We start from the raw sequence: 72,089 nt of genomic DNA on the forward strand, positions 1-72,089 counted from the left end.
TATTGTGACTCCCTAGACTCCTATATATAGAAAGGAGGTTTTGTCATTTGTATCATCCAAGAATTGTTCATTTATGTAATGTAAAGGAGGTTGCCCCCTCGAAGAGGCTGAATTCTAAGGCGTTGATCTATCTTTTCTATCTTTTCTTGAGCTGGTTTCATAACATTTGGTATCAGAGCTTTGGATTCTAGGGTTTCGCTGCTCCAAACAGGTCATCGTGGCATTTTTGCTATAACTTTTTTTCTGTGATGTTTCAGAAGTCGAAAAAAACCCATTTGAGAAGAATTGGCGCTGAACCTTGGGTCCAAATTTCAGAGCTTTTCGCGCGATATTTTCGGAGATATGATCTGAGGAAGTTGGTCTTTTTGCAGACTCCTGAATTACATTCAAAACAGGTGACCTGGGGAAAATCGTCATAACTTTCTCTCTGAGGATCGGATTGAAATTTCGTAAAAAGGTACAGAAATAGGACGGACTGTAGTTTCTTGTATGTGTGTTTCAGATGCAAAGGTCGAAAAAGTGACTCGTGGCACGTCATACAAGTTCGCTCTACTGAACTAGTCTATAAGCAAGTAGATTTCACATAACTCTTCCTTGGAGAATCCAATTTGGGTCAGACTTGTGGCATTGGAAAGAGGACACAGAGGGATACTACAGCTCACAAATTCAGAAGTAGATGATTGGAAAATACAGAGATACATCAGAGGCAATATCGAGCTCCTACAAAGTGAAAAAAGGTGTGTAGATTTTCTTATATTTTTGCTTAAGCTTGGTTTGAAAATTTATTTTGAAGGAATTCAAAGGGCATAGTAGAGCATTATTATCGGTAACTGATGCCCCGAGGAAAGGAAGTTGAATTAAGGGGTATTGCAAGGAAACCAGGAAAGATAATCAGCTCTCATGGTATGACAAAGCTTCTAAAAAAGGAGCAAAGAGGTGTAATTGCACAATTATGCTCGCTAGATGTTTCCACATTGGAATCATCTATTTCTCCAGATCTCCAAAAAGTCTTGGACAATCATTCCAAGGTATTTGAGACTCCCAAGGGTCTCCCACCTATGCGTGATCATGATCATGCTATTCATCTGATTCCAGGAAGTGTTCCTCCAAACATCAGGCCGTACAGATATCCCTATGTCCAAAAAAGTGAAATTGAACGTATGGTTGCAGAAATGCTAGAGGCTGGTATAATTCAACTGAGTCAAAGTTCTTTCTCAGCTCCAGTAGTATTGGTGCACAAGAAGGATGGATCATGGCGCATGTGTCCGGATTATAGGGAGCTCAACAAGCTCACTATTAAAGATAAGTTCCCCATTCCTGTTATTGATGAATTACTGGATGAATTGCATGGATCAATTTACTTCACCAAGTTGGATCTTCGTTCGGGATATCATCAAATCAGAATGAAGGTTGAAGACATTCCCAAAACAGCATTTAGAACTCATGAGGGTCATTATGAATTTTTGGTCATGCCTTTTGGCCTTACCAATGCACCTTCAACATTTCAAGGTTTGATGAATTCAATTTTCAAACCATTCCTTAGAAAATTTGTGTTAGTATTTTTTGATGATATACTAATCTACAGCAAGTCTTGGAAGGATCATGTTGAACATGTTGACAGGGTGCTACAACTATTGGAGGAGAAACAATTATATGCAAAAAGATCCAAATGTTTCTTTGGAGTCCAGGAGGTGGAATATTTGGGTCATATTGTATCTCATGAAGGAGTTAAGGTAGACCCTAGCAAAATTAAAGCCATTAAGGAATGGAAGATCCCCACATCCATAAAGCATCTGCGAGGATTTCTTGGGTTGACAAGGTATTATCGCAAGTTTGTTAAGAATTATGGGAGAATAGCAGCACCTCTAACAACATTATTGAAGAAAGATTCATTTTCATGGACTCCGGAAGCAACAAAGGCCTTTGAACATCTTAAAGAGGCAATGTGCCAAGCACTGGTCTTAGCTACACCGGGCTTCACAAAAACCTTTATTGTGGAATGTGATGCTTCAGGAAATGGAATTGGTGTTGTTCTAATGCAAGACGAAAGACCCATTGCTTTTGAAAGTCGTCCAATAAAGGGAAAGTTTTTAAGCAAAGTTATTTATGAGAAGGAAATGTTGGCAATACTCCATGCACTTAAGAAATGGCGACCCTACCTAATGGGAAGACACTTCAAGGTAAAAACGGATCATGATAGCCTTAAATACTTTTTAGAACAAAGATTATCCTCTGAAGAGCAACAAAAGTGGGTCACAAAGATGTTGGGTTATGACTTTGAAATCATCTACAAAAAAGGGAAGAAAAATGTGGTGGCAGATGCACTCTCAAGAAAGGATGAGGATGTGGAAGCATTGTTGTGTGCCATTTCTATTATCCAACCAGATTGGATAAACGAAGCAAGGGAGGAATGGAAGAATGACGAAGAAGTGTGGGAACTTATTCGGAAGCTACAACAAGATTCCAGTACTTCTGATACATTTAGCTGGAAAAATGATTCGTTATGGTACAAAGATCGCTTATACCTCTGTAAGAATTCCCAGCTAAAACAAAAGATTCTTATGGAATTGCACACTTCTCCCTTAGGAGGGCACTCGGGATTTTTAAAAACTTACCACAGGGTTAAGAAGGAATTTTTTTGGGATGGCCTTAAATCAGATATTCAAAAGTTTGTGGCGGAATGTTTGGTTTGCCAGCAAAATAAAGTTGAAACAATTAAGACACCAGGTCTATTACAACCTTTATCCATTCCAAGCCAACGTTGGGAGGAGGTTTCAATGGATTTTATCACAGGTTTACCCAAGTCTAAGGGAAAGAGTGTCATCATGGTGGTAGTTGACAGACTTACCAAGTATGCACACTTTTGTGCATTATCACATCCATTTAAAGCCAGTACAGTTTCTACTGCATTTATGGAAACAGTTCAAAAGCTACATGGAAACCCAAAGATTATTGTAAGTGACAGAGATCCCATTTTCACTGGAAACTTTTGGACATAATTATTTTCTTGTCTTGGTACTCAGTTAGCTCATTGCTCATCTTATCATCCTCAATCTGATGGGCAAACTGAGATAGTAAACAAATGTTTAGAAGGATATCTTCATTGCTTTGTATCTGATAAACAGGCACAATGGGTCAAATGGTTGCCTCTGGCTGAATGGTGGTATAACACTTCCTTCCATACAGCAACAAAAATGACCCCATTTATGGCACTTTATGGGTATCAACCACCATCCATCACATCATATTTAAGAGAAAATTCTAAGGTTCAGGCAGTGGAACATCACATCGAACATCAACAACAAGTCCTCCAACTCTTAAAGGATAACCTCGTGTTGGCACAAAATAGAATGAAACAACAGGCAGATCAACATCGCAGTGAAAGATGTTTTGATGTAGGTGATTGGGTATTCCTACGGCTACAACCATATAAGCAAATGTCCCTAAAGCAAGCTAATAAGGATAATAAATTATCACCAAAGTATTATGGTCCGTACAAGGTGTTGCAAAAGATTGGTACTATGGCATACAAATTGGAGCTTCCTGCAGCTTCTCGATTGCACCCAGTTTTCCATGTTTCATGTTTAAAGAATGTTATAGGTGACAAGCTACCAATTCAAACAATATTGCCAGAACTTGACGAGGAAGGAAAAATTATATTGGAACCGGAAGCAGTCACAGAAACAAGAACTCGACAGCTACGAAATTGATCAATTTCAGAGTATCTTATCAAGTGGAAGAACTTATCCGCTGAAGATTCCACATGGGAGGATGAGAATTTTATGCAAAAGTATCCAGAACTACTCAAGCGTTGAGGACAACACATTTTTGAAGGAGAGGGTCATGTTGGGTCCCTATAATACTAGTGATTACCCCATTACTATTGTAGTTATACCCCTTATTTATATTGTTGTGCCCCTATTACCCCCATATTGTTATTTCTGTGCCCCATAGAATCCCTCTATTGTTATTTTTGTGGCTTTATATTATTATTGTTAGGTCGGCTGGATTATATTGTGACTCCCTAGACTCCTATATATAGAAAGGAGGTTTTGTCATTTGTATCATCCAAGAATTGTTCATTTATGTAATGTAAAGGAGGTTGCCCCCTCGAAGAGGCTGAATTCTAAGGCGTTGATCTATCTTTTCTATCTTTTCTTGAGTTGGTTTCATAACATATGTAAACATTGTTCCAAAGAGGGTCATGATGAAGACCATTGTTGGAAGCTTCATCCAGAGATGAGGCCTACGAAACTCAACAACAAAGGAAAAGAAAAGATAACTGCAATCATTCAAGAGGATTTGGGATCTGATTCAGATGAGGAAACTAAAATTACAGCCATGGGTATAAAAGGAAAATAATCCATTGCTAGCACTAGTACATCAAAAAGTCACACTAGCACTCCAAATGAAGAAACAAGGATTGAATTATTTCATGTGAGGGTTATTGAAAAACATACAAAAATCAACACACTATTTGATAGTGGGTCTCAAACCAACTTGATATCTGAAGACTTAGTCAAGAAACTTAATCTTGAAACCATTCTACATCCTAAGCCATATCCATTGGGTTGGATATGCAAGGACACAAACTTATAGGTTACAAGGAAATGTATTATTCGGTTTGCAATCACAGCAAACTTCATTGACGAAGTTGGATTAGATGTTGTATCATTTGATATTTCAGTAATTATTTTGGGTAGTCCTTACCTCTATGACAGAAAATAAATCTTCTATTGCCGTGAAAACAAGTACCACTAGTTCAAAGATGGTGTGGAGTATATTGTGAAAGCTCATCGCAAGAAACTAAATCTTTCATTAGTTAATGCAGGGCAAATGAAAAGACTAGTGAATTCAAGCAAGAATTTAGTGCTTCTTATGATCAAACCAAAGAATGATGTTGATTATGAATCGTTTGAAGGTTGTGATACAAAATTGAAATCTGATTTGATTGAGGTGATTAATCAAAATGATGAGATGTTTTAGGAACCAAAGGGATTGCCTCCCAAGAGGGGAATCCAACATGAAATACCATTGTAGCAAAATTGTCATTTTTCTAACATTGGCATGTATAGGATGTCAATAATGGAAAATGCAGAAATATAAAAGAAAACCCAAGATTTGTTGAACAAAGGGATCATCCAACCATCTCCTTAACCATACGGGTCACCTATTGTTTTGGTGCCCAAGAAGAATGGAAAGCATGTCACTAAGTGGAACTTAGGGAGTGGCTATCATCAAAGTAGAATTGTTGAAGGAGACACATGGAAGACGACATTCATAACAAAGCAAGGTTTGTTTGAATGGCTAGTTATGCTTTTTGGTCTTTTCCATGCTCCTATTACTTTCGTGCGTATGATGAATGACGTATTGGAGCCATTTCTAGATGAGATAGTCTATTTAGATGACATCTTAGTTTTCAGTAAATCTCTTGATGAACATGTCATGCATGTGAGAAAAGTACTTGATGTCTTAAAAGAAGAACAGTTGTATTTAAAGATGTCAAAGTGTGAATTCAGTAAAACTTCTTTGGTGTGCTTGAGGCATATTGTTGAAGGAGGTGAGTTGAAGATAGACCCCTCCAGGGTCAATGTCATGATGAATTGGCCAACGCCCAAGACATTCATTGGAGTAAGAATTTTTTTGGGAGCATCCCAATATTGGATAAAGTTTATTACTAACTTTCCTTCTATCGCATCTCATTTGCATGCATTGACTAGTGTGGAAAAGGTCTTCCAGTGGGGAGGCAAGAAAAAAAATGAATTTGATGTCTTGAAAGAAAATATTAGTTCATCTCATGTACTTGCAAGTGACTATGCCATGGGTGCAGTCCTCATGCAATATGGTAAGCCCATTTCATGTCATTAGGAAATTTTCAATGGTGCAACGACAAAGTTGCAACAATCAAAGCACTTTTGACAAATGGGATCCTTACAACAATTCCACTTGGTCAGCAGGTATAAGAAAGATATATACAACAAGGTTGATGATATGCTTTTTAGGCCTATTATTAGTGCAACTACTTTACTCAAGCATAATTTTGTTATGCATGAAAGTTATGTTCAACAAACAATGTAAACTTTGAAATAGGAACTATAAACTCAAAACGGGAACTGGCCAAAAAACCCCGAAAAAACATGAAAAATAGTGCTAAAAACAAAAAGTGTGTATACTCGAACGATGATTTTTTTAGGGTCAATTTTGAACATGTTTTAAAAATTACAATAAAAATAATTTTTTTGTGCAGAAATTGTGCAAAAAACACCCTGAAAATAAAAAGCGTTGATACTGGAATGATGACTTTTTTTTAGAGTCAATTTTCAACATTTTTAAAAAATGCCAGTAAAACCGAATTTTTATGTGCAAAAAACACCCTCAAAACGAAAAGTGTTAATACTCGAATAACTTTTTAAGGTAAATTTTCAACATTTTGAAATAATGGTGTAAAAGATTTTATCATGACTCCAAAAAACATTAAAATTTCAAAAGAATAATGAAAACATAAATTTAAAAATTAAAACAATGAAAAAAAAAAACTAAAATAAAAAAATTAAAAATTAACAAACCATAAATAAAAATATATATTAAAAACAAAACATAAAATAAAAACCACACTTGTTGGTTTAAAACGCGTCGGCCAAAAATTTATTTTATGTGATTTCTACTGAAAGACTTTGCTTAAAAAAAATCAATCATAAAAATGTTAAAAGAAAAAGAAAAATTAACCTATAAAAAATAAGAATTAAAAAATTAAAAAAATATAAAGAAATAAATAATAAGAAAAACATATTTTCAAAAAAAATAACATTTTTTTTAATCTCATAACCCATAAAAAAAATTTGGAAAAAGAAAACAAAATCTAAAAAAGCTATAAAATTTAATAAGTAAAAATAAGAAATCTTTAAAAAGCATTAACAAAAACTAAAACAAAAAATAAAAAATTAAAAACAAACTAGATTAAAAAATTAGAAAATTAACAAACAAAAAAACCATTTTTTTTTTAAACTACTAAAATTAAGATTAAAAAAAAAAAACCCTAAAAAAAAAAATATGTTGAAAAAAAAAAGAACACCCAAAAAACAATTAAAATTTAAAAAAACATACATATTTTCAGACTTAGAAAAGAAATCAAAAACATTTAAAATAAAATAAACAATATATTTTTTATTTAAAAAAAAAAAAAAAAAAAAACATTTCAAATTTTATATTAAAAATTTTAAAATTTAAAATTTGGATTTGACATTGATTTAAATTTCGATTTAAAAAAATTAAAATTTAAAAAAGCTAAATATATTTGATTTTTTTTTAATAACATTTAAAATATATATATATATTTAACAAATATATATAAAATAAAATTAAAAAACATTTAAATTTTATTTTTTATTTTTTTAAATACAATTAACATATTTAACATATTTTATTTTGTTTTTTTATTTAAAAATAATAGTTTTATCGGCCACCACCCGACCACCCGTGGGGGCGCAACCGGGTGGTGGCTATCCGATTCCGAGAATTGGATAGCCACCGCTTGGCCACCCATGGGGGCGTGGCCCTGGGCTGCCCTGCAGAGATATTGATGCTCCCTTAAACTATAATCTTCTCCTTAGTCATAGTTGGTTCTATTCCATGATTGGCATCGTGTCTTCGGTGTTTTGTGTGCTTCACTTTCCCCATGAAGGAAATATTGTCATGATCAATCAATTAGATTACTGTATACCATCGACCAAGCTTACCCCTATGAGAAATTATGTGTCATTCATCATAGGTAACCTTGTTACCTATGAGAGTATTGTTGCGGGGACTGTTTAAAATCTTGTCACTTATCCATGTCATTCCTTTACCCCCATCTGACAATCCTTCTTCTTATTTTATTTCTACTATGCATATGATTTGTCCTGTCACCTATGGACCTCAGGTGTTTGTTGACCCTTGGTTGGTTCCTTACCCATTGGAAGTTAATCAATATGGTGAGTGAATTCCTTTAAGCTCATATGTGATTGATTATCAATGCATCCAATTGGAATCTAAGTCTGGTGAGTCGAGTGACACACCTTATGAACCACTTGATGACTATCTTACAACCAATTCGGTGGAGAATCGGATAGCTAACTCCACAGGCAGCCCTGCGGTGGCTATCCAATTCCGAGAATCAGATAGCCACTGCCTAGCCACCCGTGGGGGCACAGCCCTGGGCGGTCGGGTGGTGGCTATCTGATTCTGAGAATCGGATAGCCACCCCCATGGGTGGCTGAGCGGTGGCTATCTGATTCCGAGAATCAGATAGCCACTGCCCGGCCTCCCATCGGGGCGCAGCCCCGGGTGGTGGAGCTACATGCATATATGTTTTTTAAAGTTTTAATAGTAAATATATGTTTTTAAAAATTTTAATCGTAAATATATGTTTTTTAAAGTTTTTTGTTTTTTTGTTTTTTTTGTTTTTTTTTAATCGAAAATATATGTTTTTTTTTAATTTTAAATGGTTTTTTTTTAATCCTATATATATATATATATATATTAGAATTTAAAATGTTATTTTTTTTAATATATATATATATAAGGAGCATATGTTGGTTTTTTTTTAATGTTTTTAATATTGATTTTAATAGTTTTTTAGATTTTTATTGGTTTTTTTTTTTTAATTTTTATTTTTTTAATCTAGTTGTTGTTTTTTTTTTAATACTTTTTAAAAAAATTCTATTTTTAGTTACTTAATTTTATAGGTTTTTTTAAGTGTTTTTTGTTTTTTTTGTTTTTTTCCAATTTTTTTTATGGTTTACAAGATTTTTTTTTTGTTTTTATATATATTTTTATATTTGTTTTTTATATGTCCAAAAAAATTGACATAAAAAATTTTAAAGTGTAAAAAAGTGTAACATTTAAAAAAAATATCCACACTTAATACATTAAAAATTTAAAGTGTCAAAAATTGTTAAATTTAGAAAATAATTATTTACATTTTATACATTAGAAAATTTAAAGTCAAAAAATAGGTCTTTTAAAAAAAGGGTCTGATCCAAAATCACCACTTTTTTAAATCAGCATGTAAATCATTAACATTCTAAAATGTAATGTACATAAAAAAAAAAATTAGAGTGTTAAAAACTATGTTCTAAAAAAATATGTATGTTATGCATCACCCATTTTCAAAATCAGGTCACTTTTCTGCTATCTCTGCGAAATGGGTAACATTATCAGTTCCAGTTTCAAAGTTTACATTGTTAACAATATGCATACTTTTAAATTGTACATTTAAGCTTGAGTCAAGAGAAACAAGTAGGCGAATTTGATTACCATTTGCGACATAATTTGTTGTACCATCTTGGTAAGAAGGATGTTGCTCTTGATGGTGACATGGACAAAGCCAAGAATTTAATTGAACGATTCCAAATGGTACATTAAAAATTTCAAGATCAGCGTAAAAAGAGCCAAGGCAAGTACAAAGCAAGGCACGACAAGCATTGGGTAGATCAGAAATTCCAAGTCGGTGATGAAGTTTGGCTTCACATTAGTAAAGAGATGCTCCAAGGAGAAGGTAAAACGCTAAAACCAATTCGATATGGTCCATTCAGAATTCTGGAAAATATTAGTGAAAATGCCTTCAGGTTGGATTTTCCTTCATATATGCAAATTTATGTTGTTGTTAATGTTGAGAACTTAAGGTTGTATGAGCCTCCTTTGATTTAAATTCAATGAGAGAATGTTCAAATTCTCTCCATTGAAGATTTCTCTCCTGAATACCTTGATAAACTACAAAAAAACACCATTCTTGACAGAAGAACAAGGTCTTCAAAACAAGGGAGTGTGGACTACTTTCGAGTGGGGCTCAAAGGAACAAATACTTCCAAGGCCAAATGGATCGAAATTGGAAAGGTGAGGGAACTGTACCCTCACTTGTTGAACAACTGAAAGTGATCTTTTGAGGTCCAAAAGGCTTCCAGTGGGGAGGAATGATCACGTGCTCAAAATTTAAAATTATCGAATTGGTGTGGAACTTGAATGACCACGTAGTTCTCGTCATCTTGAATCCAGTACAACTCGTTTCGCACGAAACAGACTCCGTATGCTCTCATAAACATGTTATGTTCGTTTTCCTAAACATGAGAATTTAAAAAAAATGCAGATAGCCCAGTGAGTAGTTCGTATAGATGACGTGGTGCTGAATGGGCATGCCTACATGGCATGGTGATTGTAAAAGTGGTTGTTTGACCTCTGACGAATGGTGTGGTGCCAAGTGGCACGATTTCATTGGTGCAGTTTGGACGAGTTTCATTGGTTGGTTGGTGGCCAACCACAGGTTACCACGTGGCCCAGCCAGGGGCCACCACGTGGCAGCCCAAGGTCCACCAAAAATCGGGTTAAGGTCCAAGCAACAGCGAGCGGGGGTCAAACCTGCGACCTCCAAGTGACAAGTCCAAGCCCTTGCCAATACACCATCGTTTATTTCTCATTATAATATGGTTTCCGCATACATTTAAAACTCAAGTTTGGCGCATTCTGGAGAAAGGGCCAACCACAGGGGCCAGCCCTTGGGCGCGCGCCACCCAACATGACCACCAGTGGAGCAGAGTGGGGGCCCGGCCGGTGGGGGCGGGCTGTTGGCCTTAGCCCCAAGCACGTGGCCCCCCACATGTCCAAATTTTTTGAATTTAAGGCTTTATAGGGCATTTAATCCGTCTAACAATTTCACCCAAAATTAGGCAAAATCAGTGCTCGATTAGTGGAATGGGAGGCAAATTTGTAGAATGGTGCCAGATTTTGGGGAAATTGAAGTGCAATTAGTAGAAAGACTTGGGGAAGCCATAACTTCTTTAGTTTTTTACCAAATCAGGAGCAGAAAAAGGCTAGAAAAGCATTTTTGGGCATTTTGGAGCAATTGGAACAAATTTTGGAGCTACATGAGCATTGTAAACTGATGTATTCACACTTTTGAGCATAATAGAGAGGGTCAAGCCATTGGAAGTTGGACCAAGGAGACGTAGCCCAAGTGGGGTGAACTCCTTCATCATGCGATGTTGTGATACTATTTTGGTGATGTTCATGTTTGTTATATAATGTTGTTCAGTCATTTGTTTATGTTAATTTGTACATGCAATTTACATAAAAACACTCAAAAACTCATGTTAAAACTTGCAATTAATCTCATGAATCCTTAAGCACTTTTACATATTTTGAAGAGGAATTTAGCACAACAAAACTAATTTTCCCATTCAAATCACACATATTTGCCTCCAAGCCATATCAATGTAGCATCATTGTATTGACTCCACTAACATGTCTATTACTTTTAGCACCATTGTATTTGTTCGATAACATGTCTATTACATTTTTTTGAATAGATATTGTTTTCATATTTATGTACCCAATAACATTTCAAATAGATCATTGCGTTTTGAACTTGTGCATTTTACATTTTACACCATTCTAACGCCGAGAAATTTAAAAATAAAAGCATTTCCATTTATGTACCGTATGATAGTGTTTTTTGCACTTTTAAGAATGGTTACCCTCACATCTACATGTAATTTTGTGAAAAAAATTTCACATAATTAACCTTGTTTTTCACATCATATATAATAACCTAAAAAAAACACTTCTTCATACAACAACATTGCTTAAAAATATTCTCCACACAATTATATTCTTCCAAACTTCTCTCCATAACTACCTCTTCATTCAACATTGCACAAAATATCATTTCCGTATAAGGTTGTACTTTTGCCATCGATTGAAAACACATGCCATGCAATATTAATCCTACCAACCAATACATACATAAATAAATAATTTTTTTATTAAAATATAAAATACATGAAATTAAAGTAGGCATAAGCTTCTGCATGTTCTTTATATCTTTAAAAATAATTACTAATTTTGAAGCTTTATTTGCCCATCATAGCAACATTCACATCGTTATTATGAGACTAGGATGATGATATCTTTTCAGTTTTTTTTTCTCCTCATAATGTGATGCATCAGTTTATGCTTTTCGTTATTATGAGACTACGATGATGATATCTTTTATCAGTTTTTTTTTTCTCCTCATAATGTGATGCATCAGTTCATGCTTTTCTCAGATGCTTTACTGTCTTCAGTACAGTCAGATTTCTTACATGTAATCTTATCAGAATATGTTTGTATATATTGCCTCAATATTAATATATGCTTTTTTTTAATTATTATTATAATGTTCGAATTATTTTACATAATTAAAACGAATACGGAAAAATTATATGCACAAGTATCGTTTGCTATTTGGTGGGTAGAATTAATAAATATAAATCAGAAATACAAATAAAACAAACACTTATCATCATGAATATCAACCTAATAAATTAATATAAATCTATAAATCCATTTTCATTGATAATTTCTTTTTTAAATTGAATTTATAATTTTTTTTTTCTCACAATATTGATTCCAGACAGATTGTAAATGAACATGATACAGCCAATGCTGAGCCGACCCATATAATAGAAGAGGTGCCCGGTCCTTGATAGCTTGAGTGTTATTCTCCTTAAAATGTCCAGATTTAACATGACCCTACAAAGCCCATGCTAATAGGTTTTAGGCTTCAAAGTCTATGAATAACAGAATCAGGGACGTTGGATGAAATGGAAAGCAGGCAATGTCATGTCACGAATAGTAACATAGAGCACAGCCAGATATGAGCAACCTGTTGCATAGTGCAACATTTAGGCACAACACGTGGCTCTATGGCTCAATGTTGATTGCATTATGGTTGTTCGGGACCTTTTTTTTACGATCCCATGGATTCAGGATAGCAATGCTTACAGATCCCCTTAATGTTGGTTGCATTATGGTTGTTGGAGACTTTTTTTTTTCGACTGAATGTAGCGGATTTTGGATTTCGGGACTAAATTTCTCTTTTTCGGAGATCTTCTTCCAACATGTTTTTAGGGAGCAAAATTCTGAAACAGATGCACTTTCCAAACATGCTCTGTCCCTACTGCCTAGCAGATTCATTGTGAACTGTTTTCTGAGGGGATTTTTTTAGGTTCTTTTGAATTTTGTTAATTTCTTCTCTCTCCACTTGATTTACTTCCTTATTTTACTTTTGATTTGCAGGTCCTTGCACGTTTCTAAGTGCCTCCTCTTGGTATTATTTCCTTTTTTGATCTTCTGCATTAAGTCTCATTAACTAGACCCAATTCTTTCAGCTCCCTGTACATGATCTGTTTCCATATGCGACCACAAGGTGGCATTCAGGGCATTTCTTAGACGGACTTAGCATTGCATTAAGGATATTCTCAATATGAATATTTGCTCTATAATTTGAACAGGATCTTTAGGATATTCTCAACGTAGGTATTTGCTCTGTGATTTGAATAAGATCTTTGACAATGTATAACATTTCCTATTAATGAAAATGTTACAGTTTTTTTCTCCGGTAAAAAGGATGTATAAATCTCTGCAATTCAACCTACCCGCAATAAGTTATTCCAAATAACTATAAAACAGTATATTCTACTAAACTTGAACACAAGTACATTTCTTCGAACGACCATGATTAGTGAATCAAACGATACAGCAAATTCAGATATCAAGCTTCTTTGACGGAAATTGCAAAGTGATTTACCACAATAATATCTGGAGAGAACTATATAATTGGAGCTCTTCTGCTTGGCTGTGTATACTATTTTGTATACTGCCATATGCCCCAACGTATCCATTCATCTGCATAGCTTGAGGATTATCTTATATCCATGTTTTCTCGGTCTCAAATGCTAGGAGAACAGCTACATAATGACATTGACTCCCAATCTCTTTAGCTTCCAGTTTCACTCCCAATGCATACTGGCTGCAAAACTATTCAGTGATGCTTCCATATGGAATGGCGATTCGTTATCTTAAATTTCTGTCTGTTTTCCCTATTTATTCCGTCATTCAGTGTACGTTTGCTCAGATAACGACTTGCAGAAATTCGCTTGAACGGTTTCGACTCTGACAGGCGACTGTAAACAGAGAAAGGATGAAAGGTGGATAGTGGAAAGTGTTGAATGCGTGCTCTATTCACTTTGATTTGCAGAAACAGCAGTGACTTCTTAGAAATGGTCAGGGGTGTGTAAATCGTGACAGATTAGCTTCATAAGCTGTCATAGAGGACGTATGGCCGTCAGATATATGGTTAAGCATGTATCGCAGCAAATTGGGGTATTTATTTTGCAGTAGACTAATGAGGATTTTTTTTTCCCAAGTGAAAGTTATGGAAATTTTGGTTATATTTTGAGAAAATCTTGACAAAGATTTTTGTAAATCTTTGTTATAGTCATTAAATTTCAAGATTTTAGGTGTTTTAGAAATTTCTGATGGTGCTGAATCCATTTCCATTATCAAAAACATGATTCAAACACAGCCTCTAAAAGATTTTTTGAAATTTTTTTGTCCAGATAACCCTTTTGATCTTCCAGGCAATTCCCCACTTGTCTTTTTGTAGTCAACTTCTTTATTTTTATTCATGTGTTATGTTTCGTGTTGATTGGAAATTTAAAGACTGAAATAAAAGTAAGTGTTTACATCTAAAATATAATTGAAAAGTTGTATACTTGCAATTGTTTCATAACTTTTATATAAATAAATGTATGTGGTTTACCAATTTGTTAATATTGTGCAGAGGCTCTCTACAATCTACTATGATTAGATGTTTAGCTTAAATATTTAACATTTAACTTATTTAATTTAATGTCAATATAGACTCTAATTAAAAGTCAATAAAATTGATAAAATGTAATGTATAAATACAATATAAAAATAATTATTCATTTTTTTGTTGAGTTAAGAGGTGTTTTTCAGAACATTTTAACTCTATGAAAATAAAATAAAAATAAGTCTATGAAAAATTAATAATAATAAAAAAATGACCGATAGTATTGACCTGTGATATTAAGAATCCATGGTATTGACCCACAGCATTCATGTGAATATAACTTATTTAAGGGGGAAATTAAACTAGCATTTGCAGCAGATGTTGCAAAGACAACACCATAAGGCAATAGAAAATGAACTAGTAGCTTGAGGTGTCTTGTAAAATCGATGCAATTTCTACACATCATTATAATGTTTCAAAATTATATATTTACAATGTCCAAAATCATTCAATCAGCATTTATTACCACGACAAAGAACAATATAAAGACCTAGGTAACCTCTTACTCTTACCTCCTTGCGTGGGAATAGCCTTGATCCTATGCAAAACACCTATGACCTATGACCTATGATACCTATGATCAAACCTTAGGACCCTTACCTTAGGACTCTTGACTTCTGACCTTGAATCTTTAGACCCTTGACTTATATGTTAGCCATGAAGAGGATTACCGATTCAATGGGGGGGAAGGAAGGGGGAAGAGTAAAGTCTCCTTATGCAAGCTAATACTAAGTCAATTAAGAAGATTCGAACTTTGATGAAGATGGTGGGTAAATCGTGTGAAATTCTTTTGTAGATGAATTCTCAATAAATTGTGTTTAAACAAAGGCTTGTGATCACCCTATGAGGACACAAATGAGAATGTTGAAGGTCCTTTCCTACAAAACAACTTTTGAATGGTGCTAGATAATATCTACAATAAACATATGATAGATATTGTATAAAAATCAATATTGGAAACAAGTTACAATTCTAATCAAAATCTATGTATCTATGTATCTATATTTTTTTATATAAAGACTAAATTCATCATAAGTCGGTAAGGGTCCCTTAGGCTAACTAGTGTGTGCATGACGTGTGTATATATATGTACATTTTGTTAACAGATAACAAATAAACTTAACTAATATGTTAGGACGGGTGGTCCTTTGTATTTAACAGTCAAGGCAATATGAACGCATTAAATAAACAAGAGCAAATATTTTATTTTGTAACTGATAAGGATTGTACTATGAAGACAAATACTAAACCAGAGGTACAAGGACATGGAATCCTTAGTCATATTTCATAAATGTTATTCTTACATAGTAAAAATAAAAGTATTTCTAAAAGCAAAAAAATATATAAATATACAGCCTTGGTTCTGCAATCACTAAGATAAAGGGAAAGTAACCTTTAAAATGCAGAATAAAGAAAATAGTTTCTATTGAAATTAGCTTCTTCCTGCTTAGAATGATAGTATTACAATAAATACAAAGAATGATAGTATTACAATAAATACAAAGATTATAACCTTGATATTCTATATAATGATGATAGCCACCATGGAAAAAAGTTCTCCAATAAAAATAATACAGGTTAGGTCCTACAGACTTAGAATAAGTTACGAGAGAACAATAAATAAGTTCAAAGAGATATATCAGTTAATATTCAGTGTTGGATTCACAATGACTGATTCCATTGTAATTGAGTGATGGGGTTTTAAGTTTGTGAATGGGGATCTGAAAATGAATGATTAAGAAGTGAATGAATCCCGGTAAGAAATAGACAAAATTGTGAATCGACATTGGATGAAAGCATTCTAGTAATGAATGATGTCACATATCAGAAAGGTTCAATGTAACAAGTAAGGAGATTAACCAAATGAATATCCTTTATATCCTTTATTGATTAAAGCTTTTTACAAAACATTCACATAATTAAAATGTGATCAAATTTTGAAATTCGCAAAACTTGCTTTCCGTCTTAATTACATGAAACCATTACAACAGAGATACTCTGAATATGCCCCCTTTTTTACAAAAAAGAATTGGAACCTGATCACTCTACGAATTGGCATTTGAGTGAGTTTTCCAGCACAAATTTTGTCCATTCCTTTTCTATGGAAGCAATTCTTCCAAATCTGAAGTAGCTTGTCATGAGTCAAGGTCTCTAGCCTTATTACATTCAATAGATAGCAACTATTTTTCCAAGTCTCCTCAATTTTCTTCTTGCAGATACAACTTCACATCTTCCTAGTAATGCTTGTTTGCTCAGTTATGGCTTGGAAATTGTTGCTTTTGTTTTATCTAGGCCAAATTGTACATTGCATACAGCCATAAGCTTTGCAAACATTGCAAGGGTTTGGTTGAATTTTCTGTAGAGGGGAGTTGTATTTGAAGTCTATCAAATATGCAGTATTGTAAAATAATTTTTCTAAAAGCAATGTATGGGAGAAAATTGGTTGAACTTCTTCAAGAACTTGTCTCTAGTGAAAAAGATCTATTGGTGCAATTTGATAATGATTTAGTTGAACGAGTGTTGGAAGAATGTAATGAATACAATTTTCATCTTGAAACTCGTTTGAGAAAAATTCAAGAGGAAGGTTTGGATGTGGAAACAACTCTGAGCCAAGACCATTTTGATGTTGTGGTTTATCAGCTTTATTTGATGTGCAATAAACATTGCCTCATGTCTTACATGTACAACTGGGCACAAATTACACAAAGCAGTAATGCTAATTATATTAAGATTAGTTGGATGTCGAAATCTGCTCAGAATTGATGATTTGAAACTTACACTGCTTTTGTTCTCTGCTGATTCCAATATCCTGTGCTCTTCCCTTGTTTTGAATAAGTCAACTTTTCTTACTAATTCCCTTCACAACAACATAATTGTGACAAAAATCCACCAGTTGTATTCTGCAGTTCACTGAAGTTTTGTGAGGATATTTGAGACCTCAAAGACATTGGCTTTCATTTTCTCAAAAAAATTGTCTGAATTTTAGCTCAAATGGATCTAAATGAACCTTCAATACTTGATGCTCTAATAATAGAAGCCTCACAATATTTTGATCTAGTCTACATACTATTTGTGGTGAAGATGGGATCGCTTAGGAAACAGAGCCTTATTATACAGGACTGTTAGAGCAGGCTCCTCCACCAGATTTTAAGAGGTGGATTTTCAAAGAGGAGACTGATGTAGTCGAGGCTTCAGAAAAGGCAGGACCCCGTGTTCACGGCCCCACTTTATGAATAGATAATATAGAAAGCAAAGTTTCTCTTGGATCAGTAACTGCATGCTGAATCAATTTCTCTGACCAGTTTGCTTGCTACCACTAAGCAGTGAGCAGTGAGTTACTTGGAATCTATTACAAAGGATTCACTCTGCTTGTAAAAGCAACACTAGCTTACTGATGTAGTCGAGGCTTCAGAAAAGACAGGACCCCGTGTTCAAGGCCTCACTTTATGAATAGATAATATAGAAAGCAAAGTTGCTCTTGGATCAGTAAATGCATGCTGAATCAGTTTCTCTCATCAGTTTGCTTGCTACCACTAAGCAGTGAGTAGTGAGTTGTTTGGAATCTATTAGAAAGGATTCACTCTGCTTGTAAAAGAAACACTGGCTTGCTATAATTTCCTGGTCAATGTAAAGTAATAGAAAATATGGTGCTAACCCTAGAAATTGGAAAAGCCGGAAAACATATTGAAGTTCACAATCAACCCTCGTGAGCTTCAAATCATAGTGAAAGAATTCATGGTTGAAACTATATGACTAGACAAATTGCATACCCTTGTAAGCATCCATGAAATATCAATTAAGCAACAATCAAAGGCTTCTAACAAACAAAGTTCTCGATAAATAAAAACTGAGTGAAATGGAAAGGGGGCAATGCTTCGAACTGTGGATTCAAGCCTCCATCCCGCCATTTACATAGCATATATTAAGCAGTTCCAATTTTTCCATATATTAAGGAAAGGAAAAAACCCATTGCAGACAGAAAGCTTCAGATGTAACAAGACAACGACAAGGATTACTAGGACATGAAATTCTAATGACCAATCAAGGAACGAGGGTTTCAGACTCGTTGAAAGGGTATGAAGAGAGCACCAATGTGGCATTAATCAGAACTGCAATGTCAGGGCAAGGCACAGAATATGGAAATTCACAAAAAGGAAATGGACGGGCATGATACCAGGCCAGAATCGCAGGAAAAATGGAGAGGCAGGTCTGAACGGGACATAAACGGTCTGGTGCAAGTCTGCAACCTCACAAACAGGGAATGTAGAGTGTCCAGGTGCAGAGCTGACACGATCTAATAGCACATTTGAATACACAAAAATAATAGACCAATTTAGATAAATCGCCTGATACAGCTTGTCAGCTTGAGTGGGTCTATTATGTTTAAGAGTATGTGTTTCCCTTAAGATGTTATAGGTTCAAAACCAGAGCGCATAGAGTATGTCTGTCTTGGTAGACTTAAGGTTCAAAACCAGAGGGCGTAGAGTATGTATGCCTTGGTAGACTTAGTAATTAAATCTCTGCATGGAGGTGGGTCTCTTGTCCCACAAACAAGGGAGTCTCATACACCAAAATCTGAGTCTATGTAGTTCCACGGATCTGATGAGATGATATAATGCTTAAGGAGAAATACCTTCATAAATGTAAACTCCACCATCACTTTTGTACCATGTTGATTCTAATTTTGACTACACCTTTAACCCATCTGCACACAGTCCAAGGTTGCTGCTGGGTATGCTTTTTTTTAGGGGATATTGCAGTGTATTGTTATGTGGTTGAAATACCTTTAGAAATGTAAACTCCACCATCACTTTTGCACCATGTTGATTCTGATTTTGACTACACCTTTAACCCATCTGCACATAGTCCAAGGTTGTTGTTGGGTATGCTTCTCTGTTTAGGGGATATTGCAGTGTATTTCTGTGTTGCTGAAGGATGTACACGTTTAGACTCTAGACTCTAGAATAACAAAGGTAAAATTACAACACTCACTCTTTGTGAGGAAAGTGTTATCCAAGGTAATGTCTATTAAGTACTTCAATGGATTTGAATATAAAATCACACACAAGATACAAAGAATCAGATAGGAAACCTCTACCTTTATTTGATTATAACAAAATACCCTTAAGGGGGCATCACCTTACAATTGATCCTTTTTATGGAAGGAATATTTGAAATCGAGTCTATGTAGTTCCATTTAGGCATTACTTATAGGGAGCATTCCATGTATCCAATGATGGGTGATTGGATTTGTTCCATATCATTACATATCAAAATTTTATTGCACAACTCTTGGTTCCTTTGAATATACTTTGTTTCATTATTCATGAGCTGCTCATTATCATCCCATCAGCTTGTAGCCTTCACAATAATGCCTCTTGTCCCTTATTTGACAGATCCAATTGGGTTATAAGTTCTTGCACCTTGCCTTCACATTCCCTTTTAACAAATGAAATATCTGCATTGGAAATTTGTATTAATTATTGCAAACCTGATAAATGTTGTTCTAATTGTCCTTTTCAGCACACAACTCAGATGCTTCTGCCTCTGCCTTCTGTCGAAGATCTTTCTGCAAAACTATCAATTGTTCCATATCTTGTGTTTTTTATTCTTGTTCTAGCAACCTCCACTCAAGTTCACTGGGTTGACTTCGAAGCTCCATCACTGTATTCATTTGCTCATAATGAGTTGATAATTAAGTAAGCTTGTCCTCCAATGTGAACTCGAGGGATGCAATTGTTCTCTCTAGCTCATCCTTACAACATTTCAGCGTATCCAGATCAGCGTCTGAATTTCCCAGTGTTTCTTTCAGTGAGCTAAGGTCCTCCTCCAATTTGGTTTTTTCTTGACCAAATCTTTGCAAAGAAGATTCTAGACCATTCCTCTCTATTTTATAGCCATCTAAAGTTATTTCACAACTCTCAAGTTCAGTGTTACAATGACACTATCCAGATCTAATAAAAAGTAATCAGTAGTTTAACAAAAGTATGATCGTGAAGGAGGCATTACCAGTGTAATGGGTGTATTTCAAATTTTGAAATCAACTACTGGATACTTTACCAATGTCTATAAATGAATGTCCGCAGATTAATTGAAGCAACCCGTAGACTACGATATCAAATTGTGTTGAAATCGGAGAAATAATTCAAGACCTTTGTAATGACACGGCCTAAAGAAAAGAGTAAAGATATTGGCACTTATAAGCTGCACTCCATAAATAATTGCTGCAAATATGTTAGTATGACTTCACCACGATGGAAGAAGTTGAATCTTTCAAAACAGAGCTTATTGTTCAACTTACATGTTTGAAAATTACAGCAGCCTGTAGAATCAAAGTCTAATAACATCAATTAGACAACCATATGCATTTGAACAAGAATATGGATTCTCTTAGACTGACCCAGATTATCAAGTTTGCGGAGTTGATAACTTTCCCGAATACATTCTGCAAGAAGAGAGGTCTCTCGATTCAAACAGAGGTGTCTCCTCCAAACATTTTGTAAAATATACAGCAATATTTCAGGGATAATAACCAGAGATAAGCCAACTTTAATAAGAAGACCATCATTTTTTCCCAAGATTTTATGGTTTGCTTTGTAAGTAATGCTAGTCAACTTTTATTCCCTTCACCTATGAAAGTAAATTTAACTGTGATTTTTTCAATCAAAGCTATGTTAGTCTAGACTTTTTCTGAAAGTGTGCTTCAATATTCACCATTCAATAGCAAATGATGAAAAGTTATTGCAGCAACGAAACATATTTACGAATCAAGAGGGATCAAGGAAATATTGTTTGAGATTTTACTGAAAGATCCACATCAACATCTGAATTTCTCAATGTTTCTTTCAGTGAGCTAAGGTCGTCCTCCAACTTGGTTTTTTCTTCACCAACTCTCTACAAAGAAGCTTCTAGACCATTCCTCTCTATTTTATAGCCATCTAAAGTTATTTCACAACTCTCAAGTTCAGTCTTTATGATATTAGATTCTTCAACCTCTTGAATAAGGTAGTTTTTTTCATTCGTGAGAGCTTGTATCTCTCTCTCCAGCATCAAAATTTTTAGAGAATTCTCTTCATCTCTTGCATTCAATGCTTAAAAAAAAAATTACGCCATGCCTCATACGAAACAGATGATCTAACTAAATGCACAGAGTGAATGCTCACATATCTATATGTTCAGTAATCCACACAGATGTTCAATAAACAATATGATCTCTTCCTGTGATCTGTCAAAAAGAGGCAATTTACATAGATCTGGACAATTCAATCTCTAAAGAGAATGAATTTGGCTTGCCCTTTTGGTGAGGAAATTTGATTTCCTGAGGTAGAGAAGGATTGTTTTCAAAAGTTGATCAACACGGGCTACCAAGAATTATATCAAATTGTGTTGAAATCAGAGAAATAATTGGCAACAACAAAAATTATCAAATAATATTGTTCTAGTTTACATTCCTTATTCAAGACCTTTGTAATGACACGGCCTAAAGAAAAGAGTAAAGGTATTGGCACTTATAAGCTGCACTCCATAAAGAATTGTTGCAATGGAAGCACATGATATTCCACCTGAATAATTCGGTCTTGTGCGAAGGCAACAGCTGCATAGGGAAAGGACAATTGCAAGTTAACGCTGTGATTGCCAAATGCATCGTAACTCAACTGTAGGCAATCATACAATTGATGAGATGAGTCTGCCTGCTCGTGGCTGTCAGATATTGGCAACCTCTGGGCCGCCAATTCCCACTCATGTGGACGAGTTGTGGCTGCCATTGCCCTCCACACGGCTTTAATAGCGAGTGAAAGCCCTCCACAGTTGGCGCACACAACCTTTTTCGTTTTCTCATCTATATTTGCTGGTAGTTTTCCATTGTAATATGGAAAATGATGAATAGAAAATAGCTACCATCTGTCCTCTTCTACCAAATCCCCCATTATCATTACAGATGTCTCTGCAACTCCAATTTCTAACATGACTCTGTGATTTCTTTAACTTACAACAAGTCTGGAGTTGGAGTGGTGGGTTAGCAGCAGCAAACCCAATTCCTCCATCAACTAGGAACCATCTCTCCAAACGTCATCCAAAAATAAAACAAACCTCTGAGTCTACAATATCTGACTCAACCACATCTTTGTATATTCATCACACTCATTTCTATCTATTTCTATCTTTGTAAGCATGGCTATTTGCATATACAGTTCATTTCGAAGATTTGTAAAAGATAGATTATTGGAGACAGTGAGCCAAAGCAATAAGTCATCTCCAAAGAGATTTCTCACCTTTGGACTAGTGAAGACTATCTTGAGGAAGAGAGTTTTTCCTACTTCACCCTTGCCAACCACCCCAATGCGAAAAAGAGAGCTACCCTCTTCCTCTGCTTCCACCACAAATCTCTCTAATACTGCAAAGGTGTCCTCTTGTTCGACTATGAGGGGCTCTTTGATGAAAAATTCCTATGTGCTTGGAGAAATGGGCTGCATGGAGGTAGATGCAGAGGAACTGGTTGAAGGTTGAACACTTTCCCTGAGCGTGGACAACCCAAGAAGAACCTCGTGAGTAAGCCCCAACTGAATCATGGAAATTGAAAAGAGGGGCTCTTTGATGAAAAATTCCTATGTGCTTGGAGAAATGGGCTGCATGGAGGTAGATGCAGAGGAACTGGTTGAAGGTTGAACACTTTCCCTGAGCGTGGACAACCCAAGAAGAACCTCGTGAGTAAGCCCCAACTGAATCATGGAAATTGAAAAGGATGAATAGCAAATAGCTGCCAGCTGTCCTCTTCTACCAAATCCCCCATTCTTATTACAAATGTCTCTGCAACTCCAATTTCTCACAGGCCTCTGCGATTTTTGAACTTACAACCTGAAAATGGTCAAAGACATAGAAGACCAAATTCTCAAGTTATTCCTCAGGCAACCCCGTTCTTGTGGCTAAAACTAGCTTTCACATCAGACGGCCTGACACCCAGGGTTTACGCTCCACATTAGATCAGAAATTTTCCTGTAGGGTTTTCGGATTCAGCGGGGAAGTCGTCTGCGTATGGATTCGAGCAACCTGTGAGGAACCCTGTGTTTGAAACCGCCAGCAGGCGAGAGTTAGCGAAGTTGTCGAATTTGCAGAGCTCGTCACCGCGGAGTCCGACGCAAATGAACCGCTGAAGCTGAAGCCCATACCCATTTCTTCTCGGTCTTAAATGCTAGGAGAACAGCTACATATTGACATTGATTCTCAATCTCTTTGGCTTCAAATTTGACTTCCATTGCATACTAGCTACAAAACTATTCAGTGGTTCTTCTATATGGAATGGCAAATGTCTGTCTGTCCCTTACCTATTTATTCCGCCATTCAGTTGAAGTTTACAGTTGGACGATGGACCATAGTTTCTGAAATTTGTTGGAGAAAGCATACGTTTTGGACTTACAGAAATTCACATGAACGGTTTCGACGCTGACAGGTAACTGTAAAACAGGGAAAGGATGGACAATTGAAAGCGATAAATGCGTGTTCTGTTCACTTTGATATGTACAGACACCAGTGTATTCCTGGAAATGGTCAGGGGTGTGTAAATCGTGACAGATTAACTTGGTAAGCTGCCACAGAGTACGTATGGCCGTCTGATGGAGTACAGCAAAATAATATTGGTTTATCGGGTAGTTTAACGAGGCTTCTTACCTGGGGTTTTGTTATTATTTATTCGCATAATATATTAATGGTGTGATTTTAATTTATTTAGTTAAAATAATATCTGTCAAAATAATTTTATTTAAAATAAAATGACTTTTTGTTAATAAAATTTATTAATAATATATTTATTAAAAATATATTATTTTAAATTTTTTAATAAAAGTTATTTATTTCCAGATTTTAATAAACTCTTTTTAATTTTTTTAATTATTGGTTAATAAAGGTTTATTTTTCAAATAACTTAAAATTTTATCATAAAAATATCATTGCTTTTACTTTTAAATTTAAAAACAAAATTGCATCTTATTTTACTTTTTGCAACTTCTTTAAATGAATCAGTTAAAAGTTCTAATAATATTATAAAACTAATATTTCATTCATTACTTCTAGTTATTAGTTTTGTTGTACTTGACTTATTTAACAATATTTCATGCTCATCCAAAAAATTATTTAATTTTATTATATACTAGCATTTGCATCAAATGTTGCAAAGGAAACGGCGTAAGGCATAAACTGAATTACGCAAATACAACAAAAAAATACTTTGATAAAGAATATAAATATATTGAATGCTCACATCAATGCCCCATTAACTAGAACCACGTAGTAGACATATCTATCAACATTAGGATTACACACAATGATCAGGAAATTTCCCATATACAAACAACACCTTCCACAACAACCTTTCTCAAATCCACATTTTAAAGTAGACATATCTATCAACATTAGGATTACACACCATGATCAGGAAATTTCCCATATACAAACAACACCTTCCACCTATCAACATTAAGATTACAACCATGATCAAGAAATTTCCCGTATAAAAACAACACCTTCCACAACAACCTTTTCTCACATCCACATTTTAAAAAATGCCTCGGAACGTGATTGGAATATCCCATATTTCCTTTTTCATTATGTAGATAAATCTTTTGATATTATCATTTTCATCATGAAGATTGTTAGTTCATTGTTGTAAAGTGTTAGTGTGTTAAATTCAATACTACAAGTTCAACGAGTGAAAAACGTTCCTTAATTAGCATAATATGCATTTTTCTCTCACCATGTATTTTTCAATCATTCATTACAAAACTTCCATCAAAGAACACATTTCATTCATTCATTACAAAACTTCCATCAAAGAACACAAGTAACAGATTAACATGTATACTACAAGTTCAACAAGTGAAAAACGTTCCTTGATTAGCATAATATGCATTTTTCTCTCACCATGTATTTTTCAATCATTCATTACAAAACTTCCATCAAAGAACACATTTCATTCATTCATTACAAAACTTCCATCAAAGAACACAAGTAACATATTAACATGTATTTTGTCGTCATTATTTTCATGTATTTTGTCTTCACTATTTTCATCATGGAGCCAAGAAACACTAAATCCTAGAGTGGATGTGCGTTATATCCGAATTATTGCAATGGATGTGACCTGCCATCAAAAAGAGCATTCCCATCCTCATATGAACCCCATTCTTCTTCAATTGACCACTTGATTTTATTCAATTCCCATCATTTTTGCTCCATTCATTTGCCCCATCTTGTTGTCTATCAAAGCACTTCCCTTGTCCTTTGAAGCATTACCACTAGTAACAAGGAGATCATCAAAAAACACACTTTACAACTTTGAATAGGGCTAAGACATATCACATAAAAGAGTCTTCAAGCTGCAATATTTTGTTCAAATAATGCATGCTAAGATCATTTTTCTTAAATTTCAATTTTTAATAAGTCATTGTAATATTTAAAATAATTATTTTTAAAATATGTAGTAAACTAACAAAAAAAGTATGCAATAATGTGCCAAATTATATAGAGTAAGTTATGTATGAGTGGGTACTATGAAATATTCTCATAACTTTAGAAATTATAATAATTGTTATTTTATTTTTTAATTATTAATAATTATAATACATTTAATATAGATGAAATATTATTAATTAAACAGAAATCTAAATAAACAACTTCTAAAAATACCATTTTGCACTTTCAATTATATTTTAAATTATCCCACATGAATGTCAACGATATGTCATGTACTTGGTCACTATTTTTTTATTGATATCATTAATAAACAACTTTTAAAAACACCATTTAGCACTTTCAATTATATTTTAAATTATCCCACATGGATGTCAACGATATCTCATGTACTTGTTTTGTTTTATTAATGATAATGACTGTAAAAGTACATCGAAGCATATTCAATGCACCTTAGTTGCAACTTGCAAATTGTGATAGTTGTCCAGACTTCAAAGATACAAAATATACAGATATACGAAACCTTAGTTGCAACTTGCAAATTGTGATAGTTTTCCAGACTTCAAAGATACAAAATATACGGATATACGGCAACTTGCAAATTGTGATAGTTGTCCAAACTTCAAAGATACAGAATATACGGATATACGGAATGTATACAGAATATATGGATATACGGTAACTTGCAAATTGTGATAGTTGTCCAGACTTCAAAGATACAGAATATACAGATATACGGAATGTAATGCAGGACATCTTGTCACACCTGGACAATATTTAACCAGTGCTCGCTTTTATTACGTTCATTTTTAACATATTGTCATTTTTAACATACTGTCTGCATACGCAATTGGGAAAACTTGACAAATAAGACGCTAAGATAAGATTATTGCATAGATAGTTCTGGTATTGAAATAAATTGCTTCCATGAATATCATTGCTCTCAGCCAGCATGACCTCTTCCAACAATCGTGATGTACTACAAGACCACGTGTATCTCAAAAGTCATTAAATTATTCCTTACTCCAGCGACGGCCACAGCGAGGGACCGGCAGAGGCAGAGGCAGAGCATGTTAAAGATTTCGTGGATGTGTTGCTGCAGATGACCGCTGATAACAATGATATAAAGGGAGACACCAAAGCCAAACAGGAAGCAGTTAAATTGATTATGTTTGTATATAGATAGGAAATCTTAAATCGAGTTAAACAGCTAAATCGATTCTTTTTTATTGTAAATTTAGGAAATCTATTGGAAGGTCACATAATTGACATCCCTCTTTACCACACTCTGCCCTATCCTTCAAATTTCAAAATATTCCCAAGAACCCCCTGAATCTACATGCAAATAAATTAACTTCAGCAATTCAATATTACATTGATTTTTAATTGACAACATAAACTGTTTTCCCATTGGTTTGTACAGGACATACTCATCGCTGGAATGGAGACGTCGGCATCCACATTAGAATGGGCAATGAGTGAGCTGCTCAGACATCCCCATGTCCTGAAAAAGTTGCAGCAAGAAATAGAATCCTGTGTCGGAAAACGTGACAAAGTAAACAGATCTGATGTGGGAAGGATGAAGTTCCTTCAATGTGTTGTGAAAGAGACGCTGCGATTACATCCAACGGGGCCACTAGCGATTCCCCATGAATCTGTAGAGACCGCGAGCGTATGCGGATACAATATACCTAAAAAAACAATAGTAATCGTGAATGTGTGGACTATTGGAAGGGATCCCAATGTGTGGGGGGTGGATGCTTTGGTTTTCAAGCCGGAGAGATTCATGCATGAATTGGGTGAGCATGACCATGTTATGGATTTAGTGACAGGTCAATCAAATTTCAGGATGCTTCCCTTCTCAACAGGGAGGAGAGGGTGCCCAGGGGCCGCCATGGCTGTTTCCATGATTGACCTTGCACTAGCTGAGCTGCTGCACACTTTTGACTAGGGAGTAGATGATGATCCATAAGAGCTGGATATGACAGAAGGTGGGCCTTCTATATCAAGCCATTTTCCGCTCTTTGCTTTTCCAAAGATAAGGAAGGAAGGTCTTTGACCTCTTCCAAAATGGAATGAGATTAGCCTTGTTAAGCAAGGTGAGACATTGACAGATAGCTACCAACCAGAAAATAAAAATATTAAAGGCTATCCATCAGCTTGAACATAAAACAATAATTCAATGCATATAGTGTTTGATCCATTATCTTTATGGAAACCAAGTTTCAGAAATCCCTGCATGTCTAAAGGCGGTGAATGAAGTTGTGCACCTATGAAAGAAGAAGTAACATGGATATCAATCCTGACATCTAAATAAATATAAGATTTATCCAAAAAGCAGATAGCTACCAGCCCTGGCAATATCGGCGCCCGTTGGCATAAAACTTGAAGACATTCTATCCTTCTTTCAGTAGCAAGGGAGTATCGTTTCCATCCCCGGTACCTAAATTAAAAGTAAAGATTGGGTGTTATTTTGTTATAGAGCATGCATATTCCTAGGCATTTAATGCCCTATGGCAGGCTGGTTAGCCCTTGCCTTATGAAGTACCCTGAAACCACCTCTTCCCATGTACAAATGGGTACACATCGCTTTTTGGTTTGGCTAAGTACGCCCAACGCTTTTGCTGGTAGGACGTCGCGCACCCCTACCTATTTATCCGTAGTCCTTATTGTTTAGCGCTACTCCAGGGCCCCCCTATTTCGTGCAGGTCATTGTTTTGTCGGAAATATCCCTCCCTCCAACCTAGGCGATACTCTTAAAGGTATCGGATGTCTTAAGTATATTCTGACATATTTCACAAAATTCTGAAGACCGTGTCATGTAAAAAGTTGTACAATTGCCAGCAATATAGAGTACAAAAAAGGAGCTATTCCATTTGTCTGAAAATATGGATTTTGTCAGAAAGTGGACTGCTTGTTTTCAAGAATGGGCTTCAGATACAACTAGTCTCTTAAAGGTCTAATAATGAGTTTGGCATCTATGACGCTGCCATTAGAAATTGGGAGGGAAAGATTCTCCTTGTGTCTTCCCTGGGCAAGTGTGACTGTGGTAAAGAATGTATCAATTTTCAAAGAGAAGGTTATAAACTTTTGAATTTTATTAATTTTAGATTTTTTAGAAAGATACAATTAGTTTTTTTCATCTTCCCGAATGGAATAATCTGTTCTAAATGCAATTATAATGAATCTAAAAATATTTAACAAGAAGGTTATAAGCTTTTGAATCCTATTCAATATGAAACCACTCTCTAAACTAAGATTTGGGCAAAGAAACATAGACCATTTTGACTTCTTCCAGAATGGAATGGGAACAATCCTTTTAAGGGGGACATTGAAAATTCGTACCTGGAAGATTTGAAGCACGAATATGAAGGAAAAATTTTCCTGACTAAGTTCTACTTGTCACGAAAATACTCTGTCTAACATTTTTCCATGCTCTCTCTAACATTTTTGTTTCTCCTCTCTGCACTAAGCATTGTAGAGATTCAGAAGCAAATGATAATACAAATTTTCGTTCACTACATCACTGAGGCGGATTGGAAGTGTTCTATTACTTAAAAAAACACACAAATAAATTTTAGTGGTAAATAACTCAAATATAAATTATCTTTCTGCATCTATGATTCGCTTGGAAGTGTTCTATTACTTAAAAAAACACACAAATAAATTTTAGTGGTAAATAACTCAAATATAAATTATCTTTCTGCATCTATGATTCGCTGCTTTAAACTCATTACTACAATAAATAAAATATAAAATCGATTAAAAAATTCATGGATAATAACCATAACATTTATAAAGACAACCAAACCTATCAATTATCTTGAGAAATAACAATAATCCATTGTATAGTCTCCATCCATCATCCACTATCCTGATAGAAAAAGAAAAAAAATACATACAAGTCCAAAGGTTGTGAATGAAGCTGTGCATATATGAAATTAGTAATTCCTTAGGCTAAGGAGCAACGTCCATATCCATCTAGACAGCTTTGCTGCTCTTGACATAACCAAGAACAATCCCTGATAGAAAATATATTTTCTTAATGCAGACCTTTTAGTATCTATTTTTAATATAATCATAAGCATATTTCAGAGTGTTCAATAAAAAGGTTCTAAGTTTTTGAATTCTATTCAAAATGAAATTAGTTCTTTTTTAAACTAAGATTTACAGAGACACAGGTAGGCAGGTAGTTATTGACCTCTTCCAGAATGGAATGAGATTAGCCTTGTTAAGCAAGGTGAGACATTGACAGATAGCTACCAACCAGAAAATAAAAATATTAAAGACTATCCATCATGTTGAACATAAAACAATAATTCAATGCATATAGTGTTTGATCCATTATCTTTATGGAAAACAAGTTTCATAAATCCCTGCATGTCTAAAGGCGGTGAATGAAGTTGTGCACCTATGAAAGAAGTAACATGGATATCAATCCTGACACCTAAATAAATATAATATCTATCCAAAAAGCAGATAGCTACCAACCAGAACTTAAAAATATTAAAGGCTATCCATTATCTTGAACATAAAACAATAATTCACTGCATATAGTGTTCGATCCATTATTATTTTAATGGAAAACAAGTTTTAGAAATACCTGCAAGTCTGAAGGCGGTGAACGAAGTTGTGCACCTATGAAAGCAATAAGGCACAGTGAGAAGCAGCAACCATATCCATCTTGATATCTACCAGTGAGCGTTGCTTCCTCTTTTTTTCCGGAAAAAGAGAAGATATATATATATATATATATATATATATATATATATATATATATATATATATATATATATATATATATATATATATATATATATATATATATATATTCTACAATCCTCTATATATAAAAAAATCTAACGATTTTCACAAACAAAAAAAAAATTATAAGAAGTTTTTGAATTCTATTTAATTTTAAACTATTACAGAAACACACAGGTATCTTTTGACTTCTTCCAGAGTGGAATGGCTTCAGTCAAGACATTGACAATTCATACACAGAATATTTGCAACAGGATTTCCCAAGACATGTTACTATCGGTTCTTATTGCAGTTGTAAAGGATCCAACAATTTTCAGTAAGGTTATAAGCTCTTGAATTCTATTCAATATGGAACTATTCTATTTAAACTAAGATTTGGACAAAGACACAGGTAGTTTTGACCTCTTCATAATGGAATTGAATTAGAAAGAAGTGGTGACAAGGCTGGGACCACCATATCGATGTATTCATATCGGTTGTTTTGAGGGGACAGAGCTATGATCTGCCTTTAAGGCAAATCTGCTGAATACAGTTATAAAGAATTTATCAATTTTCAGCAAGAAAGTTATAAACTTTTGAATTCCTATTCAATTTGAAACTATTTTTATTAACGTAATATTTTTACAAAGATACAGAGTGGAATAAAAGCAGCCATGTAAATCAAGAAAAATTTGAAACACGCTTCCCAAGACCTGTTACTATCTGTTCTAAATGCAATTATAATGAATCTAACAATCTTTAACAAAAAGGTTATAAGTTTTTGAATCCTATTGAATATGAAACCACTCTTTTTAAACTATGATTTGGGCAGAGATACACAAGCAGTTTTGACACCTTCCAGAATGAAATAGGAGCATCCCTGTTAAGGGTGGACATTGAAAATTCGTACCTAGAAGTTTTGAAGCACGAATATGAAGAAAAAATGTTATTGACCAAGTTCTAGGGCTCACGAAAATTCCCTGCCTAACAACGCTTTTCCATAAGTTCCAGGTCTCGAGGAAATTCTCTGTCTAACATTTTCGTTTCTCCTCTGTGGACTAACCTATTGGATAGATCCAAAAGTAAGTAACGACACTACAAATCTTCGTTTACCACATCAATGGGAATTGGGCGGATTTAAACTCCTATATTATTAGGATAAATATATAAATAAATGAGGGGAAAGAAAATAGGATCTGCGACTTGGCAACTGCAACGAGCTCCTCGCTGAGCCACTTCCAATTCGAACGTGGTGTAAGAAAACAATTAACAGGAAAAAGATTCGATGTGAAAATCGATACCTTACCTAACACTAGGAGGATCTGGACACTCGAGAATAGGTGGTATAGCAGAAGAGAAGGGAGTCCTGGGAGACCCAAATTTACTCGCTTTAATCTGGTATTCCGGGCTTGGAGATCTGTCCTCCCTGTCCTCTACCCCTCTCTTCCCTTCAGTTTCTCTCAGCCCACCTTCACCAGGAGACTCTTTGGCTCTCGGTTTCTCCTCCTGTAAAACAAACAACCGAATATTTAATCAATCTATCCATCATAACAGCGAAGAATTCCAGCAAAAGTTCTATCCATTCATTTGCCCCATCTTGTTGTCTATCAAAGCACTTCCCTTGTCCTTTGAAGCATTACCACTAGTAACAAGGAGATCATCAAAAAACACACTTTACAACTTTGAATAGGGCTAAGACATATCACATAAAAGAGTCTTCAAGCTGCAATATTTTGTTCAAATAATGCATGCTAAGATCATTTTTCTTAAATTTCAATTTTTAATAAGTCATTGTAATATTTAAAATAATTATTTTTAAAATATGTAGTAAACTAACAAAAAAAGTATGCAATAATGTGCCAAATTATATAGAGTAAGTTATGTATGAGTGGGTACTATGAAATATTCTCATAACTTTAGAAATTATAATAATTGTTATTTTATTTTTTAATTATTAATAATTATAATACATTTAATATAGATGAAATATTATTAATTAAACAGAAATCTAAATAAACAACTTCTAAAAATACCATTTTGCACTTTCAATTATATTTTAAATTATCCCACATGAATGTCAACGATATGTCATGTACTTGGTCACTATTTTTTTATTGATATCATTAATAAACAACTTTTAAAAACACCATTTAGCACTTTCAATTATATTTTAATATATCCCACATGGATGTCAACGATATCTCATGTACTTGTTTTGTTTTATTAATGATAATGACTGTAAAAGTACATCGAAGCATATTCAATGCACCTTAGTTGCAACTTGCAAATTGTGATAGTTGTCCAGACTTCAAAGATACAGAATATACAGATATACGAAACCTTAGTTGCAACTTGCAAATTGTGATAGTTGTCCAGACTTCAAAGATACAGAATATACAGATATATGGCAACTTGCAAATTGTGATAGTTGTCCAAACTTCAAAGATACAGAATATACGGATATACAGAATGTATACAGAATATATGGATATACGGCAACTTGCAAATTGTGATAGTTGTCCAGACTTCAAAGATACAGAATATACAGATATACGGAATGTAATGCAGGACATCTTGTCACACCTGGACAATATTTAACCAGTGCTCGCTTTTATTACGTTCATTTTTAACATATTGTCATTTTTAACATACTGTCTGCATACGCAATTGGGAAAACTTGAAAAATAAGACGCTAAGATAAGATTATTGCATAGATAGTTCTGGTATTGAAATAAATTGCTTCCATGAATATCATTGCTCTCCGCCAGCATGACCTCTTCCCACAATCGTGATGTACTACAAGACCACGTGTATCTCAAAAGTCATTAAATTATTCCTTACTCCAGCGACGGCCACAGCGAGGGACCGGCAGAGGCAGAGGCAGAGCATGTTAAAGATTTCGTGGATGTGTTGCTGCAGATGACAGCTGATAACAATGATATAAAGGGAGACACCAAAGCCAAACGGGAAGCAGTTAAATTGATTATGTTTGTATGTAGATAGGAAATCTTAAATCGAGTTAAACAGCTAAATCGATTCTTTTTTATTGTAAATTTAGGAAATCTATTGGAAGGTCACATAATTGACATCCCTCTTTACCACACTCTGCCCTGTCCTTCAAATTTCAAAATATTCCCAAGAACCCCCTGAATCTACATGCAAATAAATTAACTTCAGCAATTCAATATTACATTGATTTTTAATTGACAACATAAACTGTTTTCAAATTGGTTTGTACAGGACATACTCATCGCTGGAATGGAGACGTCGGCATCCACATTAGAATGGGCAATGAGTGAGCTGCTCAGACATCCCCATGTCCTGAAAAAGTTGCAGCAAGAAATAGAATCTTGTGTCGGAAAACGTGGCAAAATAAATGGATCTGATGTGGGAAGGATGAAGTTCCTTCAATGTGTTGTGAAAGAGACGCTGCGATTACATCCAACGGGGCCTCTAGCGATTCCCCATGAATATGTAGAGACCGCGAGCGTATGCGGATACAATATACCTAAAAAAACAATAGTAATCGTGAATGTGTGGACTATTGGAAGGGATCCCAATGTGTGGGGGGTGGATGCTTTGGTTTTCAAGCCGGAGAGATTCATGCATGAATTGGGTGAGCATGACCATGTTATGGATTTAGTGACAGGTCAATCAAATTTCAGGTAGCTTCCCTTCTCAGTAGGGAGGAGAGGGTGCCCAGGGGCCGCCATGGCTGTTTCCATGATTGACCTTGCACTAGCTCAGCTGCTGCACTCTTTTGACTGGAGAGTAGATGGTGATCCATTAGAGCTGGATATGACAGAAGGTGGGTCTTCTATATCAAGCCATTTTCCGCTCTTTGCTTTTCCAAAGATAAGGAAGGAAGGTCTTTGACCTCTTCCAGAATGGAATGAGATTAGCCTTGTTAAGCAAGGTGAGACATTGACAGATAGCTACCAACCAGAAAATAAAAATATTAAAGATTATCCATCATCTTGAACATAAAACAATAATTCAATGCATATAGTGTTTGATCCATTATCTTTATGGAAAACAAGTTTCAGAAATCCTTACATGTCTAAAGGTGGTGAATGAAGTTGTGCACCTATGAAAGAAGAAGTAACATGGATATCAATCCTGACATCTAAATAAATATAAGATTTATCCAAAAAGCAGATAGCTACCAGCCCTGGCAATATCGGCGCCCACTGGCATAAAACTTGAAGACATTCTGTCCTTCTTTCAGTAGCAAGGGAGTATCGTTTCCATCCCCGGTACCTAAATTAAAAGTAAATACTGGGTGTTATTTTGTTATAGAGCATGCATATTCCTAGGCATTTAATGCCCTATGGCAGGCTGGTTAGCCCTTGCCTTATGAAGTACCCTGAAACCACCTCTTCCCATGTACAGCTGGGTACACATCGCTTTTTGGTTTGGCTAAGTACGCCCAACGCTTTTGCTGGTAGGACGTCGCGCACCCCTACCTATTTATCCGTAGTCCTTATTGTTTAGCGCTACTCCAGGGCCCCCCTATTTCGTGCAGGTCATTGTTTTGTCGGAAATGTCCCACCCTCCAACCTAGGCGATACTCTTAAAGGTATCGGATGTCTTAAGTATATTCTGACATATTTCGCAAAATTCTGAAGACCGTGTCATGTAAAAAGTTGTACAATTGCCAGCAATATAGAGTACAAAAAAGGAGCTATTCCATTTGTCTGAAAATATGGATTTTGTCAAAAAGTGGACTGCTTGTTTTCAAGAATGGGCTTCAGATACAACTAGTCTCTTAAAGGTCTAATAATGAGTTTGGCATCTATGACGCTGCCATTAGAAATTGGGAGGGAAAGATTCTCCTTGTGTCTTCCCTGGGCAAGTGTGACTGTGGTAAAGAATGTATCAATTTTCAAAGAGAAGGTTATAAACTTTTGAATTTTATTAATTTTAGATTTTTTAGAAAGATACAATTAGTTTTTTTCATCTTCCCGAATGGAATAATATGTTCTAAATGCAATTATAATGAATCTAGAAATATTTAACAAGAAGGTTATAAGCTTTTGAATCCTATTCAATATGAAACCACTCTCTAAACTAAGATTTGGGCAAAGAAACATAGACCGTTTTGACTTCTTCCAGAATGGAATGGGAACAACCCTTTTAAGGGGGACATTGAAAATTCGTACTTGGAAGATTTGAAGCACGAATATGAAGGAAAAATTTTCCTGACTAAGTTCTACTTGTCACGAAAATACTGTCTAACATTTTTCCATGCTCTCTCTAACATTTTCGTTTCTCCTCTCTGCACTAAGCATTGTAGAGATTCAGAAGCAAATGATAATACAAATTTTCGTTCACTACATCACTGAGGCGGATTGGAAGTGTTCTATTACTTAAAAAAACACACAAATAAATTTTAGTGGTAAATAACTCAAATATAAATTATCTTTCTGCATCTATGATTCGCTGCTTTAAACTCATTACTACAATAAATAAAATATAAAATTGATTAAAAAATTCATGGATAATAACCATAACATTTATAAAGACAACCAAACCTATCAATTATCTTGAGAAATAACAATAATCCATTGTATAGTCTCCATCCATCATCCACTATCCTGATAGAAAAAGAAAAAAAATACATACAAGTCCAAAGGTTGTGAATGAAGCTGTGCATATATGAAATTAGTAATTCCTTAGGCTAAGGAGCAACGTCCATATCCATCTAGACAGCTTTGCTGCTCTTGACATAACCAAGAACAATCCCTGATAGAAAATATATTTTCTTAATGCAGACCTTTTAGTATCTGTTTTTAATATAATCATAAGCATATTTCAGAGTCTTCAATAAAAAGGTTCTAAGTTTTTGAATTCTATTCAAAATGAAATTAGTTCTTTCTTAAACTAAGATTTACAGAGACACAGGTAGGCAGATAGTTATTGACCTCTTCCATAATGGAATGAGATTAGCCTTGTTAAGCAAGGTGAGACATTGACAGATAGCTACCAACTAGAAAATAAAAATATTAAAGACTATCCATCATGTTGAACATAAAACAATAATTCAATGCATATAGTGTTTGATCCATTATCTTTATGGAAAACAAGTTTCATAAATCCCTGCATGTCTAAAGGCGGTGAATGAAGTTGTGCACCTATGAAAGAAGTAACATGGATATCAATCCTGACATCTAAATAAATATAAGATTTATCCAAAAAGCAGATAGCTACCAGCCAGAACTTAAAAATATTAAAGGCTATCCATTATCTTGAACATAAAACAATAATTCACTGCATATAGTGTTCGATCCATTATTATTTTAATGGAAAACAAGTTTTAGAAATACCTGCAAGTCTAAAGGCGGTGAACGAAGTTGTGCACCTATGAAAGCAATAAGGCACAGTGAGAAGCAGCAACCATATCCATCTTGATATCTACCAGTGAGCGTTGCTTCCTCTTTTTTCCGGAAAAAGAGAAGAGAGAGGAATATATATATATATATATATATATATATATATATATATATATATATATTCTACAATCCTCTATATATAAAAAAAATCTAACGATTTTCACAAACAAAAAAAAATTATAAGAAGTTTTTGAATTCTATTTAATTTTAAACTATTACAGAAACACACAGGTAGCTTTTGACTTCTTCCAGAGTGGAATGGCTTCAGTCAAGACATTGACAATTCATACACAGAATATTTGCAACAGGATTTCCCAAGACATGCTACTATCGGTTCTTATTGCAGCTGTAAAGGATCCAACAATTTTCAGTAAGGTTATAAGCTCTTGAATTCTATTCAATATGGAACTGTTCTATTTAAACTAAGATTTGGACAAAGACACAGGTAGTTTTGACCTCTTCAGAATGGAATTGAATCAGAAAGAAGTGGTGACAAGGCTGGGACCACCATATCGATGTATTCATGTCGGTTGTTTTGAGGGGACAGAGCTATGATCTGCCTTTAAGGCAAATCTGCTGAATACAGTTATAAAGAATTTATCAATTTTCAGCAAGAAAGTTATAAACTTTTGAATTCCTATTCAATTTGAAACTATTTTTATTAACGTAATATTTTTACAAAGATACAGAGTGGAATAAAAGTAGCCATGTAAATCAAGACAAATTTGAAACGCACTTCCCCAGACCTGTTACTATCTATTCTAAATGCAATTATAATGAACCTAACAATCTTTAACAAAAAGGTTATAAGTTTTTGAATCCTATTCAATATGAAACCACTCTTTTTAAACTATGATTTGGGCAGAGATACACAGGCAGTTTTGACACCTTCCAGAATGAAATAGGAGCATCCCTGCTAAGGGTGGACATTGAAAATTCGTACCTAGAAGTTTTGAAGCACGAATATGAAGAAAAAATGTTATTGACCAAGTTCTAGGGCTCACGAAAATTCCCTGTCTAACAACATTTTTCCATAAGTTCCGGGTCTCGAGGAAATTCTCTGTCTAACATTTCCGTTTCTCCTCTGTGGACTAACCTATTGGATAGATCCAAAAATAAGTAATGATACTACAAATCTTAGTTTACCACATCAATGGGAATTGGGCGGATTTAAACTCCTATATTATTAGGATAAATATACAAATAAATGAGGGGAAAGAAAATAGGATCTGCGACTCGGCAACTGCAACGAGCTCCTCGCTGAGCCACTTCCAATTCGAACGCGGTGTAAGCAAACAATTAACAGGAAAAAGATTCGATGTGAAAATCGATACCTTACCTAACACTAGGAGGATCTGGACACTCGAGAATAGGTGGTATAGCAGCAGAGAAGGGAGTCCTTGGAGACCCGAATTCACCCGCTTTAATTTGGTATTCCGGGCTTGGAGATCTGTCCTCCCTGTCCACTACCCCTCTCTTCCCTTCAGTTTCTCTCAGCCCACCTTCACCAGGAGACTCTTTGGCTCTCGGTTTCTCCTCCTGTAAAACAAACAACCGAATATTTAATCAATCTATCCATCATAACAGCGAAGAATTCCAGCAAAAGTTCTTATTAGGGCCATTTCTCCCGGTCAAGCTTCTTGTAATTTAAAGAATACACTTCGAAACTAAAATAAAGCAAAAGTTGCTGCAAATACTCACAGCAAAGAATTCCAGCAAAAGTGCTTATTTGGGAAATTTTTCCCAATCAAGCTTCTTGTAATCAAAATTTAAAGAATGCACTTCAAGACTAAAATAAAGCAGAAGAAGTTGCCAATACTCACAACAAAGAATTACAACAAAAGTGCTTATTAGGGAAATTTTTCTCACGCAAGCTTTTTGTAATCAAACTTTAATACACTTCAAAACTAAAATAAATCAGAAGAAGCTGCCAATACTCGCAGCAAAGAATTCCACCAAAAATGCTTATTACGGCAATTTCTCCTAGTCAAGCTTCTTGTAATCAAAATTTAAAGAATACACTTCAAAACTAAAATAAAGCAGAAGTTGCCAATACTCACAGCAAAGAATTCCAACATAAGTGCTTAATGGGGAAATTTTTCCCAGTCAAGCTTCTTGTAATCAAAATTTAAAGAATACGCTTCAAAACTAAAATAAAGCAGAAGTTGCCATTGCACACAGCAAAGAATTCTAATAAAAAATGATTATTAGGACAATTTCTCCCCGTCAAGCTTCTTGTAATCAAAATTTAAAGAATACACTTCAAAACTATAACAAGGCAGAAGAAGTTGTCAATACTCACAACAAAGATTTCCAACAAAAGTGTTTATTAGGGCCATTTCTCCCAGTGAAGCTGCTTGTAATCAAAGTTTAAAGAAAACACTTCAAAACTAAAGTAAAGCTGAAGAAGTTGCCAATACTCAGAGCAAAGAATTCCAAACAAAGTGCTTATTAGGGCCATTTCTCGCAGTCCAGCTTCTTGCAATCAAAGTTTAAAGAACACACTTTAAAACCAAAATAAAGCAGAAGTAGTTGCCAATACTCACATCTTGACAGGCATTCGCATTGGCTCTGCCCCCAAACAAAGGGGGTTTTCTGTTCGTTCTGACAAAGATGAGCGGCTTCCTAATAAAGAGCATTGAATCTTCATCATCTATGTCCATTTCCTGAGTCTGAGATGAGGCCATGATAATACTGTGTCAATACAGTTCAATTGCTATAAAGCAAGCAATTGCCGATGCAAAAGCCTGTAGCACACTGACTGCTACTCCGTTTCTCTTTATCCTCATTCTTTATCCTCTTGTTCTTCCTGAAAACAACTGCCGCGACTGTTGACTATTAATCAGATTGATAGATTCAAGAAAATCCGAAAAATAGTCTTGAAGAAACCAGAAGAAGCCAGAAAATTGAAAGATGACAAACGGGCGGAAAAGCAGAAAAAGCAAACGGATCTCATTTAAGAAGTCGGTGCATATAAAGAAAATAATACCTAGTGGAACCATAAGGAATAAACTAACCAGCGCGCAGGGCAGAAGGAAGGAATACAAACAGGAAAACTGCTTTTAATCGTTCGGCTTCCCACGATCTTCGGCTTCCCACGATCAACGATCACACTTTGTTATATCGTCTAACACCACAAATCAACGGTTAACAATAGGACACGGTGTCAGCTGGGTCAATTCATTCCAAAGGGAAACGCCTTACGGCGTAATAAATAAAAAATATTAATTTTCTATTTAATAATTAAATTTTAATATTTTAAACTATTGAAACCAAAAAAATATTAATAAAATAATTATACAATTTTTAATTAAGTTTTAATATTCTAAAATATTTAGATTAAATTTTACATAAAATATTAAATTTATTTATATTATTTTTCTAAGAAATCTTAAATGCCATATATTAACTTCTTGTTGAATGGAAAATTAATTACACATTCAACATCTTTAAAAAACTTTTAAATCTCAATTGTTATATATATATATATATATATATATATATATATATATATTTGTGGTTACTTTAAATTAAGAAGAATAGATTATTATCTTTTCATTCCATGATTGTTTTGTCTAGGTCTGCATTATATTTGTCATGCACATTAATCTAATTGCTACTAGCATTGCCTAAATGTTTGATGAAATCACTAAAAGAAATTAACACCTCCACATAGTAATATGGTGTGACAAAGGACTACCCTCTTCTAGCTATTGTGTTCTTCACCATCACTAGGCTCCCTATGTCGCCAAAAAAAACAAATAGGAACTAGGTTAGTGGTACTTCCTAAAATCACATACCAATGACAACAATAAATTCTAGTAGACAATATATTCCAAATTGTCACAATTGTTCATAGCCAACTCTTCCTTTCCAACCCTTTAAAAAGGAAACTAGGATTTCTCAAAATGTGACAAATGCTAAAGAAAAACTTTACATAGTAGCAATTTCCCTAGTAAGCTAGCATAAATCCCATTGTTGTCCAAACATAGGTTCAACCTCCTAATAGAATCTATACTTTTTAAAAATATATGTATAAGTAGATTAAGGTTGGGTCATCACTAATAAAGTCCTAGATGTACCACCCACACCCTCCCTCCTCCCCAACAGGTTATATCATTAGTCCTCAAGGATAAATCCCTTATAAAGGAACTTTATAACAATAAATTACTTTTAATTTATTATAGTTCCACATTAAAATTTCACTTAAGAAATGTGAAGTCACTTATGTTAATAATAGTAGACGTCAGCAAGAGTCCCATTTTCCTAGGCACACCTTATCGTCAATAGTTAAAGCTAATAATAAAAAAATTTAGGTTTCTCCTAGCATTTGAATAATGTCATTACTAGTTAATCAAATCAATTTAATTCAATGTCTTGTAGTTCTCAGTAACATATATAATATTCACAAGTTCCTAATAGTAACTTATTGGTTCATCTCAATATCTAACCCTAGTTAATATGGGTGCCAAAACTAGGAAATTAATAGATAACACATCATTAATCATACATCATTTCATTCTATTAATAATCATGTGCATATAAAATCATTGAATATAATGTCATGTCATAACATCAACTCATAAATATAATCTAAGGTGGATTAAAACATCATCTTAATCACAATCAACTAAATGAACATCAAAACATAAGTCGTTTAGGACCATACATGTGCATCAAAATGCATCATAGATAAAGCATCAAAATAAATGTTAGATCAAAATAATTAGCCTTGATGGATGAGGGCATATAATTTTAAGTGATAAAGTCTAAAATGGGTTGCTACAACTCCCCCCGGAATATTTTTCCTTAGATATAATCAACATTAAACATAAGGGTAAATTTCCCTCATCTTGAAAGGCATCTCCCATCATCAACCTTTGTATAGTTCCTTCATTTGATTTAGACCTAGTTTAGCATTTTGTTTATAGGTGTTATTGCTTAGTACCCACAATCTCTAGAGGCACTATGTGGAACACACTGTATGGGATCCATTTAAATATTCATAAAGTCCATAACATGACTACGATCATAATTTATCTTTAAAAAAGAACACATAAAATACATTGTGTATAGATAGATTTCATGGTAATGCTAATTTTTGAATGACTAAACCAATTTTCTCCATGATCTCAAGAGGTTTATAGTACCTTTGAACTAACATCCTCCACTTTCTAAACCTCATGGAACTACTATTTGGTTTCACTACTTCCTTATTAACTTGGAACTTTACTTTGGATCTAGTTTTATTTTCTTTTCCAAAATTTAGAAGTAAATTTTGGATTTCTATTTGACACAATGATATTTGGAATTCTATGCAATTTGATCATCTCTCCAATAGATATATGATCAATATCTCATGCTCTATAATTCTCCATAAGCAACATTTACTAGAATGAAGTGAACTACTCTAGTTAATCAATCCACTACCAAAAATTGACCAAAGATATCCTTTTTCGTGATAAAATATAGAAAACAAATTTCCATGTCCATTCAGGTATGCTTGAAGGGTGTAACTTTCTTACTAGATGTTGATGCTCAAACTTAATCCTTTGAAAATCAAAGCATATTTCAACATAATCAACCTTATTTTCTTTAACTCATGGAAAAAAATAATATTTGATTTTCATGGCCACATAAATTTTTTAGTACCCAGTTGAACAAAATAAGGAGCATTACTTGTTTGTGAAAGGTCAATTGTTTGAATTCATTGATTTAGAACATTGATATGATATATCCACAAAAAAAATTCATCATATTTCAAATGATAAATTTCATCCTTATTGGCTTCCTTTTCCTTCCATCATTCTATTCTTAAAAAAATCCACACATCTCACTACTACATTTGGGTGCAAATTCCTACAATTTTTTCAACAATAATAGTTGAAATGGTTTGTGTTTATATCTCTCTCTCTCTCTCTCTCTCTCTCTCTCTCTCTCTCTCTCTATATATATATATATATATATATATATATATATATATATATATATATATATAAGTTTCTCTCATGTATTAATTCTAACAATGCTACTTATAAAATCGTTTGAACGTAGCACTCCTTTGCCATGGTTAATAAAACTTATTATTGTTTTTTTCTAGAGAAAAAATCGAACTTTCTATTAGGGCAATAAAAAGTTACATAGTATATGCACTTAAGTATTCTGAAGACTATATGTTTATTAAATAAACATAGAGTTTTAAACTGAGCTAGTAAGCAAACAAATACTTTCCCATCTCAAAATGTGCAAAAAAACGATCATTATATCGAATTCCCGGGCCTCCTCTAATGAGGAAAACAACCCAAATAGGAAAGGTATCAACAACATTCAGTTAAGAAATTTCCAATGTTTTAAAGTCTAAAAACCGAAAAAGAAAAAAGAAAAAATACAAAAACCAATAGCAGAAATGGCTCTGATATGAGCTTTAGAGTGCAAAGGGAGGTTGATCTGACACATGGATCACTTTGTTTTCTATATCTTTTATGCACCAGTTATCCATACCTTGTTGCACACCCTCCTTAGAAAGGAGGTCTACTGCTGAGTTCTGTTCCCTATAAATGAGGCACACAGTAATAGAGTTAAAAATTTGTTTGAGGTTTAAAGCTTCTTTTAACAAAGGAGATAAAATATAGTTTTGACATCTGTTCTCTCCATTAAACCATTTGATGACATTCAGAGAGTCACCAAAAATATGAACTGATTTTATTCCTAGGTGTGTAAGCCAACACAAAAGGAGTTTTAATTTTTGAAGTTCGGCATAGTTATTTGTTCCTGCTCCTAGACCCACCAAGGTTTTTAAGCATCTGTCTGCATTAATATGAATTACAATTCTTGCCCCACACATATTCCTTTGATCGGAAGCCCAGTCGAAATAAGCCCAGGGAATATTGCCCTAATATGTTCCTCCCTAATCCCCCTAATATTTGATTTTGGGACTGGTACAAGTATACTCTCATAAATGGAAGCACATTCAATAGTTATGTGTTCATAATATGGGATTTGATCCTTGAAGATTCTCCTGTTCCGAGTCAACCAAATACCCCATGCTAATATTAGAGGTATATTTTGTAGGGTTTCCTCCAGTGTGTCCTTCCACCAATTTTTCCATACCTCCCTAATATTTCCTCCTTCCCATCTCCAATTTTTCTTTAACAACCTCAATGTCTCTAGCCAAACTTCTCTATTAAAAGGACACTTTAGAAATAAGTGTTGAATTGATTATTCACTCCTACTACTGTTACTGAAGAGTAGGATGTCATCCATAAACAACAAATGGGTTATATGTAGATTGACATCCACTTCAATGCCCTTAATATCGCCTCTTCTTCTTGCTTCAAGTATCATTTGAGTGAGTCCCTCTGCTGCTAGTAGGAAGAGTAGAGGAGAGAGAAGGCATCCTTGCCGAAGTCCCCTCTGGCTCTGAAAGAAAGGTGTGGCCACCCCATTGATCAGAATAACAAAACTAATATCATCCATACATCCCATGACCCAGTTTATTAGCCCGCTGTTGAAACCCAAGTGAGTTAATGCCATTCACATATACAACTTGTTGATACCATTTTATGCTTTAGATGGGTCTATTTTAACTATAACACCTTTTCTATGGATTTTTTTTATGTTATGAATGGTCTCCTAAGCCACACCTATTGCTTCATGAATCTGTCTTCCATCCAAAAAACAAAATTTCTCTTTTGATATGTTGCTTGAGAGGACCGGTTTCAATCTAATTGCAATTAATTTTGAAATTATTTTGTAAACGCAGTTACATAGAGATATTGGTATGGAGTCCTCAAAGGGAAATTGACCCTTTTATCTTGGATTCTTTGACGAATTCAGTCAGTTCGTTCCACAAGGACTCAAAGAAATGTTGAAAGAACTCCACAGTCCAACCATCTAGACCTGGGCTCTTATCCTTTTGCATTGATCTTAGTATTCCTTCAACTTCCTCTTTTGTCACTTACCCCATGATAATTTCGTTCTCCTCCTCCTCCAAATACCTTGGGAAGTTTTGAGCTATCCTGACCACCTCGACAATTGACACTTTTGGAGGTGCTTTGAAAAGTTTTTTGAAATGGTTTCTTCCCTACATGGACAATTCCTCAAAAGATTTGGCCAGGATTCCATCCTCTGACTTTAAAGACCAGATTGTATTTGTGTTTTTCTGGCCTTTTTCATAATTTTTAAAACTTATTATTGTTATAGTTAACATAGCCAATGTTTGTTGGAATTTCGGTGTCCATATAAATTACATTTAAGAACACAGTAAGGAGAGAATAATGTGATTTTCTCAATGTCTCTAATATTTTTTTTTCATAGTTTCAAGAAGTGTAATAACATTTTGAAAATTTACTTTCAACATTGATTTTTCCCCTATAAATTAATTAGTTTTCACTCTCTATAGATTTGAAATTTCCTTTTGGTAAACAATTTGAAAACAAATTTTAAATCTTTTAATATTTCTTTAGTGTATGTTGTTGAAAATATAGTTAACAATGGCACTTCCATGAAAAGAGGGACTTTTTAGGACAACATCTAGGTTAAGGGGCCAACTTGGCAATGGTAAATGTTGGTTCAAGGGATTCTAATTGAGAAGGATTTTAAAGTCTTTAGCTATAAAACATTTTTGTGTTTATGGATACTTTTAAGGGGTCATTAATTTCATCCATTGGTAAGTTATTCATTACATGTTTAATATTTACTATCATTTAAAATATTTTAGTGTTTCAATATTTTATACATATGTTTTATATATATATATATATATATATATAGATATATATATTTAATTACAAAGACAAAGATCTTATTATTGAATTGAAGGGAGGTATTGTTGGTATCAACATGCGCCAGTTGCAAAGGTATATAACTACAGACTGTTTATGAAAAATCCTCCCTCAGCTTCCAGATAAGATGGTTAGTCCACGGGACTATGTCGATCTGGAACCAGAACCGAAGGATATTCTTTTAGTTTGGGGTTTGGAGCCAACTCAACACAACCTGGAGAAGGTTAAACTTCTAGCTAAGACTCCAACTAGAAAGATGACGATATCGAGTTTATAATGGAATGCATGCGGTGTTTTTGGTTTTATGGAGGAGGAAAAACCCATTTTTACTTCGGTTCAACGCAAAGCTCCTATCAACGGTGTTCAGGATGTGAAGGGTCTTGCAATGGATCTGAAGGAATTAACTGTTGGAATCTCAATGGAACTTCTAGTGAGTTCAAAAACCCCTTCAGTATTTCTTGAATATGATTTTTTCATTGGCGGCGTTGAAGACATTATCAAAAGTAATGGATTAAGAGGGCATGAGGGCCTTAAATCCTATTTCATGTCGGAACAACTGCCCTGTGAGTTGGGTTCCACCTAAAGACTCAACAAAACACAGGCTTGTAGAATTTTTGGGCACCAGTGGGGGGTTTAGTTCCTCAAACCTCTTGATTTAGGCAGTAATGGTGCGACAGGAGAGGGTTTGGAGTTAGAGAGATGGGCTTTGAAGGCAAGACTGGCCCTCATCAATTGTGAGGTTTCTGAGCAGGTTGGAGTTCGGGTTCTTTCAAATGTCTTTCATGGCCTTTAGCATGCAGAGGTTATGGGAATTGATCCCTAGGGAGAGGGAGTTGCACAAACCCATAACCTAGAGGTGGAAGTGCAGTCCACAAACCTTGGGGCATTTTTCTTTTAGAATATGGTAGGAGAAGATAGTTTCAGGCAGAATATTGAGAATAGACAGTCCCTAGGAGAAAAAATAAAGAAGGGGTGGGTAATTAAGAAGAAAGAAGTAGCCCCAAATTTGGTGCTTAGGTTTGATATACAAATCGATAGAGCTATGGAAGCATCATAGCTAATTCTAGTGGGAAGAGAAAAATGGAGACACTATTCAGCGAAGTATATCACTAAATGGATATGAAAGGGATGGTATGGGGCTACAGATTTACAAGTTGAAGTGATTACCCTAGAAAGGGGTTGGTTTATGATACGATTTGACAAATGAAAGGCAATGAAATGGATATTGGAGTGAAACTAGTGTTTTTGGATTTCCCCAATATTATTTAAGAAATGGGCACCTTTATTTGACGCACAGAAGGAAAGGCTAGAGGAAATACCGGTTTGGGTTCGTCTCCCTGTGCTACGTTTGAAATTATGAACTGAAGATGTATTTAGAGCCATTGGGAATACCCTAGGAACATTCCTTGAAGTTGATATGACCTTTCTAGAGACCAAGAGTAGGAATGTAGCTTGACTTCTGGTTAGGTTAGACCCAAGAGAGGGCTTGGTAGAGAAAATTGGGCTTCAACCCCAGGGATATTCACACTCCCAAATTATTGACTATGAGTAGTTTCCTTTTTGCTACCACTGGTGCCATAGTCATGGAAATTTGGCACGAGATTGTCCATTGGGATACTGTAGAAGGAGAAGACATAGAGGGGACACTAGATCCGAAGGCAGAGCAATGACTAGGATCGAGGAAAATATCCAAGAGGTGATGACGCGAGAATAATAGACGAGAGGTCCGGAACCTATGGAGATACAAGAGGATCAGGATCTTGAAGCAAACTAGATAGAGTCAAAGGAAGTTCAGCACCAAGAGACCTAGGATGTGGTTGAGGACATCGAACCTGCTCCCCTCTCGATGGGTATTTCTATTCATCCCCAATCCTCTGTTGTTGTTTCTCTATCTTCATTATTAGATACTCTCTTGAGGCTTGTTTCCTTTAGGCCTCTCTCTTCGGATGTGTCTCAATGTAGTACTTTATCTCTAGCATTGGATAACATTATTACATCAATTCTGGCTCTAAACTTGTCCTCCATCTCACCAGCCCGCTCTAATGGAACTCCGTTCCCTGGTCCATCTCTTGGGATGCCCCTCTATAACTTATGACCCAGAGACAAAAAAGATGTATTATTAGAGGCCATAGGAGGGTTGGGGGGTTTGCAAGAGCCTAAATTGCCTCATAAAACATGAGATAGAAAAAATGATATATCAAAGGCCCATCTGAAAGCCAAGTTGGACATTGTTGATGGGAAACAATTATCTCTAAAAGGGGCACTTAGAGCAACGCAATCCCCTATGGTGGTTACTAAATGATTGTGTTGTCCTTCAATTGTAGAGGGTTTGCTAACACCTGCAAGAAACTATCACTAAAGGATCTTATTAAAAATATGGGTCTTGATGTAATTATGTTACAAGAAACACTTGATTTTGGAGAATATGTGAAGTCATCTCTCTGTAAATTGTTGCTAGGATGGTCCTTTGTGACAGCTGATGCAAAGGGGAGATCTAGGGGTATTGCTATGGGGTTCAAAGACATCAACATCTAACTACTAAACTCGTGAGGTGCAGAGTTAGTCCTAGGAGCGAAAGTCTATTCTTAGGAATTATGCTTGAAGCTTTCATTTCTAAATATCTATGGGATGTGTCAGGATAGGGTACCTTTCTGGAATACCCTATTCGCTAAATATTTTATGGACCACCCCAATTTGGTTGTGGGGGGGGGATATAAAACTTTTCATTAGGCATGGCTAAATCTTGGGGGTCTATGGCACAAGAAGATACACTGACTAATTTCTTCCAGAACAATCTCATGAAGGGAAGCTCTTAGATGTGAATTTGATCAAATCTAGCCCCACATGTAGAAATAGGCGAACGAGAGAAGCAAGGGTGGCAAAGAGATTGGATAGGTTTTTGCTGAAGGAGGATTTGTTTAATCTCATTCCATTTTTTAGGTGATGGGTTGGGATGGGTGGAGAGTCGGATCACTTCCCCATCATACTAGAGCTAAAAGGGACCAGTAGGGAGCCTGGTTCACCTTTTAAATTTTATCCAGTCTGGCTTAAATACCCTAGTTATAACAAATTTTTTAATGCAACTTGGAATCATCAGGCCACTGATCAAGGTGGCTCAATGGCTCACAGCTTTATGGGAAATCTAAAAATAATGAAACATGCCATAATCAACTGAGAAAATGAAAAGAGGTTAAAGGAAGAAGCCGATCTTAAAAGAATTAATGAAGCCCTTTAAAATTTGGAAAGTGTACAAGAGGATGGATATGAGACAGAGGAGAAAAAAAGATAATAAAATTATTGGAATCCTATAAAATAAAGATACTATTGGATTTTGAAGAATAATGGAGGCTTAAGAGTAGAGCTATTTGGCTTGTAGTAGTGGATGAAAACTCCAATTTCTTCCAAAACTATGTAAAGGGTCAGAAAAATGGCAACACAATCTAGGAGATGAATAAGACAGATGGAGGAACTGCAAAATCATTTGAGGAGATGGAAAAAATGGGAAGAGATCACTTCAAAGGATTGTTTAGAGCTCCAGAGGTAGCATATATAGTAGGAGTCATCCAGGTGGCACAATTTTTCCCAAGATATGCAGAGGAAGAAGAAAATGATATGATCATGACGCATGTCACAAAAGGCGAAGTTGAAGGAGTCATAAAATAAATGCAGAAAGACAAAAGCTCGGTGCCAGATGGATGGATGATGGAGTTTTATCTTCATTTTCTTGAGTCCATTAGGGATGAGCTCACATGGGTGGTGGAAGAGTCGAGGAACAAGGGGTTTGTTTATAAGCCTTTAAACTGTACTTTTCAGGCTCTACTTCCAAAAATAGATGCTCCCTCAAGTTTTGAAGATTTCAGGCCCATATCCCTATGCAACTACCTCTACAAAATTATTGCAAAGATCATAGCCTCCCTTCTGAAGCCTATACTCTCAAGGAATATTTCTAAGGAACAATTTGGGTTTCTAGATGGTAGACAGATCCATGAAGCGATAAGAGTGGAAAAGGAAACTATGCATAACATTAAAAGGAGCAAAAGGAAAGGTATGCTAGTTAAAATATATCTCTCAAAGGAATATGACATAATAAGTTGGTTATATCTTCACCTCCTTCTTCCTCATTTGGGGTTCAGAATTAGTTTCATCAACTAGGTAATGGCTTGTATATCAAATTTTTCATTTGTTGTTCTTATAAATGTCTCGACATCTTCTTTTTTTCACAGTCAGAGGGGACTCAGACGGGGGTGTCCTTTGTCCCCACTCATCTTTTTATTGGTGATCGAATGCCATAGTTAGTTGATCCTAGATACTAAGAGTAGAGGTGAGGTCAAATGGATTTAAGTAGTTGTCAATATGTTAATCATGCATCTTTTGTTTGTAGATGATATCCTCTTTTTTAGTGATGGGTCTCAAGGGGATATACAAAAACTGAAACTTTCTATTTATTTATTTATCAAAGCTATAGGAATGTGCATCAATGTAGAGAAATCTATAGTTGCACACAAAGGGTTTTAAATGGCAAAATTAAACTGTGTGCTAGCTATTCTCCCATTTGAAGCTAAACCTATGAGGGACAACTTCAAATATCTGGGATTTCATCTAAAACCTAATACCTATAGAAAAATTGATTGGAAATGATTACTGGACAAAGTGGAAAAGCATATTAACCATTGGAGTTTCAAGGGGCTGTCTAGAGAAGGAAATTTGGTGTTAATCAAGTCAGTACTTACTCCCATTCCAGTGTACTAGATAGCTCTTACCTAGGTCCCAAAAGGTATTTTATCCCAGATAAAGAAGTTGTGTGGTTATCTTTATGGGCAGGATCAAAGGAGGAGACAATCCTTCCATGGATTGCTTGGGACAAGGTGGATTTCCCTAAGGCATGGGGATGATGGGGAATCAAGAACCTCCCTCTTTTTTCTTCTTCCCTGGTAGAAAAATCTAGGTGGCACATTTTAACTGAGGAAAACTTGTGGACTGTTGTGGTAAAGAGGAAATATATTGACTTGGTTTTGCTGGATGAATGGATGAGAAGGCCAGATAAGAAAATTTCAAATGGTTCTGGAATTTGGAAGGTCACATTAGAGTCATTTGGAATTATAGAAGAGGGAATTTCTTGGCATATCGGGAATGGAGAAAATCTAAAGATTGGGATAGATCCGTGGGTGGGATGTGGCGAAGACTATGCCCTACCTCGAGAACTAGTGGACTATCTCAATAACCATGGTTACAATTACCTGAATCAGATCGTGGCAGTTGAATCCTCATCACACTGGCATCAAGGATGGAAATCAACCGAGGATATCCATCTTGAGGAAATCTTGAGAGCTTCTTGGAAGAAATATACTAGTGAGATACAAAACACAAATATGCGAATAAGGTACCGTCCGGATAATATCAAGTGAGTACAAACACCAAAATGTATATATTCACCTAAGTTAGGTTACAACTATTAAATGGACAGGAGAGGTAAAGGGGTCCAGGCTTGGTGGTGGAAGCCTTTGTGGAAATTAAATGCCCAACTAAGACAAGGTTGTTCTTCTAGTGCCTCCTAAAAAACAAAGTGCCCACCTCAGATAATCTCAAGAAAAGGAACAAGAATGGGCTTGGTTGTGTATTCTGTGTAAAAATGCAGAGGAATCAGTGAGCCACCTCTTCCTACAATGCCCATTTTGTGTCAAAATTTGGGAGGCCACTCTGAATCTTATGGGGGTTAGACAAAGATGGAATGGTTCAAATATATTGGAAGCATGGGAAAAATGGTGGAACATAGCCCATGACGTACATCTGAAAAATTTACCACCAATTATTTCATGGGGAATTTGGATAGCAAGGAATAAAGGAATTTTTTAGGACGCACTCCAACTCCTTCACCAATTGCAGCAGAATGTGCAACACTTTTTGCCTTAATACTTGAGACTCCACCCAAACAATCTACTCGGATCATAAGAGAAGAAACTATCAGACCCAACATTCCTTGGGCATATTTAGATGGAGCATCTAATGCTCATAATAGGTGTGGGGCAGGTTTGGTTATTCACATAAATGAAGACAAATGCTTCAAAGCTTTAGTGGGCCTTAGATAGGGAACAAACAATTTTGCAGAACTCCAATCATTGAAAATATTAATGTGTTGTCTTCGAGAAAAGGGGATTCTTACTGTTCAAATATTTGGTGACTCTTTAAATGTCATTAACTGCTGGTTTAATGAATTACAGATATGTCAAAACTATATTTTGATTCCACTCATAAAAGAAATTTTACATTTAAAATTGGGTTTTGATTCTATATATGTTTTCCACATATACAAGGAGTAGAACACAGAAGCAGACCTCCTTTCTAAGGAGGGTATACAAAATATTGTGGATGCATGGCACATAATAGAAGAAGAAGAGGGGAGGGCCTATGTGTTGTGTTAGAGTCGGTCTGGTCATCCCTCCGTCAGAGATCAAAACTCTTTTTGCATTTCATTTTTAGGTGTCTCGCTTGATTCACTCAGTTGCATTCTGCTAGGAGCATGCCATAATCTGACGGAAGGGCTTTGTCATTCATTCCCCTCATGTCTTGTACCTGCTGGCTTAGGTCTTTTCATCGATGTTTATTGAGGTCCATGATAGTCAATGTTTGATCTTTTAATGGGAAAAGAGTCACGTCAATCATAGGTCTAGGGTTTCAAAAATTGAGTTGTTAAAGTGTTCAAATGCCAGCAGGCCAGAGGGAGGTTCTACGCATGTTTTCTATTTCGCGAATTTCATCATCATATCGATGGATTATGACTATTCTTCAAATCTCTGTTTTGAAGAAAAGTCAACATTTTGTCCTTTGTAATAATTTTCAAAAGTTTTCAGTTTTTGAAATCTTTAGGCGCAGCCCTGGTCTCCTTTGCCAAATTCCATATCAGCTATCCCTGCAAAAATTTGCCAAGAATTTCATTGTTTCAGTCAAAAAATCAAAAAGGAAATTAAAAAACAGAGTTGTATTAAAATAGAAAAAGTGCCAATGCCAAAACATTACAAAGATGGGTCTTGGAGAGTCAAAAATTAAATCCATGCATTTATAAAGACATTTTCATGAAGATCAATGCTATTTGCATGACAAGACCAAGGAGAAAGCCACTCAAAGCAAATTGGTTGAGTTGGTGTGCGATTTGGGGAAAGTTAGAGGAAATTTGGCCAGCGCGGCGCACAGAGCAGGTGGCGCGGCACACTGGGAGAAATTGTCCAGTGTAATTCTGAATGGGCGCGGCGCACTAGGACGGCGCGACACATACACCTGAAAGCCCGAAAACATTTTAAATTTCTCCAAATTTCCATTTATTTGCGTGGATTCGCCAGGTAGGGTCGACATCTCAATGTTTCATCCATTTTTGTGATAAGGGATGGTGGTTTATGGATGTTAATGTTTGAAACAAAAATCCAAACCCTACTTCAAACGTGCCTCAAAGGAAATTTCCGTGGTTTCCACAATTCACTGTTTTGCTACCAAAGTCACTTCTCCATCATTCCCTTCTCCCTTATTCCATTTCTCCTAGATTTCATTCTTCCCTATCCCAAAAAGTTACTAAACCCCCCTTCCTAAAATTCCCTTTCCCAAAACTTTCAAATGTGAAAAACCCTAAAACCTATTCCCATACCTAAATTACTAAACCCCCTCCCATATTTCCCAAACAAATCTCTCCCAATAATTCCTAATCCCTTGATATTATCTCCCTTTCCTAACAGTCCCTGTTTCATTGGTTTTCCCCTTTGGTGGCAGAGTTTGTACACATTACTAAAGAACAATCTAAACAGTTTTCATACACCAGCATCTTCATCTTCAAGGCAGTTTGAAAAACAACAGTCATGGCATCTGAGCATTCATCGGACTATGAAGTGGAAACCCAAAGTGACTCACCCTTGGAAGAATAGGCACCCCGGAGACCTCATAAAAGTGGCAAACATGTTAGAGAAGAACCGACTACCCTTACAGAATTGCAGGCCTGCCCTCTTTCTATGTTGTGTTTCCAGCATCAGTCATGCTATGAGTTTTGTCAAAAGGTGGCTAGTGTTCAATTTCATCATGATTTGGCTCGTCTATTCGTGCTGCACTTACATGGAGATCAAGCTATCTTAGTCGGTGTCACCTTCACACTTACACCAGAATCTGTCTCATTAGCAACCGACATACCGAACATTGGAGAACCATGGAACAAGAAGCAGAATATTGACCGGCAGCATTATGAGCCATACATTAAAACCGGTTTCTTGAGGCAGCTCAAGAGAGTGTTCCCATTCCAATATCTGAAAGATGAATATGCTCCACTAATGAAATTGATCATGAAATATTTCAGCTGTGAGGGATGGTTCTCTCGTCTCTATGCTTATCACATCAGGTTGCTCATGCATTTCACCAGGGTACGGATGATGAAAATTCCATATTTCATTTTCCGGAACATAGAGAGGATGACCACACTTGTGCAGCATAAAACCCCTCAGCAACAACTTAACAGTGTCTATCATTTTGCTCTTATTAAGATTTTGGTGGTTCATCAGCTTGAATTACAGGGCATCACTTGGGATGATTTCATCTCTCGAGACTTCTTCAGAGCTTCACAGGGATTATCAGAGGTTAAGCATGAAGGTGGGCCTTCTCATCAGTATGAGTGACATGAGACCGCTAGTGTGTCGGTATTCATCACATATCAGAGAGGTACCAGACATTTGTTTGCAGCGACAAAGCGAGTGTTATCTCCACCCGGGGTGGAAGGAGCCTCGTTTCCTCCATCAGCACCACAGGTACAGAACAAAGGAAAGAGGCCAATGCAGGATGAGGGGCCTTCAGGTGAAAGAGAGACCGACTTCATTCTCATTCATGATGATGATACAGATACGGGCCCACAAAGTGCCAAACTTAGGGAGATCATCCAGGAGCAGCAAACAAAGATCCAAGCCTTATCCCTTGACTTGGAGAGAGCTAAGTGGACCATGAAATATTTGGAGCAGAGGAAAAAATAGCTTGAAGATCAGCAAGCAATCATGGAGCTACAGAACATCCACAAGAATCGCCAGGCTGCACAAAGGAGAAGAATTGAGCTCACGCCATTGGAGCAAGAGATTAATGAGGATCGGGAGGCTAATCTCGAGAGTCAACATGCACTTAGAGAGGCTGTTGGACAAGGCCGACGAGGACCATGCATTTCTGAGACACATGGATTTCCACTACATGGCACGGAACAAGGTTTGCAAGGCACGAATCAGGAATTTAAAGGCAAAATTGAGGAAGGCAATAAGGAAGAAAAAGAGGCAAAGGGAGCTTGATCATCTTCAGATATTGGCTGAAGCCTCTTTAGCCCAGCATAACACTTAATGAAGAAGCTCCAGCCCAAATTTCAAGAAATTTGGGACATTTTTGGCATTTTGGCAAATTTTGGTACAAAAAACAGGGTTTTTCTCCCTGTGCGTCGCGCCACATGGCGCGCGCTTTTGCTGGAGAGCTCCAAATTGCAAAAATTTTACATTTTTGGATTTGGCATGAAAAATCATGACTGCTGGTGCATGGCCAAGAAGTTTTGGCAAGTTTTGAGTCCCCAGGAGGTCAAAAACACTCAAAAAATGACCTCACTACCCCTATTTTGACACACAGGAAGCAGTCTTGGGAGGTTGAAGTTTGGGAGGGGAAAATGACATCCAAATTTAGAAATTCCACTTGGGTTGGAAAGTAGACAGGTAGGGCTATCCAAAAAGTACACTTGGGCTCAATTTGGACTTCAGTAAGTGCCTCAAAATCAGCTCCAAAGTGGCATGATGCATACAGATTTTGGCGTGACCCATAGAGGATTTTTGCTCAATTTTTCACCTTCCAGCTCAGAAATTCGGCCAGTTTGACTAAATTTTCTTTGTGATGTAATTTTTGATCTATTTTGATGTAATTGGATAAACATGATGTAATTTTAGCACTTATTTACTTGTTCTAGAGGATTCATTCACTAAAAAGTGAAAATTTAATGAATGAATCAGTTTCCTACCTTATAGAGGCAAGTTGTTTTGATTGCCTAGATTTTAGTGCTTTGTTTAGAATTGGTTGAAACAACTCCTAGAATGATGATCTCGACCCCTAGAGGCAAGGGAATGGGTTGGGCTAGTCTATATCATGTAATTCCTAAGTCATTTTCAGGGTTGGACACTAGGGATTGCTTTGGCATATCATTGTACATTCTATCTCTGCATTTTTGGCTAAGGAAAGACCAGGGTTTTGCAGCACTGTTTGGGATCCATGTGGCTTTATGTTTTTGATGGTGTGCTTCTCTAAGTAATTGTAAGTTCATTAGTGTTATGTGTATCATTTTCCTGTCTTTTCTTCTGAATTTGAACAAATGAGTGATTAAGGTGGAATCCATTAACTGTTATGCTCTGCCTTTGAATTTGTTTAAATTTCCATGTTTTCATCTGTTTAAGGAGAATTCTTGAGACTCTCTTGCTCTCCTTAGCTCCTCACCAGTCCGATCTATTCATTCACTCAATTTAAAGCATCAAAACGATTGCCTTCCTTGCCCCAATCAGAACTCTGCAGAAACTGTGCCTCATCCCCGAGCCCAATTTTCCTTTCCCTGTTTCCAACACAAAACCCCCAAAAACTCACAACAAACCCTTGTACTTCATACTAGCCTAAAATTAGCTTTTATTTCAGTCATATCAAGCCCCATTGCTTGTCTTTTGTCGAGATCGACCCAGAGAGAGCCCTCTCCTGTCCTCGTAGGGCTAACTACGAGGCTGAGCGTGGTTTGATGTGGACCTAGAACCTTGTCTTTTAGCCTGAGGCAAATCTAGGCTCTAACATAGTGGCGACCATACTGGGGAAGAAAATGGTTTTCTTGTTGATGTCATTGGTTTTATAAGCTACAGACAGAGCCTGAAGTTATGCCAGGAAGCCTTCGAAACGCTTTTGCTTTGCATTAGCGCAAGTAGATAAACGCTGCTTCAGTCAATCTCCAGTCTAGCTTGTAATCGTGACACTCGACCTGTAAATCGCCCCAGTACCTTTGAGAATTCTAAGCTTTTGGATGATAAGTTTAGAATTTGAAAGGCTGAACAAGTTGTTTGTGTTCCTTTGATTTCTTGAAATTAACACACTGGCTTCAAAGAGATATACCAGAGCTAATCCAGATCCAAATCCTCCCCCTTTTTACGAAAATCCCAATCTGATTTCAAGAATTGTTCATCAAGAGAGCTCTGTGACTCCCGTGTTCAAATCCCATTCTTGCCCTGCAATTTTCAAGTATCTTGAAGAGCTTGATTTTGATGAAAATTTTGAATTTTCATTGTTTAAAACCAAATCCGAAAACACTCTTGAGTCTATCGTCCCGAATCCAGACTTTCTTGCTGCTCTAGATATTGAAAAATCCAATAAGTCCATTAAGAATTTCATCCTAAGACAACTCCAAACTGAAATTGAGGCTGCAAATATCATTGATTTCCTAGAAGCTGCATCTGCAACTCTTGGAGCTGCCGCAACTCCATCTAGCTCAAGGGTTCCCACTGAACCGCCTTTCATTCCCACCCTTCCCCTGTAGCCTATTATTACATATCAAAAGTCTGCTGTAAATTCACCTCCATCTACTCCTTCTACATCCAAAATTGCTTCACCTCCACATACACCTCCTCATACACTCATACATCAATTGCACCTTCTCCCCCAACATCTCCAAGGCCGATTGCAAATCCACCAAGAGCAATGGCTGCTCAGTTTGCACCTCTCGCGCTGCCTCAAGTTTTGGGTGACATGCCTGCAGATTATCAGAGTAAAATTCCTTTATTTGATGGCACTCCTCAAAGTACCATGGCTCAGCAACATGTGGATAAGATGACAGATTTCTTTGAGCTTCATGAGATTGATGCAGAAAATGTGACCATGAGATTATTCGTGCAGACTTTCATGGGTGAGGTAAGAAAATGGTTCAGAGCTTTGACAGCTAGAAGTATTCCCACATTAGAAGAGCTTCAAAGATAGTTCTTGGATCGCTGGGAAGTCAAGAAAGATGCTCTTCAGATCACTTTTGAATACACCAAGATCAAGCGGAATGCTGGTGAGTCCGTGTAAGACTATTGTACTAGATTTAATGCGGTTTATAATGCAATTCCTGATGATTTAAGGCCAACTAGAAAGTCAGCTTTGCTTAAGTTCCCGGATGGTTTTGATCCAGACATGGCTTATCAATTAAGAGAGAGAGATCTAGCTACCTTAGAAGAAATGCAGAAAATTGCCATTAGTGTTGAGGCAAATTTGAATGACAAGAGAGCTAGATTGAAAACCGAGAAGAGAGTTTCAATAAAGGAAGAAGATTCTACCTCAGATCAGGTGCTTCGTAAGGTAGAAAAGATGATTGAAAGGTTGACACTTGATAAGCCTGAACCGCAGATCCGAAATCCTAATTTCCGTGGACAACAGCAACCTCAATTCAGGATCAAACAACGTGAGCAGCGAGCACAAGAACCAGCATCACAACAGCAGCAAGTAAAGACACCTCTTCAACAGAATTTTGTTGGTCCCGAATTTGATGATGAAGACCATGTAATAGGGGAAGAAAATCACTTCTTTACCCCTGATGATATGCCCACTTTTATTACTGAAGATGATGAGTATGTAGAAAGTTCAACTGTACAGCAGGATGCAGATTTTATCTTGGTGAATGACACAACTCTTGAAGAGGAGTCAGATGAGTACCAGAGAGGGTATATGCATGCCTTGTCCACCCAATAGCGTCAGTATTCATTAAGAAACAGAAATGTCCCCATCAATCCAATCCAGAAGAAAAAGGAAGTTCCAACATCTAAGAACGAGTCACCTATTGCACCAAATAAAGGAAAAGAAGCTGCTGATCCTATGCCTAACAAATCTCCATCAGCAAATGAAAGAGTCAATCAGCCAATTGTATCAAAAGATAAAGCTGAGAAGAAAGAGGTTCCAGCCAAAGAGGTAGAAAAGACTTCTGCTTTTAGTTTAGAAAATGAAATTTCTAAATTAAAGGTATCCATTCCCTTGACAGAGCTGATGAGGAACAACAGTTATAGAGGTCAGGTTTTCAAAATTTTGAATTTTGATCCAATTTATGATATGGTGAGTGTAGAAGATGATCAACCTGAACTGATTTTTAGACCAGCATTGAATGGTGAGTCTCCAGACAATGATGTGCCTCCTTTTTATATCAGTTTGAGAGTGCATGAGTTCGTGTTGCATAATGCTATGTTCGATTCCGGCGCCTCCCACAATCTTATGCTGAAGGCTATCATGGAGAAGTTGGGTTTGGAAATTACCAGGAAATACCATGATCTTTATTCATTTGATTCCAGCAGGGTGAGATGTATTGGGCTCATTAAAGACTTGGTGGTTAGTTTGGATCAGATTCCAGCAAAAAACGTTTTGATGGATGTGGTGGTAGCGGATATACCTCCTAGATTTGGAATGCTTCTTTCCAGATCTTGGGGAGCAAAGATTAAAGGAACTATGCAGCTTGATTTCTCCTACGCAATGATTCCTATGTTTGGCCAAATGAGAAAACTTTATTGGGAGCAGAAAATGAAATACATGATTACAAGCAAGGAGAAACCAATTAATCATCCGATTAATTATGTACATACAGATTTAGAGTCTTTTGTTTTGTATTCAGATAGTTTCAATGAGATTGATAGTTAGTTAGTTGCAGCAGATGATATTCCAGAAATAGCAGAGAATTTCAGAGAAGTTTTGAAGAAAGAGAGTCAAGAATAGGGCAATACCATTCAGCGATCAAAAAAGGATAATGGACAGCAAGAAGAAAAAATACAGCAAATAGAGTTTCAGGACTTAGAAGAAGAGGAAGATGGCCTGTGGACTATGGATTTTGATGGAGCAGTGGGAAATGATGGTGCTGGAATTGGAATTTGGGTACGCAGTCCTTTTTATGCTCCAAATAAAGTGCCGAGTAATGTGCGGGTATGTTCTTACAAACTTGCTTTTGATTGCTCAAACAATGAAGCTGAGTATGAGGCTTTGATCGCTGGCCTAAAAATCCTAAGAAAGCTGAATGCTAAGAGGATTGTTGTATATGGCGACTCTGAATTGGTGATTAAGCAAGTTAAAGGCGAATATCAAGCAAAGCATCCTCGGATGCGGGCATATCGGAATGTTGTTCTAGACATTTTGAAGTTGTTTTCAGATTACACCTTGACGTGTGTGCCTCGTATTCAAAATAGTATTGCTAATGCACTTGCTAAGGCAGCAAGTAATTTGAAGATTCCTATGAATTCAAGTAATAAATTTGAAATCCATGTGAAACATCGTCCGACTGTCCCAGACAATCAAAGATATTGGCAAGTTTTCCAAGATGATGAGGAAATTGATGATTTTCTGCAAAACAAAGGTAAGTTCAAAGATACCTCAATTGATGTGGAACATGATGATGGTAAAGATGATGTGCAGATCAATCAAATGGAAGTTTTGCAGCTCAAGGATAATGTGATTCCTAAAGGCTTGATACCTTTGGAAGAACTCTTTGATCATGATGACGTAGCCCACAAACCAACATTGCAGCCAACAGAGAAGGGAGTCGAAGAGGTGAATATTGGAACAGTCGAACATCCGAAGATGGTAAAGCTGTCCAAAACATTGCACCAAAGGTAAAAGCCAAATATATCAATTTGTTGTCATCCTTTGCCGATGTTTTTTCTTGGGACTATTCTGATCTGAAGACATATGACACCAATATAATTCAGCACACAATCCTTATTAAGCCTAATCAGAAACCTTTCAGATAGAAGTTAAGAAGGCTTAATCCAAAATTGCTGCCATCAATTGAGAAGGAGATCAATTGGTTGTACAAATCAAGAATCATTGTTCCCATCTGATTTTCAGATTGGATATCTAATTTGGTGCCCGTACGAAAGAAGACAGGTGAGATTCGTTTGTGCATTGATTTTCAGAATCTCAACAAAGTTTCATTGAAGGATAATTATCCGTTGCCAAAAATGGATCACATACTTCAGCGAGTAGTTGGAGCATCTCACATGTCACTACTCGATGGTTATTTTGGATAAAACCAAATTTTAGTCCATGAAGATGACCGAGACAAAACAGCGTTCACCACTTCGTGGGGGACTTTTCATTACGCTAAAATGCCTTTCGGTTTGAAGAACGCGGGTGCCACTTTTCAGCGGGCAATGGACTTGGCTTTCGCAAATGAGAAGGATGTCTTCTTGGTTGTGTATCTTGATGATTTGACCATGTTTTCCAAATCAGATGAAGAACACTTGTATCATTTAAAAATTGTATTTCAAAAGTGCAGAAAATATGGTGTGTCGCTGAATCCTAAGAAGAGCTTGTTTGCCATGGATGAAGGCAAATTACTTGTGCACATTATCTCAAAGGATGGCATTCGTATTGATCCAGCACGTGTGGAAGTGATTCAGCAAATTGACCTGCCTCGGAATAAGAAGGAGATTCAATCATTTAATGGTAAGATGAATTTTCTACGACGCTTTGTTCCTAATCTTGCTGAACATCTAAGGGAGATTACAAACATGCTTAAGAAGGAAAGCCAAGTGACGTGGACAGAAGAGGCTATAAAATCTTTCAATTTAGTGAAATTGGCTCTTTCTTCAGCCCCGTTTCTAATAAGCCCGGATTATACTCAAGATTTTATATTATTTTCATTTGCTTCGGAGCATACTATGGCGGCTGTATTAATGCAGAAAAAAGATGAGCATGAAAGACCCATTGCTTTCTTCAACCGGACTATAAGAGATGCTGCTTTGAAATACAACATTATTGAGAAGCAAGCCCTTGCACTTGTTAAAGCACTGAAATATTTCCGCGTGTATATTCTGCATTCCCATATTTTAGCTTATGTTCCTAACACTACTGTCAAAGATGTTTTGGTCCAGACAGATCTTGAAGGAAGACGAGGCAAGTGGATTGCAGCCTTGCTGGAGTATGAAGTGGAGATAAGGCCCACAAAGCTTGTTAAAGGACAGGGATTGGCAAAGTTAATGGCTGAATCAAATTTACATGTCTTAGACATAAATCTGATTGCTGCTATGTCCGATGAGAATGAGGAAGGTTCATCACTTCAGGTATCTGAAATATTTTTTCTTTCTCTGTGGTATTCAGATATCATATATGTGCTTCAGAATTTGTCCCCACCACCTGGTATGGCTAGAAACAAAGGTAGAACTCTCAAGTTAAACGCTGCTAAGTTTTGTATTTTGAATTCTGCACTTTATTGGAAAGATCCTGGTGGCATTTTGTTAAATTGTTTGGTGGAAGAAGAAGCAAAACAGGTCATGGAGGATTTCCATAGAGGCGATTGTGGCGGTCACCTTTTTTGGAAAACAATGGCAAATAAAATTTTGAGAGCTGGATACTGTTGGCCGACATTGTTTGCTGATGTGTTCAAGACTGTCAAGAGATGTCATAACTGTCAAATTTTTGAAGGAAAGCAGAAATTACAACCCTTTCCGCTTAAGCCCATTGAGGTGAGTGCCCCTTTTCAGCAGTAGGGTTGGATTTCATTGGTGAAATTCATCCTTCTTCTTCAGGTCAACATCGATGGATCCTCACGGCGACAGATTATTTCATGAAGTGGATCAAAGAAATTCCTACTAGGCAAGCTACAAATGCGGTAATAATTTCATTCCTTGAGAATAATATTTTGTCTCGTTTTGGTTGCCCGAGTAAGTTAATCACTGATAACGCAGCAGCTTTCAAGTCAAAAAGGATGGTTGAGTTTTGTAGTAAATATCACATTACTTTGGGGCACTCAACCGCCTATCATCCACAAGGCAATGGATTGGCGGAGTCTTCCAACAAATCTTTGGTTAATATCATTAAGAAGATGCTGGAAATAAACAAGAAAAGTTGGCATAAGAAGTTGGTTCATGCACTTTGGGCAGATCGAGTGAGTCAGAAGAAATCCATTGGTATGTCCCCCTTTGAGCTAGTTTATGGAATTGATACCGTGTTCCCTACCTCTCTTGCAGCTCCGGTAGTCAAACTTCTTCAGGAGGCTGGTAGTGAAGATGACCCAATGCAGAGAAGACTACATCAAATGATCCATTTGCAGCAGACACGGGAAGATGTTTTTCAAAACACATTCAAGTTGTAGGAGAGAATTAAAAAGATTTATGATAGAAAAGCAAAGGCGGACACATTTCAGTTGGATGATGTGGTGTTAAAGTGGGATGCAAGGAATGAGGAAAAGGGCAAGCACGGTAAGTTTGAAAATATATGGAAAGGTCATTTTAAGATTGCAGCGTATCGGGGTTAGAATGCCTTTCTTCTGAAGGAGATGAACGGGGAAGATTGTCCCGGAGGGCCGGTCAATGGTCAGCTGCTCAAGCAGTACCTTTTCTGATTTATTTCTACTGTTATCATTGTCATTGTAAATACCATTTTATTTCAGTTTCATTGCAAGTGTGTGTTGTGATCTTTTCTTCAGTCTGGGGCCCGAAGTGAAGGCTATAATTCTGAAGAAAGATTTCAGTTTTGAGTTCAGTTTGTCAAGTCAGTTTTTCAGTCATTTCAGTTTCATAATTGTGTTGTTTTGCGTCAAGTTTTAGTCACATAAATTGATTTAGAGTCTTGTGTCGTTTATCGAAATAATGACTCCATAGCCCAATGGATGAAGGCACTGTCTAGCTCTCCCATAAGTCTGCCGTTCTTGGCACCTCTAAGGAGCTACCATCCCCATTGGAGCCAATGTTAGAGTCGGTTTGGTCATCCCTCCGTCAGAGATCAAAACTCTTTTTTCATTTCATTTTTAGGTGTCTCGCTCGATTCACTCAGTTGCATTCCGCTAGGAGCATGCCATAATCTGACGGAAGGGCTTTGTCATTCATTCCCCTCATGTATTGTACCTGCTGGCTTAGGTCTTTTCATCGATGTTTATTAAGGTCCATGACAGTCAATGTTTGATCTTTTAATGGGCAAAGAGTCACGTCAATCATAGGTCTAGGGTTTCAAAAATTGAGTTGTTAAAGTGTTCAAATGCCAACAGGCCAGAGGGAGGTTCTACACATGTTTTCTATTTCGCGAATTTCATCATCATATCGATGGATTATGACTGTTCTTCAAAAATCTGTTTTGAAGAAAAGTCAACATTTTGTCCTTTGTAATAATTTTCAAAAGTTTTCAGTTTTTGAAATCTTCAGGCACAACCCTGGTCTCCTTTGCCAAATTCCATATCAGCTATCCCTGCAAAAATTTTCCAAGAATTTCATTGTTTCAGTCAAAAAATCAAAAAGGAAATTAAAAAACAGAGTTGTATTAAAATAGAAAAAGTGCCAATGCCAAAACATTACAAAGATGGGTCTTGGAGAGTCAAAAATTAAATCCATGCCTTTATAAAGAAATTTTCATGAAGATCAATGTTATTTGCATGCCAAGACCAAGGAGAAAGCCACTCAAAGCAAATTGGTTGAGTTGGTGTGTGATTTGGGGAAAGTTAGAGGAAATTTGGCCAGCGCGGCGCACAGAGCAGGTGGCGCGGCACACTGGGAGAAATTGTCCAGTGTAATTCTGAACGGGCGCGGTGCACTGGGAGAAATTGTCTAGTGTAATTCTGAACTGATCCAGATCTTGGGAGGAGGCCCCCAAGATCTAAAAGATTGAAATGGATCTTGGGGGGAGAGACCCCCAAGATCTGAAAACTTGCATTGCTAGAAGAAAAATAAAGAGAATGCCCAATAAACAAACCACAAAGAAACTTTTTATTAAAACCCACTGATCCGGATTTAAACAGGAACACAACAAAATACCGAGATAACCATATACACAAAGATGCAGCGGAAATAATACTTCATTTCATTAATGGAAAATACTGAAATATGTTTACAACCAGAAATGGAAATAAACCAGCTAGGGCGATGGTAACTTATCTCTGAGAAGAGATGTGGTGGCTACATGCCTCTGAACTGTAAAGGCTACATTGTGGCGGACAGTCTCTCCTTTTACAAAATGTGACTTGTTACTTATAGTATTTTCCAGTTACAATACCACGGGTCAATTCCATGGGTGAATGAATACCATGGGTGGATTTTACAATACCTCGGGTAGATGCCATTTACAATACCATGGGTAAATTCCATGGGTGAATGAATACCATGGGTGGATTTTACAATACCACGGGCAGATTCCATTTACAATACCATGGGTAAATTCCATGGGTCAATGAATAACATGGGTGGATTAGTACCATGGGTTGATGCCATTTTCCATTTGGATCATTCCCCCCTCCTTAAGAAGCAATGGTCCCCATTGCGTAAAGTTCCCTCCTGCGAAGCTTTTGTGGAATATGAAGAGCCATTGAAGATAAGGGTTTTATGTGGTTAACCCAAAACCCTAATAAACGAAGATCCGAGGATAGAGATACCCTGTAATGCTTGTGACCAACTGTAATTTTGACAGTGTGCGGCCTAGCAAATGGACTTCGATGACAAGGATTTTATGCGGTTGACCCATAACCATGATGTTGGTTGCTTATGAAGTAGCAGGCGTCTACATAGCCTGGGGTGGGAGGGCACATCTCCAAATAACCCAAGTCGAATGCTGCTATGTTGAAACTAATGAATGTGAAGCAGGTGCCTACTAAAGTGGGGTGGGAGGGCATGTCTCCAATGGAAACCCACTCCGAATGCTGCTCCAGAATTAAAATGCACATAACTTGACCAATATAACTCAGAATATTTATTATAACCTGTTTTTAGAAGCAGAAGGATCATTTTGCATCTTCCCATGAGTTGGAAATCCTTATCTGGACACTCTGAGATCTCAGATTCGTGCTGCAATAGTTCCGCCATCACAAAAATTCTGATAAAATAACTGATTTTAAATTAGCGATATCTCCCACATCCGAACTCCGATTCGACCCATTTTTTTTTTGAAATTGGGTGATTTTTCGAGAGGAATCCAGATCTAGTATTTGTTTTTGTAAATTTTGTACCAAATGTTTCATATCTGATCTGAAAATTCGCCGCCCATGGAATCATAACCTGCTCTGATACCACTGATCCAGATATTGGGAGGAGGCTCCCAAGATCTAAAAGATTGAAATGGATCTTGGGGGGAGAGACCCCCACGATCTGAAAACTTGCATTGCTAGAAGAAAAATAAAGAGAATGCCCAATAAACAAACCACAAAGAAACTTTTTATTAAAACCCACTGATCCGGATTTAAACAGGAACGCAACAAAATACCGAGATAACCATATACACAAAGATGCAGCGGAAATAATACTTCATTTCATTAATGGAAAATACTGAAATATGTTTACAACCAGAAATGGAAATAAACCAGCTAGGGCGATGGTAGCTTATCTCTGAGAAGAGATGTGGTGGCTACATGCCTCTGAACTGTAAAGGCTACATTGTGGCGGACAGTCTCTCCTTTTACAAAATGTGACTTGTTACTTATAGTATTTTCCAGTTAAAATACCACGAGTCAATTCCATGGTTGAATGAATACCATGGGTGGATTTTACAATACCACGGGCATATGCCATTTACAATACCATGGGTAAATTCCATGGGTGAATGAATACCATGGGTGGATTTTACAATACCACGGGCAGATGCCATTTACAATACCATGGGTAAATTCCATGGGTCAATGAATAACATGGGTGGATTAGTACCATGGGTTGATGCCATTTTCCATTTGTATCATGAACGGGCGCAGTGCACTGGGACGACGCGGTGCGTTGGGTATGCGGCGCGGCTCATACACCTGAAAGCCCGAAAACGTTTCAAATTTCTCCAAATTGCCATTTATTTGCGTGGATTCGCCAGGTAGGGTCGACATCTCAATGTTTCATCCATTTTTGTGATAAGGGATGGTGGTTTATGGATGTTAATGTTTGAAACAAAAATCCAAACCCTACTTCAAACGTGCCTCAAAGGAAATTGTTGTGGTTTCCACAATTCACTGTTTTGCTACCAAAGTCACTTCTCCATCATTCCCTTCTCCCTTATTCCATTTCTCCTAGATTTCATTCTTCCCTATCCCCAAAAGTTACTAAACCCCTATCCTAAAATTCCCTTTCCCAAAACTTTCAAATGTGAAAAACCCTAAAACCTATTCCCATACCTAAATTACTAAACCCCCTCCCATATTTCCCAAACAAATCTCTCCCAATAATTCCTAATCCCTTGATATTATCTCCCTTTCCTAACAGTCCCTGTTTCATTGGTTTTCCCCTTTGGTGGCAGAGTTGGCACACATTACTAAAGGGCAGTCTAAACAATTTTCATACACCAACATCTTCATCTTCAAGGCAGTTTGAAAAACAACAGTCATGGCATCTGAGCATTCATCGGACTATGAAGTGGAAACCCAAAGTGACTCACCCTTGGAAGAATAGGCACCCCAGAGGCCTCATAAAAGTGGCAGACATGTTAGAGAGGAACCGACTACCCTTACAGAATTGCAGGCCTGCCCTCTTGCTATGTTGTGTTTCCAGCATCAGTCACGCTATGAGTTTTGTCAAAAAGTGGCTAGTGTTCAATTTCATCATGAGCTGGCTCATCTATTCGTGCTGCACTTACATGGAGATCAAGCTATCTTAGTCGGTGTCACCTTCACACTTACACCAGAATCTGTCTCATTAGCAACTGGCATACCAAACATTGGAGAACCATGGAACAAGAAGCAGAAGATTGGCCGACAGCATTATGAGCCATACATTAAAACCGGTTTCTTGAGGCAGCTCAAGAGAGAGTTCCCATTCCAATATCTGAAAGATGAATATGCTCCACTAATGAAATTGATCATGAAATATTTCAGCTGTGAGGGATGGTTCTCTCGTCTCTATGCTTATCACATCAGGTTTCTCATGCATTTCACCAGGGTACAGATGATGAACATTCCGTATTTCATTTTCCAGAACATAGAGAGGATGACCACACTTGTGCAGCATAAGACCCCTCAACAACAACTTAACAATGTCTATCATTTTGCTCTTATTAAGATTTTGGTGGTTCATCAGCTTGAATTACAGGGCATCACTTGGGATGATTTCATCTCTCGAGACTTCTTCAGAGCTTCACAGGGATTATCAGAGGTTAAGCATGAAGGTGGACCTTCTCATCAGTATGAGTGCCATGAGACCGCTAGTGTGCCGGTATTCATCACATATCAGAGAGGTACCAGACATTTGTTTGTAGCGGAAAAGCGAGTGTTATCTCCACCCGAGGTGGAAGGGGCCTCGTTTCCTCCATCAACATCATAGGTACAAAACAAAGGCAAGAGGCCAATGCAGGATGAGGGGTCTTCAGGTGAAAGAGAGACCGACTTCATTCTCATTCATGATGATGATAGAGATACGAGCCCATAAAGTGCCAAACTTAGGGAGATCATCCAGGAGCAGCAAACAGAGATCCAAGCCTTATCCCTTGACTTGGAGAGAGCTAAGTGGACAATGAAATATTTGGAGCAGAGGAACAAACAGCTTGAAGATCAGCAAGAAATCATGGAGCTACAGAACATCCGCGAGAATCGCCAGGTTGCACAAAGGAGAAGAATTGAGCTCACGTCATTTGCGCAAGAGATTAATGAGGATCGGGAGGCTAATCTCGAGAGAGTCAAAATGCACTTAGAGAGGCTTTTGGACAAGTCCGACAAGGACCATGCATTGCTGAGACACATGGCTTTCCACTACATGGCACGGAGCAAGGTTTGCAAGGCACGAATCAGGAATTTAAAGGCAAAATTGAGGAAGGCAATAAGGAAGAAAAAGAGGCAAAGGGAGCTTGATCGTCTTCAGATATTGGCCGAAGCCTCTTTAGTCCAGCATAACACTTAATGAAGAAGCTCCAGCCCAAATTTCAAGAAATTTGGGGCATTTTGGCAAATTTTGGTACAAAAAACAGGGTTTTTCTCCCTGTGCGCCGCGCCACCTGGCGCGCGCTTTTACTGGAGAGCTCCAAATTGAAAAAAGTTTACTTTTTGGATTTGGCATGAAAAATCATGACTTCTGGTGCATGGACAAGAAGTTTGGGCAAGTTTTGAGTCCCCAGGAGGTCAAAAACACTCAAAAAATGACCTCACTGCCCCTATTTTGACACACAGGAAGCAGTCTTGGGAGATTGAAGTTTGGAGGGGCAAATGACATCCAAATTCATAAATTCCACTTGGGTTGGAAAGTGGACAGATAGGGATTTCCAACAAGCACACTTGGGCTCAATTTGGACTTCAGAAAGTGCCTCAAAATCAGCTCCAAAGTGGCACAACACATACAGATTTTGGCGTGGCGCATAAAGGATTTTTGCTCAATTTTTCACCTTCTAGCTCAGAAATTCGGCCAGTTTGACTAGTTTTGCTTTGTGATGTAATTTTTGATCTATCTTAATGTAATTGGATAAACATGATGTAATTTTGGCACTTATTTACTTGTTCTAGAGGATTCATTCACTAAAAAGTGAAAATTTAATGAATGAATCAATTTCCTACCTTATAGAGGCAAGTTGTTTTGATTGCCTAGATTTTAGTGCTTTGTTTAGAATTGGTTGAAACAGCTCCTAGAATGATGAGCTCGACCCCTAGAGGCAAGGGAATGGGTTGGGCTAGTCTATATCATGTAATTCCTAAGTCATTTTAAGGGTTGGACACTAGGGATTGCTTTGGCATATCATTGTACATTCTATCTCTGCATTTTTGGCTAAGGAAAGACCAGGGTTTTGCAGCACTGTTTGGGATCCATGTGGCTTTATGTTTTTGATGGTGTGCTTCTCTAAGTAATTGTAAGTTCATTAGTGTTATGTGTATCATTTTCCTGTCTTTTCTTCTGAATTTGAACAAATGAGTGATTAAGGTGGAATCCATTAACTGTTATGCTCTGCCTTTGAATTTGTTTAAATTTCCATGTTTTCATCTATTTAAGGAGAATTCTTGAGACTCTCTTGCTCTCCTTAGCTCCGCACCAGTCCGATCTATTCATTCACTCAATTTAAAGCATCAAAATGATTGCCTTCCTTGCCCCAATCAGAACTCTACAGAAACTGTGCCTCATCCCCGAGCCCAATTTTCCTTTCCCTGTTTCCAACACAAAACCCCCAAAAACTCACAAAAAACCCTTGCACTTCATACCTAGCATAAAATTAGCTTTTATTTCAGTCATATCGAGCCCCATTTATTGTCTTTTGCCGTGATTGGCCCAGAGAGAGCCCTCTCCTGTCCTCGTAGGGCTAGCTACGAGGCTGAGCGTGGTTTAATGTGGACCTAGAACCTTGTCTTTTCAGCGTGAGGCAAATCTAGGCTCTAACATGTTGGACCAACAACCTTACATTGGATGATCTTTATTTTTGGTTAAGTTCTGTCTGGCATATGATTATACTTTTCCCTTTATCTGCTAGTTCTTCATATCAGTGTTTGGCATACTTATGTTTTTATATTGACCATAATGGAAATTTTTTTAGTTTTTGCTTATTAATGTATATATTGGTTCTATAAACCTAGTAACGTTGATGTATGGGTCGTTTTATCCTTAATGGGAAGACCCAAATATGATATTTTGTTGTATTTTGATAAACTGACCATGATTAGCATATTTTTTCTTTTTGCTGGTTCTTAGTCCTATTAAGTGTTATTGTGCTTTGTAAGTGGGATCATGTTTTTGAGAATGCTTTTGGCATCTACTACTATAAATTTTTATTGTCTTAATAAAAATTTTGATTTTTTCCTTGGAAAAAAGGATTGAATTGAAGGATGATAATTGCCAAATTGTAGTAGAAATATTGGTGAACAAGCTAATGGAGACCATGGAGATCATGGAATTAATTCTATGGCCGAGGAAAATGATAATATTGATATAATTGACAATGATGGGATAAATAGATTGATCCATGACACCTTTTCTTTGATGGAAGATAACTTTGATGATCATGTTTGTAATGTACCTCTGATTGAAACAACACAAAAAACATTATATTAAGGATTAAGGAAAAAAATTCTATCTATTATTTTATTATTAGTGAACTTGAAAATATTGAACATACTGTCAAATACTTGTCTCTCATATATCCTACAGTGTGCCATATAATTCTTCATACATGAATACCATTATTATTCTTTTTATTTTTAATGTTAATTATATAAAGGATACGATATTGATGAATAATCATTACAATGAATTTTATTTGAATGTTGTAGATTGTTAAATATATTCTTGCACATAGTAAAAATTGTCCCTTGTTATGAAAAATTTAGGAATGGAGTAGGAATTGTGTCAACGTTTTAAACCTATGATACATGATCCTTATTCAGGACAAGAAGAAAGATAAATCTATTAAACCATCAGAAAAACAATATATGTTTGCTAAGAATTGTCACTATATCATAATATTAATAAATAATATAAACCTACAAATATAAGAACCCTAAAAAGCTAAAATTTAAGTTGGCTAAAAATAGATTAAACTAAAAAGTAAGAAGAGTAATAACAACAAAATAAAAAAGTAAAAACAAAAGAAAAATAAAAGAGAGAGAAATAAAAATAATAAAAAATAGAAGAAAACAAATCAAATAGGAAAAAAAAAACCAAAAAGTGTAGCAATAATATTAAAAGGATAAATGTCTCTAAATTGCTTAGAGATGGTATTTCTTTTAGGGACATTCAGGAAACATGGTTAGTTTTTAAAGAATAACTTTGTAATTTTAGGATTTCGTTGGTAGTTAATGGTGTCAAGCTAATTAGAGAGATAAAAGTTATTTATTCAATGTGGCTTATTTTTGTTATAGACAATAATTTTTCTTTTTAGATGTCACTAATGAGGTAGCACACAATGTTGGTAATGATTGTTTTGTGTTTGTTTGAAATAATGGGTTTAAGTACATATAGTTTTAATTTCACTTTAGTTGTTTGTTACATATTAATTTATAACATGTTCAATGTAATAAAAATGTACATTTTCAAATAGCCATGTGATAACAAAGTTAAAAACATGGTTGTATTTGTTAAGTTTCTTATTTATGAACTCCTAAACTAGCATCAATGCACATCTCTAAATTGGTAGGGAAAATCAATTTCAATTCTTGGAATA

The 72,089-nt window shown here is 36.2% G+C and overlaps 1 protein-coding gene and 1 pseudogene across 1 annotated transcript; both read left to right on the forward strand.

The window, feature by feature from the left end:
* The first annotated feature begins 23,965 nt into the window (after positions 1-23,965).
* Positions 23,966-28,082, forward strand: LOC149261061 (cytochrome P450 750A1-like). The gene is made up of 4 exons (XM_089367510.1): positions 23,966-23,974; positions 24,117-24,247; positions 27,161-27,305; positions 27,555-28,082. The coding sequence occupies exons 1-4, from the start codon at positions 23,966-23,968 to the stop codon at positions 28,080-28,082; spliced, it is 813 nt and encodes a 270-aa protein (XP_089223636.1).
* Positions 28,083-33,343: 5,261 nt separating this feature from the next.
* On the forward strand, positions 33,344-34,543 carry LOC149261062 (cytochrome P450 750A1 pseudogene; annotated as a pseudogene).
* The last annotated feature ends 37,546 nt before the right edge of the window (positions 34,544-72,089 follow it).

The sequence above is a fragment of the Pinus tabuliformis genome, chromosome 6, assembly GCF_031772625.1.
Source record: "Pinus tabuliformis cultivar Carrire ecotype Pingquan chromosome 6, CPIR1, whole genome shotgun sequence".
NCBI classification, from domain to species: domain Eukaryota; kingdom Viridiplantae; phylum Streptophyta; class Pinopsida; order Pinales; family Pinaceae; genus Pinus; species Pinus tabuliformis.

Excerpts from the sequence above, each read along its gene's own strand:
- LOC149261061 (XM_089367510.1), top strand. Across the intron at positions 24,248-27,160 it reads AATCGTGACAGATTAACTTG|CGACGGCCACAGCGAGGGAC; the intron begins GTAAGCTGCCAC and ends TCCTTACTCCAG. Across the intron at positions 27,306-27,554 it reads CAGTTAAATTGATTATGTTT|GACATACTCATCGCTGGAAT; the intron begins GTATATAGATAG and ends TGGTTTGTACAG.